At 43.2% G+C, this 72,089-nt stretch overlaps 1 protein-coding gene and 1 long non-coding RNA gene across 2 annotated transcripts; both read left to right on the plus strand.

The window, feature by feature from the left end:
* The first annotated feature begins 7,703 nt into the window (after positions 1–7,703).
* On the plus strand, positions 7,704–50,774 carry syndig1l (synapse differentiation inducing 1-like). The gene is made up of 4 exons (XM_037085453.1): positions 7,704–8,061; positions 15,917–16,592; positions 37,883–38,020; positions 47,270–50,774. The coding sequence occupies exons 2-4, from the start codon at positions 16,065–16,067 to the stop codon at positions 47,426–47,428; spliced, it is 825 nt and encodes a 274-aa protein (XP_036941348.1). The 5' UTR covers positions 7,704–8,061; positions 15,917–16,064; the 3' UTR covers positions 47,429–50,774.
* LOC119012014 lies at positions 26,900–28,321 on the plus strand. The gene is made up of 2 exons (XR_005072330.1): positions 26,900–27,670; positions 28,003–28,321. It is a non-coding gene; the product is annotated as an uncharacterized LOC119012014 (long non-coding RNA).
* Positions 50,775–72,089: the final 21,315 nt, after the last annotated feature.

Consider the following 72,089-nt stretch of genomic DNA (forward strand, 5'->3'; position numbering starts at 1 on the left):
ATTTACATGTATATGTATGTATATGTTTGATTGTTTTCCTTTCCTTCAGTGTGCTGTAAATGTTCTTGTGCATGTAAAAGACCTTGAAAGTTAAGCAGGTCCAAGTCCACATCAACAAAAGCTCCCGTCTCCTACAGAATACGCTGCTCCTGAAATGCCTCGTGAGTGGCCCCGCCTTTAATTCGGTGACTTTGTGACATCACCGTGTCACACATTTGCACGATTTATGCCGCAACTGGCATGTAAGAATTGATTTAGTACAGCTGCTCTGTTGTTGTTAGCGGTGATGGGTCAGGCGTGTGCCAGCTGACCAATCAGAAGAGACTGTGGATTTGAGAAGGGGGCCTTAAAGAGACAGGAGCTAAAACAGAGCAACTTATCAGAAAACAGATGTGTTTTTTTTTACTTCACAGAATGTAAATCTATTCTAGAAGTAACCCAAAATTAAATCATGAACCCTGAAAATGAGCATGTGACTGTTTTACCAACTCCAAGTATCTTTTCTGAACCTTAACCAGAGTGCTTTTGTTGCTGCCGTGTTGGTTATTCACCCGTCTTTTATCCAGAGGTGTGACGTTACTTAGACTAGAGACAGAAAAGCAAAGAGAGGTTTTCTTCCCACTGTTTTATCGCAATCCAATAGACGTCGAACAAAAGGATTTCTGGGGGAAAATGAAATATCTCTCTGCATGATTTTTGTAAAGGCAATAAATGAGCAAGTGTTGGTCTCCACAAGGGGCCGAGGAAGTATTCAAATGAGAGGCATGATGGATTCCCAGTGAAGCTTATTAATGAAAGGCCAGTTACTATAAACAGAGGGGTGCTTATAAGCGTAAAAACAATTAAGGCCTGACACGTGGGTGGGCCAGAGAGGAAGCTTCGCCGCGGACTCTCCTCCGAATCAAACTGTGGCCGTGGTACGTACAGTACATTAAAGGCGTAGCTGGAGTGGAGAGATATGTTTAGACACGGCCTGTTTTGACAGTCTCGCTGCTTCCCGCAATAATCTCCTCTGACTGCTCCGCTCATATTCAAACGAGAACAAAAAATTCATGAAAGACCTTCAAAGTCCTTTTCAGTTGCAGGCGTGAGCCCGACGCGGCGGATGGGTCCACCCTCAGCTTGATTATTCGCAGACCTTTCTTTGTTCTCCAATTTTTCGTTTGGTGCCGAGAACACAAAGCTGCGTTTGAAAGAAGCCACTGTGATCGGCGCTCACGCTCTCTCATTGTGAAAACCCGCCAACGTGTAAACAAAGTTAGAGCAACCCCGCCCCCCCCTCAAAAAAAAAGGAATTGGACTGCAATTGAAATAACAGATGCGAGCGCGTTTGCATTTAAGTGGACTTAAAGTGAAAAGATGAGACAAATTTACCAAAATAATGGGTTTCTTTGTGAGCTCAGAGGGATGACAATAGTATGTTGATGGCACGCAGGCGATGTCTCTCTTCACGGCCCGATAGTCTCCTCAGAAGCCGCGGCGCTCGTGTGCCGGCTCTATGCTATAGCCGAGTATACGTGACTGATGTTCTTACCTACTGATCTTACCTTCAGCAGCCGGCTTTTAAGGGATACGGAGCCCACAAAAAAAAAAAAAAAAACAGATTTTTTTTTTTTTTTGTTTACCTCGAGGTGGTTATGTTTAGTATGCTGCATACACACATGCAGCTCTCCTCCAATAGCCATATTAAGCGCAGAAAAACAAAGGTGAGGCTCTAACCGGCTTGCAGCTATTGCCACGAGACAACACTTTGGCCTGAGGGTCATGAATATATTCTGACAGAGTGCGCCGTGTTTTTTAACAGTGTCTGGGAAAAAATTTTGCTAGTTATGTATACGTTATGATACACATTCTGTTCTTTAATATTTGAGGATTCTCCTTACCACCACCACTGCCACAAAAGGAGCTCCTCTCAACGTTAAGTGATAAAATATCACAGAGAAATGACAACTGTTGTAAATTATTGGTTGGTATTAATGTTTTGCTTGTTTCGATTGATAACTTAAGAGTTAAAACGGCTCTGTGGAGCTTTTGTGTTGTGCAGGACTTCATTTCTAAACTAATGGTAGCTAATGCTGTGCTCTGTTAAAGGAGTCACATCTTTTAAATCCAATACGCTCACAAAGAAACAGTCCAGCAGCAGCAAAGAAGCACTCACACCTAATAATGAGGCATAATACAAATTCAGAAGTATTCAGTCTTTTCCATAACTGAATAAACAGGCTGTTCTCAGAGGAAACTGAGGTCCCATGAACACTGTTTGAAGCTAAAAAGGTGGCAGGGTCCGCCACATATAAGCAAATCAAAACAGTGTAAAGTTGTGTCGTCCTTTAAGATCAGTTTGTTTAGTCAGTATATTCAGTCAAAAAGGAGAGATGTTGTTCATTGACTTTGTTTACGCGTTAAAAAAAGAGTCTCTTCTGATAAAAATCTCTACCACAAAATCACATATTGCACCTTTAAACAACATAAACAAATTGGCTTGTATGGGCAACCGAGAGTGACATGGAACGTCTCGCAAATTTGCTGACATCAGTAAATGCCAATACAAAAGTGATTGTCAATTGCTACAATTTGTTACATAAACCACTTTTAAAACACTTCAGGAAATACAGTTATTCAGTTTCTCTCTGGAGTTACAAGGTCGATGCTGCTCCAACATCTGTCTGCTAACTATGTAGCCGGAGCCAGCTGTACAGATACAGAGCCAGAGGACATGCATTTGGGTTGATCAAGTGATTTAAAAGGGTTGAATCTGACTGAATTTAACAGAGAATCGAATTTTAACAGTAGAAAAAATGACACAAGGTGAATTAAGTTGATCCTACAGAATTGCTTAACGCTAACAGAAAGCCATTAAATCACCTGGAGATACTCTGCATGATTTAATTAAGTTCATGTAAGAAAGACTTTTGAGTGCAATAAGCCCAACAAACAAACACAGACACCATGTGATACCAACAGCGTTATATTATTGGCTCACAAACCTGTCAGAAGTCTTACAAAGTCAATTAAATGAACAAAAAACACATTTAAATCAATCATTCACATAATAATGTCTCTTTCTACAAGCTACATAAATGACACGTCTTCACAAAAATGTTATCAATATGTCCGTTAATACATTCTATACGTTTCTTTTGTTCTGTTTGTTATTTCTACGCCATACAGCAGCAGCCATATGCCGAATCACAGCTTCCAGTTGAAGCGCATTATGCTAAGCAGCATAATCATTGTTTATGTTCAACAACAGATGGCGGCAGCTTCACCGTGTTGCCAGCAGCACATTTCTACCGCTGTCACAAAAGGGGAAATTCTCTGAACTATGACATGCTGTACGTATTAGATGCTCGACTCAGCGACCTTCATGTCGTGTGTGTCGACACTACACGTGTACGCGTTGTGAGATGAATGAGAACAACGCGGCGTACAACATAAACAGTGTTATGATGTGTGGTTTACCATCCAGCCCCTGTAAAACATCTGCATCGTCTGGACCGGCTGTACAGAAGTTAGAGCCTCTCAGAACTTTACCTTCACATTACTGCTCATTTGTATTCCCTTCTGTCTCTCGCTGCGAGCGTCTGCTGAGAGGTAGGAGTGACTGTAGACGTTGTAACTCAGAGCACGACACTGTCGATGAGCGGCCTACCTTCTGAACTCATGTGGGAGATGAAACCTCGAGAGAGCGGGCGAGAAAAGGGGAGAGCAGGGGGTTTATAGAGACAACACACCTCAGGTCTTCACGAATTCTCTCCGTGCACGTGCCATTATCCCAGAGTGCCTGTCTCCTGTCTCGACGTGTGAGCCGCCGAGCCCAGGGATATTAATTTGCCGGCCCTAATGTTCTGTGGCAACGGAATTGGAGTCATCTCAACACAAACAAATTGGATCTCGCAGCCCATCTGCAATGCAAGGCACGCCCGCGGGGCACGGCGGCGAGCCGAGCGACCACCCGCCCCCACCCCCTCCTCCACCGAGCGAGCGGGAAAAAAAAAAATATTCTGTGGCGTGATGGCAAGTTCGGTGGTCAAGCCGGGCCCGGAGCGCAAGTACCGAAGGGGGAGGGAGGAGAAGCTGCGTGTGGTGTCTGTGATTGATGGGTTTCTGATGAGGTCCTGAGTGCTGCTGGACAGTCGGATCTGAATCTATTTGTCAGATATGATTGCAGCCGTGTTGAGTTAGGGGAGAGAGAAAGACAAATAACAGGAAGCATTGCGGGGTGAGAGCGGAGGGTGGTGTGGGGGGAAAAAAAAAATGATGAAACGTAGGTGTGATCAGTGTTTCAGAACGCTCAGGCTATTACACAGCCTGTCAGAGACACCTCCCTTCGTGCCTGGCCTCTTTCCTCTCAACCCCCCCACCACGTCGGCCATCCTCAGCAGTGATCGCTGTTACAGGACTATCTCTGAACCTCTCACTCTTCTGGCTCGTTTGTTGACCCGTTTTTTTTTTTTTTCTCTTTCTCTCCGCGTGTTGCTCGCCGGTGCACAAAAGCCCAAATTGGCGTACTGCACTCCAAAAAGAAAAAGAGGAAGTGTCAATACCACAGTTCCTCCTGCTGAGAACGTGGGAGCCCCTTTTTTTTTTTTTTTTTTTCCTCCCAGAGATCAAACTGACAAGATTGTGGTCAGGACTCCACTTAAAGAAGATTTAGATCCCAGATAATGATATGAGCTTTCACACCAGGTGCCTGGCTACCTTTTTGAAGTTCATTCACTTAAATGAGCTGCTTGATCCGCGCATTAACCCCGTGAAGGCTGCCCTGAACTTTAAGTAATGACCTTCATTAGCATTCGGAGCATGAACGACACCTTTTAGATAGTTACAGCCTGCACATGAGAATATATTTCTAATTTTACACACATAATAACATATTCAGACATATATTTTATATACTTTAAATCACAACACTGCTTTTTATAATGACATCAGGCTTGCGAGTCTACAGCCAGCAGTGAAATCTGCAGCACGTTCAGAAACAACAGTCGGGAACGCTCTCCAGTTTTCATTTCCACGCTCCGTTAATAGAATTCCCTATCAGTCTAAATGCTTTCGGAGATATCGCTGGGATCTTATTCTCTTCAAGTCGCACTCTCCTGCAGTAATGTCTCGCCTCGATTGAACTCCTGGTTAAAAACATCTCATGTGGACCAAAAACAAGCTAAATATGTGCACACAGAACTCGTCAGACTAAGAAACACGTACGTCCAACTTCCAAGTTTATAGACTTAAACGAGACAGCAGCCATTTTACACCGACTAAAATGTTCCACACTGCGAGTCCTATAAACACCTGGCATCTGACAAATTGTCATCGTTACAGCGCTTCTTAACTGATCAGCAACTGATACGGTGATGAATTAGAAAACTTCTGAGGGACATTTTACCTTGTATTTCAAGGTAAAAACAACGTATTTGATCAGCAGTTTCCCTTCCGTTAGAGAACATCCAATGCTGTCGTTCAACCGCTTCCTAGCTTGTACACACTGAGGACAGCCGTAATTGAGTTAAAAAACATCAACACACGTCTTGGACACATTTATTTAACCCTAGAAGAGAAACACAGTGGACATAATCAAATGATAATGTTAGCTACAGAGTAACGTCAGCTGATGGGTTATCAAATATGTAGTTTTCACCTTGAAGTATGGTTCAATATCCAACCAGATTTTTTTCCTACCAATCCTCTTTTCATTTGCTGATCGATCAGAGACCAGGGACATAACAACGATCTGTCAAATTCACTACGTTTATACGACTTGGGTGAAAAATGGCCGCTGTGTGAATGTAGTCAGTTGTTTTTCATTTTGCACCAACAAGGAGAAGACATTCGAGACAAGGAGACGATGTCAGAGCTCTGCAGAACTATTTAGAGGGTAAAGACCAAAGTTAGAGAGGAACACATGCAGATTAAATGTCCTATCTGATATTTTACACACACGCACACACACACACACACACACACACACACACACACACACACACACACACACACACACACACGGGCACAGAAAGCAAGATATTGATACTGATGAGAGGAGGTTTATGGTGATTAATCAGCCATCAGACTAGAGGAAGGTTGAAATACATAATAAATGATTAAGAAGTCTGTTTGTAATGGTTACACAGGCTCACGTGCACGCGTATTGATTATTGTGTATTTATTTGATTGATATGTTCAAGCTGGGGGGGGGGGCAGCTCGCAGGTTCAGCCCTGATATTGATAGGTGTTCCTTTGAATGTCAATAGTGGACGCACACATTTCGTCACCATCATCATCAGAGGACGTGCACAAGGCCGACTCGATGTGTCCGACTAATCGTAGCTAGCTGATGGTTAGCACAGGCGGCAAATCATTTTCAATTAAAGCAAAATGTCAGCGCCTCTGTCTGATTATTGTTATTGTAACTGTTGACTTCATAACTTATAATTTTCTCGACAGCATCCTAAAAGTTAACTTTGCTTTAAAGAAACTCACGAACTTGATTGCCTCAGAATTAAGTTGTGCAAGCTAAGAAGTTTTAGCAACTTAAAATGATTTCTCTACTTTACTTTGTCATTTTGAGGTAACTGGTTATAAGGAATGACAGAAGTGAATGTTTTCTAAAATAAATGAAACATTCTGAGTGACACGTATTCAGAATTCAGTCAAAACTCAACTAATCTCACTGCGTCGGAGCATTTTGACCGGAGTTTGATCAGCTGTGGCCCGGCAACAACAAACATCACAATGTTCTGATTAAAACGCTGCTTAAACCTGATTGGTGCAGCGACATATGTGACATCACCTTTATCCAACAGAGCCCCGCCCACTTCAAACCAGCCAGTTGGAGAAACAGAAAAACAAATCAGTCCTGTAAAAACAGAACGAAGCTGCTGTGACTCCTGCCGGAAGGAGGTTTTAGTTGTTGTGACCATCGCTCAGAACGAGGAGCTGACGGAGGAACCAGCTTTTCGGGACCTTTTAAAGTCAGAAACATTCATTAGTTCCAACTCTCTGGGTCTATTTTCCAAAACGGAGGAAAAAGTTAAAGTGGCTAATTTGAGTGCCGCAAAAGAAAGAAACAAAAATGTCAGCTGGTGCTTTCGCTGACATTATTGTCGTCCACTTGGACAAATCAAATTAGCAGAGCTCACAGCAGACATCAGAGGCCCTCTCACAGTAATTGTAGTGGCTGTTTAGGAAAAAGGGGACTAAAAAAAAAAAAAAAAAAAAACTCCTGAGAGATGACAGCCCTCACCAACCCTTCCCTTTAATCAGAATCCTTTCTGACAGCTCTGTCTTTCCCCCTCTCCTTATATAACATTCTGCCTGACAGGCTGTGAGATCTGAATCAAAACCGAGGAGGTGTCTTACATTGTGTGGATGCTGCTGCCTGCTGGCGATTTGCATGGTGGGGTTAGGAGAAAAAAAAATAATAAAAACAACCACAAACCGAAAAAACATAAGCTCTAAGAGAAGATTAACCTCGATCACATGTAGACAGTGGATGTGGGCGCACGCACGGAGGCTGGACGCTGTTTTCTTTTTTTTCCTGCCCCTCTTTTTACGCACAGTGCGAGACGCGCATCGGACTGCTTCCCTCCTCTCTCCATCCGGGGCCGTCTGAACCTCTCTCTCTCTCTCTCTCTCTCTCTCTCTCTCTCTCTCTCTCTCTCTCTCTCTCTCTCTCTCTCTCTCTCTGTATTGACGGTGTTTCAACTTTCAACATTTCAGTCGACTCTCAAGGTAGAAAAAAAAACCGCTCTACCGGGCTGAAGGAGAGCTTCGCGTTCACACACACACACACACACACACACACACACACACACAGAGGAGAGACAGATTACACGGGGAGAGTGACGGCGGCGCGTTTCGCCGAGCAGGAGACCTGTTCGCCCGGAGTGATTGGCTATTTCTTCAAAATGAGAAAGTCTTGAGAAATGTCCCTCTCTTTTTCTTCTTCTTCTTTTTTCACCCTCCCCGGGCGACACCTTCAGCAGCCATAATGTACAGGCGGAAACAGGCGAGTGTTCGCAGCTTCCAAACAATATTTTCTGGATTGTCAAGAACTCAGAGGTAAGAGATGCTCAAACTACTGGTTTTTTTTCTTTGTTTTTTTTATGATTGCTTTTTTTGTTCTGTTTTGTTTTTGTCCTTGTTTTAAAACATGTTATCAGAAATCGTCTAACTGTCCTCACGCAAAAAAATAAATAAATAAATAAATAAATAAAATAAAATCTGTTCTCACATTTTACGCACGGTCATGCCTCAGTGTTGGCGGAGCGCCGCAGCGCATTGTGTCTGTTGTGATGGAGGATGATGCTGATGAAGAACTCCGCACACAGTTTCCCACCTGCGACTGATGGAGGAGCATTAATCCACTTTGTGTGTGTGTGTGTGTGTGTGTGTGTGTGTGTCAGGCGTGAAGTCATCCAGTCACTCTGTGTGCTCTCATAGCGCCTTTTTCTTTCATTTGTATGTATTCTGGGTACAGACTGGTCCGGAGCACTTGTTCCAGAGAGTGCATTCAACAATATGTTCCACTCTGTAAACAAAGAAGCCAAGAAAAGGAAATAGGAGCGGTTTGTTGGTCTGTGATGTTCCTTCAGGTGTAATTTTTCCATTTGTATGCATGCAGTCTGTCATTGTGTGGAGAGAAAGCAGGGTGATTGTTTCAGTCAAGGTTTAGCAGCTTAAAGAGGCATGCAGCAAGGAGCTTATGGCATCGCTCTCTCAAAACACACACACACTCGAACACACACAGAGCTATCAATCCCCACCTCGCCTGCAACAATTGGGACGGCACAAGCGGTCTCAGGTCTGCCTGAACAGCAGCCTCTGACAGATTCTAAAAACTGTCGCTAGAAAGCAGCTGGTTCCCAACTCGGAGCCTCAGCTGCACGTTGAGGAAATGCATTTTCTTTTTTTTGTTCTCAGATTTATTCCAGAGTTAATCCGGTCCACACTTCATGTCCCCAATGTCATAAAAAATGCACCAAAATTGCCCCTTTGGATGCATAAAACATTGATGAAGTGCCCTACTGCGTACAGCTGGTGACCCCCTGTTTCCCCCCCACCCCCACCCGTCTCCCTCAAACATCCTGAGTCCACCACTGCATCTATGTATCTATCCACTTGTGGTCCTCGGAGTGGGGAGAGAGGGGCCATGGCCAACCCTGGTGCCCCGATCTTTTAAAGAAATGCTGCCCTTTTGGATCCCCCCCCATGGGAGCTAAAATATGCCCTGTAGGATGCCCTGGTGCTCCACCACAAGCAGCTGGTGCCCTTTATTTTAGGTTTTTATTTCACCCCTGTAGCCCTCTACTGATGGTGCCCCCATGTTAGAACGCTGCCCTTCTGGATGCCCCTAATGTAGATAGAACATGGTAAAGTGCCCTCTTGGCTTGCCCTTCCAGTGCCCCACCTCAAACAGCTGGGGCCTTTTCTCTTCACCAGTCCACCGCTGCGTCTGTCTGGCTATCTATCCTGACGTGCCTCTCACTAACAACAAACCACTGTAGCAACAGTGTACGCGGCCGCTGCTGACAGCCGTCTCCTCACTGAATTATTCAAACACACGTGGCTGAGATTTTTAAACGGAGGACCGAATCGAGGAACACTGGAGAACTCATCTGACGGAGGTGTTTAAGACGCTAAGCCGCGTGATAAGAGTGTGACTGCCGAGTCCTCGGTCGGAAAGGCTCCTCGCTGAGAGTCGAACGCTTTATCAGCTCCGCAGATAGACGCCGAGCCGACGGAGGGGGCAGACTATCAGCGGCGGCTGCTGACACAGGAGTTAGGACTCAGATTAATTTCAAGTGGATTATGACATTCTACACAGTCTCCTTTGATGATAATGGTTCATAAAGGGATCAGTCAACACAGTTTTAAGCCCATTACTCACTTCATCCTTTTTTTTTTCCTGTGGCTTAATCTGTCGGTGGGCTTTCATGTGCCGGGACCGGGGTGGGGCGAGGGGGGGTGAGGTCCACCGGCAGAAATAGTTTGGGGGCTGGTTGGCGTTTCTCTCGTGCGTTATCCTGAACCTGCCTTCATCAATAACTACCTGACGTTACCTTATTATGCATATTATACGCCAGCCTCCGCTTGGCAAATGAGATTACAGGGAGATGAAGTTGTTGTTGTCGAGCGCGGTGAGCAGATCCCCACATGTGGTATCCAGGAAAAGCTGCGAGAGAGACACAGACAGAGAGAGAGAGATGGATGAAATGGGTGGGTAAACATGGCCGACAGATAAGACACATTGGTATTCAGCTGCATCTCGCCGCGCTGGCCTCCAGGCCCGGCTGATAATACCCGCTCTCGGCTTCAGGGTCAGAGGTCCGGGGGTTGATTGGCACCGGGCTGACACGGGGAAATAGAGTGTGCTGACTGGAGTCTAATGGGGTTGAGGAGCACAGGCGTATCGGCGTGGCTGCCATGTTAGCGATGCTGCGCTCTCGCCCTTACCCAGCGCGCACCTGGATGCTTACAGGTTGTTCACTAATCTATTAGCCCCCCCCTGTCAGACACCTCTGGGCTCTCCTGCACCACCAGCACACCACCGGGGCCTCGGCGCTCGAGCCGCCGCTGTCACGCTGAGGTGTTTTCCTTGCGGCGGCATTTTTGCTCTGCCTCATTTCGCTTTCAGCAGTACCTCCCAGCTCTTCATACCTCCCTGTCGAACATGCACTCGACCAGAGAATCACATATAAGTACGATCTCCCCCTCTCTCTTCTCTTCTCTTCTCTCTTTGTCTCGCAAACACATCCACCCACTTACCACACCACACACACACACACACACACACACACACACGTATATTTACTCACAGCCGTTACATGCACCGAACACAAACGCCCACAAACACATGCGCATGCAGATAAACACCCAGGGACGCTGGATATTTCCACAACACTCTCGCTCCTCCGAGTCTGGGGGTGTCCTATATTGCTCAGCCTGCACCGAAAATGGCTTATTCACACTTAAATTCCCATCGAGCACAAAATATATATATATTTTTTTTTTTTTTTTTTTTTTTTATATAGCCCCCCCTCTCTGCGCCAACAACACAGCAGCAAAGTATCTGGAAGCATGACAACACCAAAAAGATTTTTACTCCGAGTCATCCCTAAGTAATGACACGAAAAGTAATCCGCTGTCAGCTTGTAGCGTTTGTGCAGAGTCGGGAGTGTTACAGCGGCAGAAACAGGGAAGTACTTAGAAGAATACTTATTACGGCTATATGCATGACAGCCTCCGTATCTGCAGCCTTCAACGGTTTCAGCCAGAGTGAGTTCATTGGCATTGATCTGTTTGGACAGGAGAGAAAAACAAAATGGGATTCTTTTTCTTTTTTTTTCTTTTCTTTTTTTGTCAGCGGCTCCACCATCTGCCCCCTGTTAGAAAACTCTCAAATCTTTGTTTGGAGAAGCAACATGCTGTTCAGTGATGCCGAGGCTAGACGACGGTGCGCAATTAATAAGAAATCTATTGAACTGCAGTTTGGCCAGGGGCAAAAATCAAAATCACAGAAGCTGCAATTTTATGAACAAAGGAGAATTCCAGTGTTTTCCAACTGTGACCTTTAATTTCACATGTTGGTGTGTAAATGATTAATACTTTATGATAAACGTTATTAATAAATGGGTCAAATAATAGTTAATTTGACATTAGCTGATAGTTACTTCACTGCTAAACGATGAAATGCTTCTTATAACATGTGTTAAGCAATTGGAAAGGTTTGTAAACACAAGCTCTATTATGACCCCGACTTATGTTAGCATGCTAGCCCAGCTGTCCCCAGTCTGTCCAGTCCAGCTCCAAGGTCCCGTGGTACAGTGCTAACGCCAACACCGCTAGATGCTCAGCTAACCAAGCTAACAGTTAGCAGCAGTTTGTGGTTACTCTGGTGATATGCTGCCCCGTTTGTGTCTGGAGTAGGAGCTGGACAGCTGACCAATTCTCACACATCGCACATTTAACTAAAAACCATTTAATGGTGGTTATTATAAATTGCCACCGGGATTGGTCCAGTCGATCACCTCAGCTGACAGCCGCCACGCTACTACAGTGGTTAAAGTGTAATCATTTGGGGCAACTGCGAAAGTCAAAGTCACATCCACTAAAAGTCCTTTTTTTGTGCAACTGACAGGTTGAGGTTTGAAGAGTCTGACAACATGTCTCGCTCTGGAAGGAGTCTCACTGTGAAATCCTCAGAGTCGGAGAGGAGTTTGGAGTTTACCGAGGGAAACGGACAGCCAGTTCTTGTTTCTTTGTCCAAGGTCACGGCTGAACATTTACCTGACTTTGACTGTCTAGATGAGGCAACAAGTGCAACAATTCACCTTGGGAAACTCCGGAGCTTGACTTGTATTTGTGGTTACAAAAAGAAGTTGCTCTTTAACAAAAGGAAACACTTTCTTCACACAACTTCAGCCTGTCAGTGGCAAAAACAACCACTTTTAGTGGTTCTTACTGTGACAGTCGGAGTTGCCCCTAAGGATTACATTTGGTCGTCACTGAGGTGATCTGCTGGACTGATTCCAGAAGTTCTGATAAGCATTTAAACAGCACCACATGTAAATAAAGTGCCCCTGTTTAAAGGTGAGACCTTTTGTTAAGATTGGAAAAAGCTCTTGAACTCCAAACAAACAGGGGGCAGCGTATCACCAGAGTGCTGCTAACTGCTGCTAACTCATGCTGTTAGCTTGCTAGCGGTCCAGATTGGTCAGCTGGTGTGGAAAAAGGGAAGGAGAGCTGGTTAGTCCGCTAACTTCTGTTTCTACTTTTAGTAAATTCCTGAAGGAGCTACATATTGCACCTTTTAAAAAAAAATGTGCAGCCTCAGTGAGTTTGATGTTGCACTTGTACAACACAACACAGGATGTTGCTCTTCTAAACAAAGCTGAAGAAGTCCGTTTTTAACCGAGGCAGATGGTGGAGCCTCAGGCAAAAATGCCCATTTTGTTTTCTGTTCTGTCCAAACGGATCAATGCCAATGAACTCACTGCTTGACACAGATTAAGGAAACAGATACAATGCCTGCCGACAATGTTTTTTTCCCGAAAATGAGTCTTTTCATCGAAAATGAAATTAATCATATTTCGTTGCATTGCGTCTCTCAGAGCTGCAGGGTTTCCACCATCAGATCTACAGCTGTAGTAAAGAAAACCAGTAGAAGTAGCTTGTCCTCTTGCAAACTGTCTCACGTGATTATGCTGATCACAGCAGCGCTTCACTATTAATGTAGTAGTGATTTATTGATGCTAAAATCCCATCCGGAGCTGCCGCTTTAACTTCATCTGTCCTTTGATTTGAAAAAAATGTCTTCTGACATTTTAAAAACTCACGAGGGTGTGTTACGTAAAAAGTTGTCTTTGACGCCCAGTTAGAGCCAATAAACAGATTCAGTTCATGTCCACAAAATCTGTCTTGATTATTTATCACCACCCCACCCAGTGAGGTCCCGACCAATTCTCATCAACAAATCATCACCTCTGGAGCGAGCAGGAGGAGGGTGGAGACCATCCTGCCCCCCCGACCAAAAAAAAAGCAGCAGTGTGCGACATCCTCCGCAGACAGCAACCTCAGCACCTGCTCGTCTTTAGTTTTTCATGAGAATTTCTAAGTGCTCACGGACCGAAGAGCTGCGTGAGTGCACGATCCCCCTCGAGCCAGTACCGCGACCCAAAGGGTGCACTGGCATGGAACAACAATGTCAGCAGGAGCACTGAGATGCAGGAGGTCCAACCTGGAGGGGGGGGCACAAAAAACTTTTGTTGGCTTGTCCGGTGCTTACTGAGCTCCAGGATGCCCGCGAGCATCCGGAGGCTTGTATTTTATTCATGGGGCAGAAAACAAGAAAAAGTATAGCAAACCAAAAAAAACCCACGTTGGCAGTCGGGGGAGGGGGACGAGGAACAGAAAGAGAGAGTGAAAGAACTGCAACACAAAAAGTAAGGGTATGTAAGATGCACTGAAAGTGAAGGGACGAGGATGAGGAGTAGAGTCCCATAACATCCAATAACATAAGAAATTGTAATACAGGAAATAAGGAGGAGAGACATTGATTTTTTCATTACTTCCCCTGAACCTCTTGTGTGCGGCCGTGTACACTGGACGTCTGTTCTGTTTGTATCAATGTACAGAACACAATCTAGAGCCAAAGCAAAAAAAAAAAAAAGAATCAGAAGAGGTTTACTGATCGTGAATAACCAGCGGATCAAGAAAAACACACAAATCATCCCCGAGTTATTAACCTGTGCGCCAACAGACGATTATCCATATCCCATCATCACAGTGATATTTTTGTATTATGGGTAATCTTGTTGTCGTCAATTGGAAATACCTTTAAGCATTTTTGAAATTGTGCAGTATGCACGATTGGGGTCGGGAACCCCAAGAAATAATCTGCTGTTGGCATTTCTATTTTTAAAACGCAGATTAATCAGACAAAGGTTACGGTGACAAATGGGGGGCAGAGAGCGCACAGAGGTTATTTTTTACAGCGTGCAAATAGCTGGGAGGGAAAGTTTCTTTTTTTTTTTTTGGCGCTTTTGATCGTTAAATGTAAAGTAGATGCATCATTTTACAGCCGGATTCGGCCTCGCCGCGGGCTGCTCTCCGCGTTAATAAATATCAGCCTCACTGTACGGTTGCCGACAGTATTTTAAAGTTTGATTGATGCAGGTTCTACAGGCTGTAAACCATATATTTGTACAGCCCTGCCTACATTAAAGGTGAGAGGTTATTATTATTTAACCAAGTGAATACTAAAATGGATCACTAATGATCACCTCAGAATTAAAACACTGCTGAATTTGTCATACTTGTTTTATTTTGGAAGTCATTTACCTGAAGTCTTGGTCTTAATTTTGACCAGCAGACAGTTTGGTACGTTCAGTGAGCTCCCTTAGCTTTATTAATCAAATAAATACAGAAACAAACAACTCTGTAAATGCCTCAGTCATTGAAACACAAGAAAAATACCTGTCATGTAACATAACATGTAGGCTGCCAGGTGTGACAGTCCCTCTTGCTGCTGTACTGCAGGTGTATGCTTTGTGCTAACGTTAGCCGCTAAAGGCAGTGTGCTGCAGCACTGTGTTTATCAGGCCCTTTCTTGTGCCACTAGCTCGCTGGTAGCTTTAGGAATACATCTGCTTGGCCATTTGGAAAACTCTACATAGGTAAACAGCCAGGTAACCTGTCTGATCTTTTTTGGGCCAGTTAAGACGATTGGATGGACCGCAGAACCTACAGTTAGCAATATTTTTTTTTTTTGCTTTTCTTTGACAGAGCATTTGATTCATCAGTTGCTGACGGGATGAGATTTTCCACAAAGTTCACATAAAAATCGAGACTGACTGAAGTTGAGCCAGTTGTGATTATATTTCACAGTTATGTTAAGTTGCTTAGTAGCTACAGATCTCTCTGGCCAGTGGCGATCCATGGAAAGATGTCAGATTGTGTCTTTGATGCTCATCTTCTACCTGTCTTTTAACTCATATCATATATCCACAGAGCGAAGACATTTGAGTGTGGAAGATAACAGCCCTCTCAGCTGTGACTCAACTAATCCATATGAGGAAGTGAGGCTGATGACACTTAATAAGACCCGAACAACAGAGCAGCGACAATGAAATGATATTATCTCAGATAGCAAAGTGTTGATATGTGTGCCTGCGTGTGTGTCTTTTACTTTACATGCCAAGACTAAGGAAGCAAATGAAAGTTAATTGAGTCGTCTCGCGGGCTAAAGCTCCTGACGAGCTGGATGCTGTGAAAAGTTGTTGCTGCCGAGCGAACGACGGCTAAACTTTGATCTGATCGCGAGCAAGTGATCCTCCTTCCAGAGTTTTATACTCACTCAATCTAAAAAAAAAACCTCTCCATTTCTCTGTTCCTGTTTTTTTTTCTCCCTCTTCAGATCTCAGAAGGCTGAGCGCTGAGTGCCGTTAACACCTTCGCCGACAACATCTGAGGAGCACGTCCTGTTTTTTGATTCCACCCGTCACATTCCCCCGTCTCGTCGCGCTGATAGACTCCACCTGCTCACCTGGTGACCCGCTGTTGCTATGGAGAATCTCAGCGAGCTGCAGAATCCATTGTTGGACAAAAACAGTAAGCACATGGTGAACGGTTACGGGGGCGACTTCCCCAATAACCAGTACCAGGAAAACATCATTAACTACTTCGCTGGCGGAGGAGGTGGAGGTGAGGGAGGAGGAGGAGGAGGTGGAGGAGGAGGAGGAAAGGTGAACAACGGCAACGTAGTGAGCGGAGGTAGTTACAATACCAATGGGAAAGTGAAATCGCAGCAGCTTCTGGACGCCACCTCGCTGCACCTGGCGGTGGAGGCCTTCTACAGACCCAACTTCATCCTGTACAAGGAGGACAGCAGCAGCATCAAGGCTAAGGAATACAAAAGCGAGTGCTGTGAGACCACCTTCACGGAGAAGAAGGCGAAGGAGGCGTCCAACACAACGGGGGCGGACACGCCCGGCACGGAGGATCCCCAGGCGAAGCTGCTGGAAGAAGGCGAACACGTCAAGATCCAAACCGTGTCGTACGAGGTGGAGGAGGAGGAGTACGTGGAGTACGAGGTAGGAGACAAAATACAAAAATCATCAAGCTTCATCTTCTTCTGTCAGGATCAGCTCTTTCTGCAATGTTATTAGCATTTAGCAAATTAGCATTAGCATATGCAGTTTTTTTTTCCCCACACACGCCATTCTCACAATAGACGTTTGACCTTTTTACATTGCCAGGAGACAGGTTTGCATTTATGTTGTTTTAAAAATGCCTCCTTGCGGGTCACGTACATCGTCATGAAAGAACCGGACACGGTCGATCTCAGCAGATCATCACAACCAGAAGATGTTAAAACGTGTCTTAAAAAGTCTTAATCAACACAATTCTGAATGAAATTGTGTCATTGCATCGTCTTTTGTCCAACCAACGGGTCCAACACCCAAAGACTGTTGATTCACAACCACAAATGACAAAGAAAAGCAGCAAATCCTCACATTTAAGACCCCAGAACCAGGAAATGTTTGTTTTGCTTGAAATATGACTCAATCAATAATCACACCGCATATTGAATAATTGCTGCAGCTCCACAAAAGGTTTAAAAATATAACCTACTGAAAACATCTGGTGCATTGATACTTCGCTTCATTTGTGGTTTTAGAATTTCGCCCAGGCGAATTTGTAATTGAAAAGCGCTGATATAAAACATCAAGGACGCTCGCCTCTGCAGAGAGACAGATACAGATGAATGCTTTAGATTTTAAGGCAACCGAGGTGCAGCTCTTCAGGGGTCAGGGAGAAACATGCGTGATCTAAATGTTTTCAATGAGAGCCGCCGTCGGGGTGATGAGCTCGGACACCTGTAGTGTGTTTGTGTCGATAAAGCGGGAGAGCGAGCGCGCCTGTATCCCCCCGGGGGGTGTTTGTACGTTTGTATCATCCCATGCTGGGCTCGACGCCTGGATCAGACTGACATTTCACTAACCGCAAATCCCATTTGATCCACTGACCTTGGCCTCAATTCCCGACTCTAAAAATTCAGATAATAATAAATCACCCAGGGATATTAGGTGCCACAGTGCCGCAGCATTAGCCACAGTGTTTTGGCTCTCCACTGGCACGGCCAATAGCACAAGGTACTCCAGAGGATTTAAGGGGGATTGGACAGGCAGGAGTAGGGTGTTGAGTTCGACCAGTGTCCTGCGAGACCTCATGGACTGACTGCCACACGAGTCCACTCGAGTTAACCTGGATTGCTGTGATAAACATGTAGCTGCTGAAATGCAACGTGACATGAGTACATATAGCTTTGGGGGGGGGAGAATCACCCTGCAGAGAAAGAGTGCAGTTCACGTTATGAATAAAGAAACAGGGGGAAAAAAAAGCTCACGGTCCTTCGCGGACTTCAATCAGAGACGGAAATAAAAAAAAACATTGATGTACAGATGTCAGAGAGCACATTTCCTGTCAGTTTGTTGCATTTGTTTCTCTTGACAACAGAGCGCTCACAAACACAGCAGATGATGTTACGCACCAACCGTATGCTGCTCTTAACTGCACGGAGGTTAAGTGAACACGTTACCATTTTGTGTTGGTGTTTTTCCTCACATTTCCTGAGCACATGTATAAAAAAAATTTTTTTTAAAAAAGCCCCACAGCCGGCTTGGAGATGTGCAGAGGAAAATACACAGTGGGACTTATTATGGAGCCTCCCAGCAGTAGACCATTGACACCACAAAGTGCAGGGTGTCTCCATTATCTGCCCTCAGTCTGACACGACGCAGAGACCTCAGACAAGAAAGCCCCTCCTCTGATGAACGGGTTGGCGTTCCGACTCTTCAGCTTTTAACAAGGTGCCTGTGTTTATTATGTAACCGGAATCTGAATTGCATGTTGGCGAACGCACCGCGGCTCATCTCCCAGCCGTTCTTACAAGTCATTATTTATTCGACCTGCGCTTTTCTCTCCGACGAGGTTGTACCTAACAATGTGAGGGTAAAATACAGTTCTGCGGGTTTTGTCTGGAAATAATGTTAATTAGCTTAAAGGTACCCTGTGGACTTTTCTTGTGAACAAGCAGAAAGTTATGTGCATTGTGTGTGTGTGTGTGTGTCCTTGAGCTCTAATAATCCTGCTGCATGCTTTTCCTTCCTAATTAGACAATTAGAAAGACGCTTTTCTGAATATTCGCATTCATGCGATATATAGAAAAGGAGGCATTTTCAGATTCATAGTTTTACTGTTGTAAAATGATACATGCTGTCCTCTTTAAGAATACCTGGTCTGTTGTGATTGGTCAGCTCACACACGTCTGAGCCTGCAGCTCTCACCTCGTCTCCAGCTGACTCTGTCATGTTTCAGCCTTCAATGAGCTTCACACTGACAAAGAAGATGGTGCTTTTCAGGCACTTCAGGAGCAGTTTTTAAAAAAATAAATAAATAAATAAAAAGAAGGAAAAAAACATAATAGGTCTCCTTGAAGCTTATTTACTACCAAGTATGTTTATCTGGATATGTGGAGCAAAACATTTATCAGAGGGTCGTCAACAGAGAGTCAAGAGCTACTGACGACAACAGACATGGTGACGGTGGAGGAGTTTGTGAGAATGTCCCTGTTAAGAAAGAAACAAAAAGCAGAGGCAGCGTGCCAAAATGGCTGACAAAAGATGATTTCTAAGAAAGATTGAAACTGTTGGTCGTCACATCATTCAGGATAGTCTTGTTTTCCTATGCTAGTAACTTACAGAGCTAGAAAAACATATTAAATGTAGTGATTATAAAAGCCTTATGGAGCCTGGCATTAAGTTCAGATGAAACGTCTTCCAAGCTCACGTGTACTTTCTCAGCACTTTGTAAATACTTATTGTTGCTCAGGTTTAGTCTAATTAAATTAAATTGAGTTTACTTTAATCTACATACGGTGGTTCATGTAAATGCCAAGTGCAAGGTGGGAGTTAATTAGCACATGTGTGCGTTAATGCGTTAATGTGTTTAATTAGGTTTGTGTTGTTCCCGCTGTTGTCACAAACCCTGCTGTCATCATATTAGTTTACGTGCAGTGTTGGAGGTTATTTAGCGCAAGATACTGCTAAATAAAGCCTTTATTTAGAAAACTGTGTTCACTCCTACTTCAGTATCCTCTCTGCTTTATGAAGGAGGCACAAAGAAGAAGAAGAAGAAGAAAAAGAAGAAGAAAAAGAAGGGGTCGGGTAGCGGAGGCTTCATCTGAGGAGGCTGGGAGTGGAAGTGTGACAGAAAGGATGGAGCATGATAGCTTTATATCCAGGCAATTTTATGGTACAATCTAAACTGTTCAGTTCTTCATGGCTGCACAGCGGCTGTGTGTGTGTGTGTGTGTGTGTTTGTGCTTTGCAATTTTAGGAAGGTCCCCATATGATGATTATTTGATGACGGTGACGTCGGTGTAACATTGTGAGGAGCTGTCATCACATGAGAGAGGCGACATTTGTAGGTGCGATGGTGATGCATCCCAGAATGAACAGCAATAGAACATCTTTGATCATTTTGTCATTTGACAGTATGCATACTTGAAAGCCTCGCATGTGCTCTGCTTGAGTAAATATACCAAAAGTATTTTGGTTTGGTCACACCGACATTTATTTAACAATCAATCAGTCAGAAGATTCACTTGTGTGGGCGAAATAGATCTAAGTACATGTTTTGTGTGACATGTTGTTTTGCCGCTGCACTTTTTTTCATTACTCTAGTACCTTGTTAGCATCTCTGAAAAGTTTAATATCACTTGCATATTTTCCACTGGATTGGATTTAACATTTTTCAACTCAGACTCTTTTCTGAGCTGACAGATGTGCCTTTGTTAGACCGGCATCTTGCATCTGGATTAGTAAAGATCTGCAGATCATTTGTTTTATGCCCTGACAACATGTCGTTTACATTTTCAAATTCTTATTTGAACAAAGTTTTACAACAACAGTTTGACTTTATCCTGGAGGCTTATTACAGGTCAGGGTTAGGCCTGTTTTAACATTGTGATTGGTTCTGTAGTAAGTCGTCTTGACGGTCCTGAGCTTTTGAGGGAACAGAAGGGTCCAAACTGGAGGAAGCTAGTGTAGCGTGTTAGCTGTGATACTCCTCAGCTGGTGTTAAAACTGCACCACCAAAATGACATAGTTCACAGACAGTAATGAGATTTGACTCAACGTTCACCACCTCCTTAAATATACGGTGTGAACTTGTTGGCCCAGTAGCGGCCTCGCTAACTGCTCGCCAATTGTCTCCACATTTTTGGTGCGACCGGGCCCACAGGGACTGATCTTTCGGGGATTGATCCGCGGCTGCTTTTCTCACTCTCCACATCTCAACTGTGAGTTTGAATTTTTAAAATCCCCACTCTCTCTCTCTCTCTCTCTCTCTCTCTCTGTCTCTCTCGTCTGTTTCTCTTTATATGCAGCTCCTTCTTCGCGAGCTGTATTGATTTAATAAAGGGATCCGTAAGGTGTAATGGCTTTTGCCTGAATCAGCACGGAAAAGTCTTGAGCGAGAAAAGAGTCTGTGTCGCTGAGAATTATGCTTTTCACCAATCACGTGGCTCAACCGACTCTTGTACAACGTCTAATCCATAATGATCGTAATCTCGAGATGTGGAATTACACACGCTATCTGAAAAGTGTTCATCAGCACTTTTTTAACTTGACAAGACAAAAATGGAGACAACTGCAGCTTCCCTCGAGATCAGCAAACTTTTGGCTATTGTCAGCCATGACACGTCCCCTGGAGGTCGATGCAGCGGCAAATGGTTTGTCAATAAAATGCAATCAAGAACAGTTACGGTGATCAGAGTTACTGCTGTCATCTTCACGAGGACTCGACTCGAGGAAAGAGACAGAAGGATTTTTTTTTTTTAGGAGGTGTGCTCCTGGAAATGCTGTGCGATAACAAGCCTTAAATCTTCACCAATTCATTAAAAGGCATTAACTGCAAGCGGTACGGGATGTGCTTGTTTTGCTTTCACTGCTAACTATCAGATATTAAAAAACCCGTTGTTTTCAAAATTCATTGCGAAAACATTTTAAAAAGTCAGGACACTACTGCGGTGGATTAAAGAGTTCTGAGTTTTATTTGTGGAGGGATTTTTTAAGTACTGAACTAATTATCAAAGTGCATAAGAGGGCCTTTGAGGAGGATCTAGTAAAGTACAGAATATTCACTTCAAGGAAATTTCAATTGTATTTCTTTTACTTTTGTTTCTCCACCTGTCAAACTTAAAGTGGCGTATTAAAAAAAAAAGTTGCTTTTACTTGAGACAATTTGCGATTCTCACACTCTCTGAACCTCTTGCTCTCACTTTAGAGTTAGATAAAAGCTGCAGACGACAAATCTTTTATCCAAGCATCAAAAACATCCAATTATCATCTCTGAGAGCGTTTTTCTTTTAAATGTATTCTCTTTGTTTAGAGCCTTTTCATGCCTTACATCTCCCTCTATTATTCGTCCGCTATATTACTTTTAAATTATACAACATTCGTCTGTTTGTATATCAAATAACACCAATTTTAAGTCTTCGTCTTCCCCCTTTCATGAACTTTTTTAGTCTTTTTTTGAGCATTTATTGGAGAACAAAAGTGCGATTTGTAGGCAGAGCTTCATGGCCTTCGCCCTGCCGAAGTGCCCTTTAGCACGGCGCCGAATCCCTCTCAGCTACAAGGTCGGAATCGCGCGCTCTGCCCTTGAAGCAGCGGATTAAAGCAAATAGAATTTTCACTTCAGAGGCCGACAAGCTAACACGGGGCTGAAGTCCCGCCACGTTCAAGGCCCCTGTGCCGGACAACCAAGAAAATCTTATCTGTCTCACCTGATCAGCTTTAACAAGAATACAGTGAGAGCTGGAGGTCTGCCAAGGGGACCTCCTCGGTCTCGGCCTCCCTCCTCGTCCTGACTGCTCCCTGGGAGGTGAGGACATGTCCACACAAGCAAGAAGACATCTCAAAAAGTCTCTCTCTACCCCAAAAAACTAAGTGCCATCGATTCCATACAGGCGCACAGCCCACATCCCTGCTGTAATCACAGGGACACTGGATTTCGATTGCCAGCGAGCAGCAAACCTGTGTTTATATTTATGCTATCTGAAGATTGCCTCATGCATGAAACAGTGATTTGATTGATGCCGTCGATGCTACAGTGCCCCCAAATTACTGATGGTTAACAGGTAGCATTTATGAGCCATGGGGAAATTACTGCTTCGCTTTACAGGCATTTTGTCTGACAACAAAATCAGAAAATAATATCAATGACAACAGTGATCATGGAGGACTTGTTTGTCATTTGTTCTGTTTGTTGATTTCAGTCGATGATCCAAAGGTGCTGTGATGGACAGTGTTAGATGCAGTGATACAGTCCTGGCTAAGCGGAGACAACATACTATTCCTCATAACTAAACCATAATTAGCTGCGAGGTTCGTCATGGTAGAGACATGGGTCTGAACAACAGATTTTCTTGGATGTATAAGGCGGCTGAACAAGACAGGCCAAGGTCCAGGCTTCCCTTTAAACCACTTGATTTCAGATTGAGGAGTTACATCAAGTTAATGAATGAGCTGGAATTGATTTATCTTGATTTTCACCAGATCCCGTTGCTGCAGATCTTCCTCACTCATGTCTTGGTTTGCGGACCAATAACGAGCGTATAAATAAAGTCTCATTCCATTAGTTCCATTAGAAAAGACGTGTGTATTGATCCCTTGGAACCAAGATGCGATGCCAGGTGTCAGGATGCCCAGGTCCTCACCTTCCCCCACCACCTGGCACAGATTGCACCAAGTCCTGTTGTCGTTCGCTGCGGGTGGCTGGTCGTTGGCAGGGTCGTGGCTCCATGTTGTTGTGCCTATGTTTTTTTTGGCCAAGTCCCATGGAACAAGGCACAGCCACCAGACCTTCGCTCATGACCTCCCCACTCAAGTCTGGTTCCACAGGTGGGGCGCATTTTCACACAAGTGCTCCATCTCTTTTTCAGGTGATCAGATGACCCCAGAATGGGTGCAGAGCATCCAGACAGACCTCGGAATAGAGCTGCTGCTCCTTTATGTCGGATGGAGCCAAATTAGGTGGTTGGGCGTCTAATACGATGCCTCCTGGGTGCATTCCAGGCACGACCAACTGGGAGGAGACCGCAGGGCAGACCCAGAACTCACTGGAGGGATGACATATCTCATCTGGCCTAGGAAAGCCTCAGGATCCCCGGGGAAGAGCTGGAAAATGTGCTTGAGAGAAGATCCTCTAAATTACCCTGCCTAGCCTGTCACACTGTGACCTGACTCTGATTAGCAGAAAAAGAAAGGATGGACGAATGGCTTCCTCTGAGTTGGGAATAAGTTGCTTGATTGGAGGAGCTCAAGTGCCTGATGGCCTGGCTCATGAATGAGGATAGAAAATGGAGCTTGAGATGGACAGGTCATTTGGGGCAGCGTCAGAAGCAATGCTGGCATTCTACCAGACCTTTGTGATGAAGAGGGAGCTGAGCCAGCAGGCAAAACTTTAGATTTACCAGTCGATCATTTCAATCCTCACCTGTGACTGCAAGCTTTGGGTAGTGACTGAAAGAATGAGATTGCAGAGAGCGGCCAAAAATGAGTTTTTCCATGTAGTCTCAGCCAAAAGGTAGCTTGAAGTAGAACCATTGTTTCTTTGCATCAGAAGGAGCCAGTTTTGGTTATCCATGCATGTGAACTGGTAGGAGACCCTTGGGTAGATGAAGAACAAGCTGAGGAGTGGTAATAGTATCTCATCCTGCTTGGGAATGTCTCCAAAGGGGGAGTTGGAAAAAGTTGGTGGGGACAAGGTCGTCGAGACTACCTTGCTAAGCCTGCTGCCACCTTGAGCAGGTTCCAGATAAGCAGCATCAAGTGGATGGATCGAAATGTTGTGTCAACCCAAATATGCTTTCACTTCATAATGACGTGATGCTGTTTGGATCGCTGATTCCACAACTGCCAATTCAAGCTACCATGAAGAGAAGTAACTGATGAAAAACATTGAATAGCTAAGGCAGAATAAATACCAGTCACAAATTGGATCAAAAAAATAGCTTTGATGAAATTAAAATTGTAAGATTATAACTTGCCCCCTAGCTGACACGACCCTGGACATCTTTGATCTCGCTGTCAGTGCATTCAGTCCATTAAAATTCCCATGTATTTTAACCTGCATAAAGAAATAGCACTCGAACTCGGGATGAGAGCCACCATTTCTATTTGTCTGCCATCTGTTACACCATCTCCACTGCATGCAATTTGCATTTATTAGTATATTTCATATTCCCATAATAACTCGAGCATGCGGCTGTCCTGCCAATGTGCAGCATTTCAATAAAAATGGCCTCTTCTCAGCATTTCTGATGGAACCTTTTTATTTTCTCTTTTCTCGCTCAGGTATTGGAGTGCTAAAATCATGGCTGTGGGTGTGAAATCAATCGAGAGCTAAGTTTTAAAAACCGGTATATTTCTAACTGTCCTCTGCAGCGTTTTAGATCAGACCAGGTTTGATGGGAGGGGTTATCTATTCTCAGTAAATCTGGAGGGACACGAGCGCTCATGTCTTCATTAAATCTGAAATGTAGTCATGCTGCAGTCCAGTGCACACATATAGTTCCTTTACTGAAGGGTTCAGCACCCAATCTGAGCCCGTGTCATATATTCTAGTGAAATCTTTCAGCGATATCCCATTTCTCATTTAGCAGTAAATGACAAACCGATCTCTTGGATCATTTCAATTCTGCAGTAAGCGGGTATGTCCAATGGATTTTAAAGCTTGCTCCTCCCTGCTAACTGGGGATATTTATTCCATGGTTTGGTGCATTTCTTCTGAGCTACAGAATTCCTAAGCTCTACGCTGTGGCTCAGGGAAAGTATTGGAAATGGTGTCAAAGAAGAGAAAATGTCAGAAAATGAATCTTAATTCCTGAATAACTTTGAAGGTACCAAGAAAACACAAGTGTCTTATCTGCGTTCCCATGAGTCACAGGCTGCACATTAACATTTCATTAAAAAGTACAAAAAATATGCCTGTGTGTATATATATATATATATATATATCTTTGGTCTCGGTGGTGGTAGTCTCTGTCTACCACACTTCTTCCATGATTATGCTCTGTGGCCTGACAGCTGTGCAGCCGGGAGGGGCAGTCTTCCTGGGTTTGTTGCTCAGAGTCTGAGTGTTCAGTCACTGTTGAGTGGCAGCCTCAGCCGTCAACAGAGTGGCCCCAGGCACACCTCATCTGTATGTCAGGCAGGGACTGTCCGGGCCAGGTATCAGGCTGAACACCGCACGACAGTCCTGACATGAGAGCTGGTACATGACATAATGGTGTCCATTGTCTGACTGTTGACTTTGAAGCTGGCCCTCTCGGCAGATGTTGCTTGGCTCTCGGTGAATATCAGTGACTCCTGGTGGCTTGTCACCGCGTGCTCTGCCAAAACTATCTCGCTTTGTCTCGGTGGCAGAATTTCTGGCTGTACACCCGGCAGCCACTCGAACGTTTGCTGTTTAATTCAATGTATCTCTGTCCACATACAGATTGAATTATTTCATGCCACATTATACAGATGGCTGACGACTGAAAGGGAAAAAAAAAACATCACCAGTCTCTTGGTGTCTGGACCCGGCTCCATCCTCCCATAGGTGTTCAATTAATTCACATCATTTACATTCTCATTATCATCTGTGTTTCTCTACATTTTCATTTAGGTCTTTCCATTAAGGTGTCACCAGTCTGTGTATGGTTAGGTCCATATGTATTTGGAAAAATGATTGATGATGGTTAGTTAGTTAATTTGTGTCTGTCCTCCAGCAAATTAGATTTAAAATGAAATGAGTAAGCTTGAATTAGTAGCAGTCCCACTGTGTGAGACGTACTGTCTTTCATTTTTGGGCTGAATTAAAAAAAAAAAGAAGAAAAAACTGATTGCAGTGGATTCAGATCACCTGTGTGCAGGGTCGGGGAGACTGACTCCTAATTAATGAGTGGAGGCAGCTTGGGGCATTCCCCTCCCAGCCAATCAGGGTGTGACGTGAAGGCTTAAAGGAGGTGGGGAACAGCGCCCAGGTTGGACCCACTCTCATTCTGAATCTGTCCCTGACACACTGCAGACCAGGTCCTGATAGCCTGCCAGCCAGAAACTCTGTCCGTTTAACCCTCTGTTGAGATTTCTTTGCTGCCCCATTTCATTCTAAATGAGCTGAAATTCTGTTTATTCTCACCACAAAAGTCACCAGTCATCTGCAGCATGTCAGAGTTTAGATATGTTTATGTTGCAACATAACAGTGTAATCATTACATCAGTACATTAATTTAATTGGACAACAAGGAGATCAAGGAGATGCAAGTAACACACGCATGATGTAAGAGGCAGTAACAAAAGCCGACACTACGTTTATGTTTTCAGTTTTATTTTGGTTTGTTGGTGGATTGTGGTCGTACCTTGTTGATAATGTCTTGGCAGGAAATCCTGCAAAACAGTGATGGTGTCACTGACACCGCTCTTTTTTTAGCCCGTCAGATACAAGCGTTTTGATGTTTCATTTTGTTTCTCAGCTGCATCTTTTTTTTGTGAGGACAGGCACCCTCTGTCATCCTTCTCGAATGCATTAACCCAGCTCTGGTTCAGGACTCGGGTCACAGAATCACTTTAACAGTCAAATGCATAAGGAATTCAAAGTGATGTCAAGCTTTTGCTAAAAGGGACCCAGACACAAGACACAGAGAGGCAGGGAGGTTAGAAGCAAAACAGGCTTTAATGGTAAGATGAAGGGCGGTAAACAAATAATGCCAGGAAGTGTAAAGTAAAACATGACAATCAAGGGTGAGATCAACAAAATAAAACAGGATGTGACCAAGAAAGTTATCCAGACAGGTGATGTACAAACTAAAGTGCTGCTCTTTAGCATTTTGCTGAACAGGAAACAAAATGGACGGCTTTGAACTCGACTTGTACACAGACTCCATTTATTGGAGAACCATCATCCGAGGCTCTTGTTTGTCTGCCAGGCAGGATGTTGTTTGAGGAACTGGAAGAGGATCACTGTAGAACCAAAGAACAGTGACGGAACACACTCTTTTTGAACTCCAGAGAGGGAGATCGGATTTACATCACTAGCAATATCTTCAACAAAACAACAGGTAGTTGGAAACGACATTACCAAACAACTACATATACTGTATTTTACAAAAAACAATTCTTATGGGAGCTGAAACCAGAACTTGTGAGGTCCAGCCCTGCATAAGGCGCAGACCTCTCCAACAGTCGGGTGGTGTTCTGCTCCGTCAGATGTGGAAAGTACGCAGCGAACATCTGCTCCGTTCCCACATGTGATGAGTCTCCTCTTAGCAATTTTTATTTTTCTCACAGCTGCTGCTTTTTCTCGCCTCGGATATGACGTGTCCTTGTTCATCTGGAAACAAAACCCACAACCAGCAACTCAATTCTGTTCAACCTTTTTGTCATTGTTCAGTACGAAGGAACACGGCCGAGTATGGTCTGCCAAGATAGGAAGGAGGAAAAACAACAGGGAGGCAGTGGACCAAAGAAACTTGCCGGATGCACGGGAGTACTGCAAACACTGTCTTTCCCAAGACAAAATGGCAGTCTGCATTGAGATAATACCTCACCATTTAATCAGGAAGTCCACCACCAAGACCAGAACCTCCCTGTGGTTCTGAATGTTGTACTGCACCATCAGATGCAGATGACAGTAGTTTCAGTAGTATTCTGCAAGACCTGTAAACAAACTTTACTGTATTAAACTGGTGGCATTACCCTGAAAGACTTCACTGGAATCATGATTTATTTGCAGAATTAGCTGAATGATCATCCAGCAGATGGTAGCTCAGTCTGTGCACTTACAAGTTGCCTAATAAAATATTAAAAAAAAACTTAAAAGTACATTCTGGATACACACAAACTCTTTCAAAGTGATTAACTGCAGTACAAGGAGCGACTTTCAACAATGACTCAGTCTTAAGTTAATTAAACTGCTCTCATGTTGCTTTGGATTTATTATTATCAGCAGTGTTTGAGCACACGAGTGAAACGGATCAAAATATGACAGAAGACTGATCACACTTGGAATCAGAAAGTGCTTTGATATTGTTTGTAGAGGCTTTTTGTCTAAATCGAACTTCAAAATGTTAAAGTCAAAGAGCCACTGCTGCACCACGGGCTTGTCAAAGGCAAAACAAGCTCAAAGTCCATTCAGCGTTCCTTTGGGTTCTGTGATTTATTTTCCAAAACAAGTAAAGCAAACTCAGAGGAAAGGACAAAACAAAAAAAACATAGGCCCACCCAGGTGCATCATGGTCCTACACCTATCCTTCTGCCCACAGTGTTCCCCAAATCCCTAAATAAAACAAAAAACGACATACTAACTAGACAAAACTGAACACGCTAAAGAACTAGATTAAACCAGTAACTAGCAAAAGAAAATGTTATCAAACTATCTAGAATAATCACACAAAAAATAAATACAACCAAAACTAGCAACAAACAAATGGTTCAAGAGGCTCTTGTATAGTTTAGTTTCATATACAAGAAGTTGTCTGATGAATGTGTTATTCAACAGTAATCATTATGTTAATTATAGCTAACGTACAATGTATACATTTGCAGGTAAAAGCAAACTTTTAAATTGTCTATGTCTTTGTTGTTACACCTCCAGTTGGTGAAAACAGACACTTTCAGAATTGGTTTTCTAAAATTTGGAGAATAACACCACACAGTTTGTGTTGGGTGTAAGCCATGGATATAAAAGAAGTCACATATAGTGTCGTGAAATCCTACTTGCAAAATAAATGTTCTTGGTTGTATTAACTCTGTGTTTTGTGGAATGTAGTCTGATTCATCATCTCCAGGTGTTTTTCTGGTTAAAGACGAAAATGCTTTGAATGTCAGTGTTATATATTCAATCAGCCTGTGAACATTTGAATGTGAAATTTGAATGCTACAATAACCTTGATGAAATATTAGCTGTGCTTGTAGCAGTCAAAGAGAAAATAAGAAATGCATCCTCCTCCTCTTCATTCTTGGTTTTGAATGAAGTTCCTGAAAAGAGAAATGAAGTAGCACAGTATTGTTACTCTGCCAAACTTCCCCGCTTGTTCCTTAATCCTTTCCTGAATGGCAGCCCGGAGTATTAAAACTTGAATAATGAGAGCGATGCTTCTGTAATGCAATGACTTTTCAGTAATATCAGCCTTTTGGGGATGATTACACGTTTTTGTTTTGGGCGGGGGTGTAACGACAGACGTGTAATGATTGTCCAACAGTCTGTTGGATTTAGATGGATTAATATTTCGTATTCAAAAACAAACCAAAGGCAGATGAGGCTCTTTTTTTTTTTTTTTTCACGTTGTATGCATAATCTGTGGGGCCTGTCAGCTTTCACATCCACTCCACCGCTCCCCATTAGTCTGTCAGGTCACCTTCTCATCGGGGTGTGAATATATAATGCATCCTTGTCATATCCCAAGTTAAATGTCTATAGGCACAAGATAATCGATGGCCTGATGAATTATAGCTGCTGTCAGGGTCAGAGAGGCACTTAAAACATGTAGCAGCGAGGTGTTTGGTTTAGGTTGAGGCTGAGATCACAGTTTACAGTCCTAAAGCTCCTAAACTGCAAACAGCTGATACGTTCATTTATTTGTCATACACAACAGACCCCGACCCATACTGGATTTTTTTGTGTGTGTGTGTAAGGGTGTAAAAAAAATCCCCTATTGATATCGGCCGATATTTTCATACCTGTGCGTATCGTACAACACATAGACCTGTACTGATATATTGGTCAGGCTCTAAATCATTTAGACATTTCTACATATGTCATATCACGTTCACATGACATGATTATAACCTGTGATATCAGGAGCGGGCGGTGGTTGAGTTATGAGCAGTAAGGTTGCCAAGCCAGTGACCACAGTTTGAGTCTGCGTTTCAACATTTGTAAGCGTGACGCCACCTGTTCCAGCCAGGTTTGAGGTGGGGGGAAAAAAACAGGTGCTTTAAGCTAAAACATTGTCTTTTTTTTAACCAAGTTGGTTTTGTGCCTAAACCTAACCAGGCCACAATCAAAGCACTGTTAAACTGAACCTGAGGAAATATAAAGTCAAAACATCAAGAAAACTAAATGTTCCAGCAAATCCACGGTTTGCTGGCACGGAAACACGCGCGGTTATATCGCACGAGAGTCTGTCGTCACCTCGTCTCATTAATCAGTGATTCCTTTTACAGCACAACGCGGTTTAGCTCTCGTGCATTCCAACCTGTGTGCGGTGCGTGATGTGAATACTGAGCGCGATGTGTCGTGTTGTAGCCTCATTACACCAGCCTAAATTGCACACCTGTCAACAACGGGCCACTGGGGCAATGGAAAGGAAAACAACAAACATATCGTTCATTAATCCCCCACAGGTATCACATCCTCCCCAGCAACTGTTGTACATGTTTGAGAGGACTGCAATCCCGACGAGGCGTTTATCATTGCGATCACATGCTCGGTGACTGAGTGTCCCTCTGAGGTTCCTCCTGAGTGCTCGACCTCGCGGCGCCGCTGACCCCCGGGCGCTTTGTAAATCACGGGGTCTTATTAACTCGGCTGTGAGGCTTGTATTTCTTTCTTTTGGGTAGCACTCTATCACGCCGCCTGACAAATTAAAACCCCTTAAGACAACACCCTCGTCACATCTCCGAATAACTTAACACCACCACCATCTGGAGACGGCGTGGATACAGACCCGAGCGGATGCCGTGACAGGAAGCAGAGGGTGCGACTGAAGCCTGCCGCGGCTCGAGCTGCCTCATCGGTCCACACGACCCGCTGATGACTCCCTCATGCAAAGAGAACATTCTCCATCATTTATAGAAATGTAGTGTAATGAGAGGAGGCTACTCAGAGGGCACAGATCGTAATGACTTGTGTCTGCTCGCTTTTCATAAGACAATATCGTACGTAGTTTGTGTTATTTCCCAGGAACACTCATCATATACCTGCTGCATGTATCAGCATTTAAATGTGCTGAAGATGTAATTATGAGCCGTATTGCATCTTTAATGGCATTCGCTCATTAACTTTACTTATGCATTCAGCCACGTAATTGAATTCCCTTTTGGTTGCGAGGAAGTTCCTTTTCTGCATCCAGACCTCTGTCTACACTCTTTACCTTTTCTCGTGTAGCCGCACAGCAAGGCTATTAATTTATATAATCACAACCGCTGGCTTTTATTTATTTATTTTTTTTTTGCTTTATAAAATGGTTGGAGAGACGACATTAATTTCTGTGGGTGCGTTAATGTGAATCAGTGTGGTCACCGGCTTTTTTTATTTGGTGATGAGTTTCCTTTCGCCTCTCTTCAAGCAGGCAGCTGCAGGGCTCACATCCAGAAACCTGTGCTTTTTCTTTTCTTTTTTTTCCCAACTTTTTTTGTGCAGTTGTTATGGACCCACACTGGCTGTGTTGGATGTATTGTATGGCGGCAGGGCGACAGAAAATACTGGTAATATATGCACTTTTTTTTCCCCCCTATTGAGGCTGGTGACATCTAAATGAAGAAGTCAGCTCTCACTACACGACTCTACCTTCATAAGCATATCAAAGACATGCGCGCGTATATATAAAGAAAACTGCATCTGATATAGACGTGTCCTCAAGGGCGATCAGCCTCAGATACACTGTTTTATTTCAGGAACAGAAACATAATGGAGACAGGAGCCAAGAATAGGTTGGACTCTTTCTGCTCAAATATCCAACATATGCAGTGAAGTAGGAGTAGGTAAAAACACACAAAAAATGATTTGCATAAGAATCACATCTAATCTCCTACGATAGATTTTCTAAATGTTAATTAACAGAGTGATGTTGATGGAATGAATAAGGTTGGACTGGACTGAACTGTGGTGGTGCAGCATCCAGACAGTATACAGCACAGTTAGCATGAAGGCAGCGGCTGCACGCGTGCTTTCCTTCATTCGATGACTCACTGAATCACTGATCGACACACCACAGCGTTAAACAACATTCATGACGTCAACGTTGAAGATCCACAGTCATGTTTCATATTGTATTCCAGCAGATTGAGGACACCAGTGAATGGTTTGGCACACAGCATACTGGAAACAAAGACTAAAAAAAAGCACCTTCTCTTCTGTTTTACATAATCGATTTTGAAATTATGAAGCAATTGGGACACGCATGAATCAGAATTGGACAATAACAGTTTATAAAATGCAAACATAATAGTACACCGGGCTTATTCGCAGTGGCTCTTTGCAGTCACAACATGTGGACTCTGCGAACTGAGCCGATATTTATACTTATTTATTCCTCTAGTCACGAGCAGATCGTGAACAGGTATAATCTCCTTGTGCACAGTTTGAAATCAGACATGTGAGCACATCACAAATAAAAAGAACATCACATGAAATCTGATATCCGGTGTGAGACGCCTCGTGCGCAGGAGAGTCATTCAACTCAGAGATGCATTAAAATTCATGTTCACCCTGATACCATCTTCATATGATTACCTGCCTGCTGGGTTCACACAGGGAGTTATGGTATGAGAGATTCACTTGACAAAAAAAAAAAAAAAAAAACAACACTAAGGTACAAAGACAAATCTCCAAGGGCAGCGGGGAGCAAGGGTTATAATAAGTGGACGGGGCCGCGTTTCCTTCATGTTGTGGAGGCAATTTGGCTCCAAATAAATTACTCGAGCCCTCCTCTTGGTTATGCCGTCGTGGCGAAACCATCCATTAGCTCTTCATTACCTGTCAGCCTGTTGCCTCATGTTGACAGGATTCACGCCCTGCGAGACATATCCGAGCGCAGCCAGCAGATCCAGCAAACGGCATGCATAGTCATTAGGACCTTTTCTAGCGTAGGGAGGGACGTGGCGAACGGATGACAACGCACACACCCACATAGACACGCTCATTATAAGGTCAGGTGGGGAAATCGGTAAACAAAATTCTGTTTGCTTTAAATCAAACGCTAACGGTAAGCCAGTTTCTTGAGTGTGACATGAATTCCTGGATGACACGAGGAAAGGGAGAGGATGACGGTGAGATCGCACTCTAACGATCGCTCCGTGGGACGGCTGCGCAAAGGCATTAGTGACCTGATTTCATCTGCTTTGGATGGAAAGGTTTATGATTTACCTGTTACCATTCCTGGAAATATAAGTCTAGCTCAAGGTAACTTCAGAGCTGCTGTTGAATCATTTTGGAGTACAGCCACGGGTTTAGGCTCTTTTTGAAAAGTTATAAGTTGATTTTCTGTCAAAAGCTCTATAAGTGCTTATTTTCTTATTTGTGAATATTAAATGGTCAGGCGCAGTTGTTGGTAGAAGTTGTCTCTAGTAGAAGCTCCTATCTTCTCAAATGGCTGCCATCTCAGGATCGCTCATGTAGAGAGGGATGACGGCGACTGCTTTGTAATGAGTTTTCTTTCGTCATTTTGTCGCCACTTAATCAGGGAATACTGTGTTCTGGACTGAACATGTTCCCAAAATGGATCTAGTGGACATTTGGCGATAAGAGAAAACAGTGGGCGGACTGACCGCGGAGCTTAACAGGTTTTTAATGACCTGCTTGGATATGCAGACCGGTCTGCTCGTAGCTTCCAGCACATGTAAACCAGTCTGCACCGACTCCAGCTGACCTCACTGTTGCCGTGCTTGACTGACTTCTACGGCTTCTTTACTTTTTTTTTTTTTTTTTCCCATCTTCATCCTCGGTAACCTAAGCCGACCAAACAGCCAGGATAGCTGAATGATGTGTGTTTTCATTCTCCAAACAGCCAGGAGGCTGTGCAGATATTGTCAGTGAGCTCTGAGGCACGGAGCAGAGCAGGGCTGGCTCTGCAGAGATTGCACCACAGAGCCTTTTTGCTTAAGGCCATGAAGGCAGAACGACATTATGCAGAATGTAGGCTTCTCTCTGCTTGTGTGTTATGACCTTTTTCTCCCTTTCGGCAACCACATTATGAAAACAATGAAAATGTATTGATCATCTGTGCTCTCAGCCTCTCACATATTCATAAGCAGTGCCCGACAATGCGGCAGTGTTGCATGGCGAGTTTATTACACTTGTTTTTGTCTTCCAGAGGTCTACTTTTGGATTAAATTAATCCAGTGTTGCCCCCCCCCCCCCACCATTAGTGGGCAGGGCGCCTCCCCACCTCACATCTCCACCACCCACCCACTAATCCCCACCATCAGTCAGGCAACATGACTGTAAGGGGCTGCATGTTATTAAAACTAATTGAAAACTGTTTCGCCCCTCAAAGCAAAATGTATTCCCAACACTCTCGGCCATTCACAGTAATTTAACTTTGAATACGAAACGAACGCTACGGCGCTGCCCCTCGTGCTTATCGAAATAAAATGCTCAGAATGTTCACAATAAAATGCTATTTAAATGAACTATGTAGTGCCCTTGTTTATTCAAATTATTCATCCACAAAAACCGTTCAAGTGCCCCCTCAACCCGCAGAACAGAGTCACAAGGAGCAGTGGTTGAAATCTGGCCCTCCCGAAACAGCCAGCTGTCGATGGCGTTAACGTAAATGGACGCAACCCTGCAATTTCTAACATGGCGTCATCTGATGAAGACGGAAAAGCGCAGATGCTTGCAATTCATTCACAGCTTCACGCTATCAAGCAGGGCATCAAATAAAAAAAGAACACCGGCCACAAATTCAAGGTGGTTTTTTTTCCATCAAAGAAGGAGAACGCAACATTGAATTGAGTCTTTCATGACATCAGCTTCTCATCACACAGTATTCACGATAACGATAGTGTAATATGTAGCTGCAGAGTAGGAAGAGTCTCTCTTGTTTGTAGCTCTTCCTCTTACCTTTTTATTCTATTTATTTTTTACTGCTATTATTATATTGAACTGTCCTTTGGCTGCTGTGAAGCACAAATTTCCCCGTTTGCAGGACTAATAAAGGAATTTCTGATTCTGAACGGGCGTCAACGTGTGTATTCACTGAGAATCGAACCAAATGCAAATAATGTAATAGATGCTGGATTATTTACACAACATTATCACGTGTATTACTAACACAAAATCAATTTTTATTTTTAAACATGAATATTGCCCATATCTGTATATCGTGGCACCCCCTAAAAACATTGCGCTACCTACGTAATGTTAGCGAGCTGGCTTGTTCATGCTTATAATGAAAAAAAGGGTCAATTTTACATTGAAATGACTCGAACACTTTACCTGCCCGCAAGGCATCAGTGCACAAAACAGAGGGGCAGGAGCAAGGTGCATATTGGGATTCGGCCATCGTGTCTTTGTTCATTCCAGATTGAGATCTTGGTTTCATGTTGCCTCCCGTCTCTTCACTTTCCCCTCCTCACTGTAGGCTCTGTCATGAGAGAATGAAATGTCCCGTACAGTAAAAACAGTTCTTCTGTCACATGCTGCTGGGATTTCACAGCATATTGTTTTGTTCAAAGGTCATGCGATTCATCAGCAAGATGAGAAGTTGGGCAAAACTTTTTTTTTTTTTTCTTTTTTTTTCTTTGGAGCAGCAGCACCTGGTTTAAAAAGAACTAACAACTCTATCTTACATTGACATTGGCAATCCCAGTCCAGGCCTGCTGCCAACACAAAATAATTTAGGTTGGGCTCCAGCTCAACATACTCTACAGAGCAATGATATCAATCTCTGGCGAAGGATAAAAGGCTGTAATCTTAGTGTTTTTTGAAATAAAAGTCCGAACTCATCAGGAGCACCGCAACCGAAAAGATAAACTCGGGGATTAACCCGCTGAAAATGCAAACAGAAAATAAAGATTACACAGAGACAAAAACTGCTCAATAAAACCTGAAGATTATTATCTTAAATGTGCTGATTTGACTTCAGAGAGCAGCTCCTGCCGCCTCGCAATTTGCCTGGTTTCCTTCATCTCTAATCAAAATATTCAGCTCAGTATATTAAAACAAAATTTCTTTGACGCAGCAATATATTGTTAGCCTTGATTTCTCTCATTTAGTTTTCATGTTCCGCCCTCATGCTGGATCATCCTTCAAACAGGATGATGTGTGAAGGATGCAGCTTAATGGCTCATATAGAAACCGTGGCCTCAATCTGCGATTTCTTTTCATTACGGGCACCATGGAAAATAAATCTCTGTTCTTAGTCCTGCCTTTGTTATTGGGGGGAGGACACACTGTGTGTTGCGCGTGTGTGTATGTGAGTGTGTTGTTCGGCCAAATGTGGTCATTGCAAAGAACACGCGCTGGCGTTTTCTGGATCAGGACTGACAATCTGGTATTTCCTCAACAGTATGCAGATGTACGGACATCTTTTTTTTCTCTGAAAGTCATCTCGGTTCCATGTGAGGAATGTTGCATGGAGCGTGAAATGGTTTCATAAAGCTCGAGGGGAAGAGGTGCATTTGATTCATAACTATTCCACATCTGATGCGAGGTGCACTTTCAACCGAAGCGTTTCTTTTATACCATCTGCTGTTTGGATGCCAAAACGTAGGGGGACTCTGCATAGCTCCAAACTAATGAGAAACTAATGGGCCGACACAAAAACGTCCATGAATGCGAGCTGTGACATTTCGTGGAAGCAAATGATCCTGCATGCGGTGACTCGTCGAGGTTTTGTTTCCCAGTAAACAAACGCTTTTTTTTTTTTCCCAGTGCATGCAGGTTCTTGCTCCACCCCAGGTGAAATATAAATCTCCTCCACCTGTACACAGACTGTTGCCCCTCACCAAATCAAACTTTTTCATCTTATACGGTGCAATGTTTCACAATCCATCTGTCTGCCTCCACAAATAACTTCACCAGTGTCTAATGCTGGAAGCCACTGCAAGTCAGAAGCTGATATTTTCAGAGTTAGTATTGCAGACTTCCAATCTAAATCTAAATGCGTCCCAGTACGTCTGATCTGGAAAAACCATGAACTCTAGCAGCAGGCTGATGTTTGTAGAGCAAATATCTGAGCAACAGCAGCTGATTTAACGGATTAGCACACACAGGAGATATAAAGTGAAGTCTTGTAGCACATGATCGCAAAAAAGGAAAGTCTAAGGAAAAAACTAAAGAGAAATCTGAAATGCAAGAGAAACCACAGAGAACAAAGCAAGATCAGGGTGTGTTGTTTTTATGACAATTTAACGCAACGTAAAGACTATTTGCTTCCTTCCACACTGTACAGTTTCCAGTGTCGTGTGAAGGGACGTACCGATACTGACTTCTTTCTTACTTCACTGCGCGTTACCGTGCATGAACTGCAATGATTATCCGTGTACAGGGCCGCAAAAAATGTTTATGTGTTCTGACCCGACTTCCTGTTTGTCTGTCCGTGCAGACGGACTGCTCCAGCGACAGCGAGAGCGAGGACAACTTCATCGTCGTCCCGCCGCGAGACCACCTGGGCCTGGCCATCTTCTCCATGCTCTGCTGCTTCTGGCCCCTGGGAATCGCGGCGTTCTACTTCTCGCAGGGGGTGAGGACGCATGCACACACACACACAGTATCACAGCTGAACGATGCAGCCGCCGTTTTGTCGAGATCTACCATATTTTCATGAATACCCCAACATACGAGGGCACAAACACACACACACACACACACACACACACCAAAGAAAAACATGAACATCCGCAGCTCCGGTGACTCATCGCCAGAATGTTGAGGGCTATCACGGATAAAAATAAAAAAGGACTGACAGCTGACTCCCTTACTGCCAACGCAAGGCCACTTCTTACAGAGCCAGCCTTCAATAACTCAAGGCCAATTTGTAATGGCTGCTTGATGCTCTGTAAACAGGTTGAAAGCCTCCTTTGGGGGAGAGCACATAAATCACTTTTTCCAAGGCACTATCTGTAAACGCTAAGAAAAGGAGGTGTTCAAAATACTTTGGGATGAGAGACGGCCTTTGAACTGGCGTCGGTGTCAAGAGGATTGAAGATGAACCCAATTACAGGTGTGCCAACGTATTAAAGGTTTCTGAGCTCTCAGACACATTCGAGAGGCCTTGTTCGAGCTGCGGTTTTGGAAAAATCCAAAATCGTGGGAGGGAAATGGAAGAAAACTCACAAAAGAATGCTGAGACCTTCAGAAGATGTCTATTTTTGATTTTTTCCTTTAGGAAAGTTTTGCTAAAACTTGCTCTCTTTCTGGACTTATTTATTCTTTCTTGCTTCGTGAACGAATATACTGTTTTTGAATGTTGGAGCATTAAACCAACAGGGCGTCCTTACAGTTAAAATATCAGCCCCTGTACATCCAGAGCTCGGGTGTTAAATAGCTTATATCATACATTTACAAAGGCACAGAATATAACACTTTGATGTATACATGAAGACACTATTATTAACTAAAGACAGAGGAAAGAGACAGCAGTTACTTCCAAATACCCCTGTGACTTTAGGACGAGGTATTAACAAGACAGTTTATTTTGAGGCTTTTGCCGATATCCCCTCATCGGGAAAAAAACTGCACATAATGGCTGTCTAATTGATTTCTTGCACTTCCTCCCTCTTCTTCGATTCTGTAGGAAACAACTCCGGTGATGGCGTGTCAGTCAAACAAAGAGCAGAGGGATCGCTACTTGTCCCCGCTGCTAATCAATTCTGTCACTGTCGATTGTGCCGTCCACAAGAAAAAGGCTTAAAAAAAAAAAAATGTTAAAAGGCCATCCGTGGCACACACACAGACATGCAACCTATGTTTAAAAGCACATGTAAAGAAACACACGATAGAGATTGACGTGCTTTTCCCAGTAAACTGTTCTGCCTTTTGACTATAAACTGTTATCAAAAGCTCGAGCATTTAGCCGTCTTATCTGCGGGCGCGCGTAGGTCCAAGGCAGATTAACGCAGTCAGTGAATTATCTTGTCAGGGGCTAATTTGATTCTTCCTGGGTAATTATGGGGAAGTGATGGCTGTGTTTAGGGATGGGTGGCTTTTTCTGCCAATCTCCCTCCTTCAGAAGGTGCCGTCCACAAGAGCTGTCAGGAAAAGATACGGTGGGAGTCTGGGATCGCTTCATTTTATAGCCCAATAACCCACTTCGCTGGTCTTCATTTTTATTCAGTCGTTGAGGGAACCACCTCACTAAATGAATTAATTCTCCAGGAGTTAGCGTGAGGATGTTGTAAGTTTTTAGGAGAACACTGTCTGGGAATTTGATTATGTGTGTGCCCATCTATGCCGCTGTTAGTCTGTAGGGGGTCTGCACTGATCTGCAGAGCTAAAATACAGAAGCCCACCTACTTGGTGTTAGGTTTACCCAGAGGGCACCTAAACAGAGACACACAGGCAGGCAAGTAACCTGAACAAGCTTTAATCACTAAAGTTTAAAATCATGATCCAAAATACAGCAACTAAAGGCAGATATAACAGAACAGGAGGATACCCATAAACTAAAGTAAGAAACACACAATGGGTAGAATGGAAAGGGAGACACTGACAAAGAGAAAGCGGTAGGCAAGGACTTAAATACACAGTATGTGAGGAGCAAAAAGGGCAGGAAAACGGACAAATGCAGGAAATGAAAAGAAGAACGTGACACATGAGAGCAGAATGTCAAAATAAAACAGGAAATAACTAAACAAAAAATCTCAAACCGTAATATTTGGTCCATAAGTAGACAGGAATCTGACTGTCATTCGTTTCACTGTATAAAAAAATCATGTAACTACTCATTTATATGGATAATTTCGCTGCATTCATGCAATGTTGGTAGAATAGGTTTGTGACAGGGACGTGGGAAGTCGGTCGCAGTCGGAGGTGCTGAGAAGAAACTCTATATAATGATGTAACTTTAAAGTTCTACTATTTGAAAATGTTCTGCGCTGCAGTGGACAGAAACTTGACCACCGACGTCAACTGCAGTCAACAATGGCAAAGAGATGAGGAGGGAGATAAGCTACTCATGACTCAACAACTCACAAAATTGTACGATTTTACAAGGGAGTCTGGGGAGTTTTTGAAGCGTTTTCCATTACAAAATCTGAATTATTTGGACCTTCTTGTGAATTCAGCATTTGTTAGAGATAAGTTATTTTGTTCTTTGTGTTAAAAACAATGGTCCGTTTATCCCAGTGATGTACCTGCTTATCTGTCACGAGACGTATGTTAATGCCAGATGCGAACTGACAAGTCGTCCCCTCGTGATCAGATCACTGTGGGCGCAGGGATAAAGAGGCTCGGTTTGTAATAATGCAGTGCAGTGAGGATACAGACGTTTCACAGTGGAGACGAGCTTATATAAGACGGATCAGTTTGTGTACAGTCTGCAGTGTAGCTCATACAGTTGACTGATGAACCACAGAACTGTAGAGGAGCTTTAGCCTTCGTGATCTAAAAGTTTTTATCTCTTTTTCAGTCTCTCGTTCTTGCTTGTCGGCATGCTGCTGCACAGTTGATGCTTTTTTTCTTTTTTTTAACAATGCTTTTGTTTTTAGGGGGTTTGCTGCAGCCATCTCAGCACCTCTAGTTTCTGCGTACATTTTGATTAAACGTCAAAACTTCCTGCCATTTTTTTCTTTTTTTTTCCCTCGACCTCACAGTTTTTATCGTCTCTGCTCCCTGTCTTTCGTACGGCGGCGCGAGCAGATGCATTTTACGATTACTCAAGGGCAGCAGAGTGAGCCGGGGAGAGGAGAGTTTAGAAATGATAGCGCATCAGCTTTGTCACTTACTCGGAGGACATTTACAAACAAACAGGTTAGCGACTGTAATGGAGTCTGTGGACGGCGGATCAATAGTGTTTTTGTCCCACTGGAAGGTCAGGCCTCGACGAACAGAAGGGAGAGAGCTGCAGCAAGGACGCACACATACAGGAACAGACATGCATTCATCCGCTGCTTTAAATCGCTTCTATCCAATTTGCCGAAGACTTCCTCGTTAATTCTGTGTAACGTCTTTATGGTAAATAGCGCTTTACAGTTTCTGGGATTCAGCGCTAACCGCCCACACGCGGACCCGATAATGACTAAAATGCTATGAATATCTGGGGAAAATTAGCTCGGAGCGTTTGATTGGGAAGCGGAATTGAGTTTCAATTATTGCCACTAATAGGGTGAGTGTTTTTGTTTGGAGATGCTGATAAATGTTTCTCTCAGCTCTGAGACATCTGCACCAGGAGGAGTGCAGAGTTGAGGCGCGCCGCGGCAATTCCTTTTCACGATTATGCAAATGCGACTCCCCTGAAGTTATCTTACAGCATACAATTCATCATAATGGGTGAAAATGAATGATCTAATTATTGTGGAACAGTTTTATGGATTTGCATATGTGTCTGCGTGGGGGGGAGGACGAGAGGCAGACACAGTCGGTGGGGGAGAAAGACAGTCGGAGCTTTATGTTTTTGTTTATTCTGAAGTCAAACCTACAAAGGGCGTCGGATTGACTTCCGAGAACGCGTCGCGACACAAGTCTCCACACGGCGGCGGCGTCTGAGATGTTATCTTTTCTTCTATGACACCACATTTCAATCATTTTGTCAAGGTTGTGGAGATAAAGCCTTAATGCTTCTAACCGGTTTCCCTCTCAAGGGGGATTCAAGGTAAAATCCTCACATTACCATGCGATACGTTAGACGTAGACGAGAGCAGACAGATTCACACATTTTCACCTTTTACTGTTTCTGTCTCGTTTGTCCACATTATGCCGTTTAAAAAAAAATATACATAAATATGTTTAGTCCTTCAGAGTCAGGTTCCCCAGGGAGACGCTGTGATGTAATTATTTGTCGTGAAGTGGAGGAAAAGACTGATAAATCAATTATGGGGTTTACGCGAATGCTTTCAACGGAGAAATGCAATAACAGGCGTGTGCCCTTCAATGTTTCCTTCCACCGTCACATTGCGACGCTCCTCAGGATTTCTGTCTCTCTCTCTTTCTTTCTAAAAGACCTTGCTGGGAGGTGTAGCACATCCTCAGTAGGAGAAAAAATGTTCTCTGTCTAGCTCTGGAAGCAAACTCAAATCTAATTTCCCATAAGGCTTCCATAACAGTGCTTTTGTTTTCAATAATTACAGTATTGACACGGAAGCGGCCTTGACTACAAGTTCTTTTGTCCGGATGTGCTTCCTGACCTTTCCAGACGTTTGTTAGAAGAGTCTTTCTCTCCGGCTCTCCTCTGGATGTCTTTGTCGTGGACTATTAGGCATTGTCTTCCAAAACCTCCTCTGCGCTAATGAAACACAGCGGGGAAAGACCTCATGTGCAGTTTTTTTTTGTTTTTTTTTTCGCTCCTAACAACCATCGCTGATAGATGGTAAATTGAGTCTTTTGTCTGTTTTGTTTATTCATTATTGTGAAGGTGCTGTGAGACGGGAAGGTGGCTGCTCAATACAACCGCAAGAATAGTTGTCATGGTGCACGATACAGCTGTACAGCCGGAATAAGAATTTTGTTTTGTGTATGAATTCTTACATATTGCACCTTTTTTTAATAGATAGCATGACATGTGACTGTGGTAAATGGCATTGTGATAGATAATAAAAGGATTGCCATGGTACCGTAAGAGAACTCGCCACAGCTGACGACGGCGTATTGGAAATGTCAACATCGATGACATTTTAAGGTCTTGAAGAGTTGTTTCATTTCACTGGGAAAGATATTCATCCACCATCTCCTGAGAGGCACGGGGGCAGTCAAACAGGGGAAAGGGGTAACAACTGGATGTGGGGCTGATCCCAAACTGGGCACTGACATGATATGTTTCAGTGGAAGGGTGAAACGGTTGCTGTTATATGGGCTGCAAAAAGACACAAACACAAAGATTCACAGGTCCACCAAATCATGCAGAGTTCCTGTTATGTTGCCTGGTGCTGCTCCAGTGGAGCAGCAGAAATACTCTGCAGACCTGTTGCAGGAGGAGAAGGGCTGTTGATCCAGAGGAAACTGCGAACCAGGAAGCTATCCAGGCTGTCCAACAAGCTGCAGAACCCTGCGCTCATCGGCCCAGCGCACTCTGTGTCAGATCTAATTTGCTTCTATCTCGCCGAATTAACTTGCTGGAGAAAATGCGGACGGAAAGATCCAGAATGTCGTGCCAAGCGGGGAGCAGATAGAGGAGTACGCGGTCTTTCGGCAGCTGCTCTGGGTCTGTTCGCATGACTGTAGATCAAATGGGAAAGAGGGTATAAATAATGGAGTAGTCTTCAGAATTTTAGGTGCGACGTGAAGATGAAGAAGGCAACAGTTCGTGATAAATATTCACTAGAAAACATACAGTATGTAAAGACGACAAAACGCTGGACATAAATTAAAGGAAAGGTTGACACGTACACTACGTGTGTGAGCTGCATTGTTGTTACCTCCACCGAGGAGGGAGTTGTGTGTTCACCTGTGTGTGTTTGTTGGTTTGTTACCAGGATAACATGAAAACTACTGAATGTATTTCCACAGAACTCGGATGGAGAATGGGTCGCAGCCCAGAATAGACCCCTCTGACTTTTGGTGCTGATCTGGATAAAGGGACAGGGATCTTTTTTCTCGCTTTGTTCTCGCTTTGTGTGACATTTTTGTTAAATTCCCAGGGAATAATGTGTGGATCTTGGATGGAAACAATTAGATGTTTATAAGGTGGCTGGCATCTATTAGTGAGTACATAACGAGGACTGTTGGTGTGGTAATGTTGGAGTTTAAGACTCTCCAGTGCTTGTTACATTTACATTAAGCTCTCCCTGCAGTACACTATGCAGAGCACGACTATGAGCCACAGTCAGGTACACGAACCAGCTGGCTCCTCTCAATGAGAAAAGCAGTGGCTCATTTCCAATTTCCTCCTAGATTTTTAAACTTTTTTTTTTTTTTGAGCCTCTCATTCTGCAGTGATGAGGAAGGTTAGGTGCCACGAAAAGAAAATCTCATTTTGGCCGCTTTTATCCACAGTCTGAGAGCTTTTTCAGCAAAGTCGAAGGTTAAAAACAAGGATTTGTGCAGAGCCTTTGCTTCTGTGTTTTTAGTTTTCTATACACTGCCAGATGTGAAATCCACATCACTGCAGGAGTCTGCATCCAACACAGCAGCCACAATCCCTCCCAACCTGCGTCAGGAATGAAAACCTAACCCCGCCTCCTTCATCGTGACCTCCGAGCGTGAGGGAGCGACTCCCAATACCAGCTCCATCACACATCAGCCCCATTATCACTAGACTGAATTCAGCAGAATAACAAAGGTCGTTTCACACACTCGCCAGCTAAGTGTGTTGGCATACATTCATCACATTAATGTGTGCATTTGGGGTTTTTTTTTTTAGGTACAATGAACTATGATTGTGATTCGGCTGCATGCTGAACTGTTTACATCCATTAACTAGAAAACAAAATTAATAGAATAATATGTGGCGGCATTAGGAATAAAATGGAACCGAAATTAGTTTTTGGTGGGGAGGACAATGGTCCAAACAAATTCACTGTAATGCTCTGTGTGTGTGTGTGTGTGTGTGTGTGTGTGTGTGTGTGTGTGTTTCTGCCTTAGTGCTGACCTCCATTCAGCTGCATAAATGAAAACAAGAAATCAAAAATCGGCATCTCTCTTCCCCCCCCCGTCTCCTCGATTCCCTCACGGAAAGCGAGTTCATTCGGATTGCTAGAGGACACAAGCAGCACTGTGTCAACAATGTGCAGGAACCACTATTTGACTGCATTTCTCCACTGTATTTTTAAAGAGAAGTGTTTATATCCGTCATTCAGATGGTATCAACTTATACAAAGAGGCAAGAACATCTTTCAGCAGCAGTTAGACAGCTGATGATGCCGATCAGGCTACATCGACTCAGCAGGAGAGAGATTTCCTCTGGACTCACACTGATGTGTTTGAATAGTTGTATTAAACAGTTTATGGCTCCTGAATATGGACTAAGCTTTGTCATGTTTTGGTTTAGAATAAATTGTGAGGGACTGCAGTTTAAACTCCAGGTCCAACTTGGCGTATGTTACAAAAACTTACATTCACAAATATTTAAACAGTAGGTTCTGACAGTTTCTGTCCTCCGTACCCCTCAACCACAGTTTCAAAAGGTTTTCAGTGAATTGTCTGTTTTCCCCTCTGCTCTCGGAGTCAAAAACCTTTTTTTTTTCTTTCTGTATGATCAGTAAAAAGGCAGTAGTTTGCTTTCATGATAGCAACATCAAATTTAAAAAGCCTGTGACACGTCAAACACGAATTTTAGCCCCAAAAACTCTGCATGCATTAATTGGGGATAATCTGTGACGTGATTTGAATACAGCATTAAATGCTCTTAATAGGCGAGTCCTCATTAGGTAGTGATTGTTATTCAGCGTAGTGGTTGAGAGGAGTGCAGGTGTGTCTCTGTGCCTGTTTGAAGCCCAGAGAGAGACTCATCAGAGGAGGGCAAAGGGCCGGCAACATAATGAGCCCAGACAGAAAGCATAGTTCCACTGGTGCCTTTGACACAAGCCTGTTTCTACCGCTTTAGCTCACATGATTAAAAACAACAGCAAGTGTTGTAGAGCTGAAAAACAATTGGAACGTGAGCGTAGACAAAGCCTCCGACCGGCTCGCACCACTTCAGAAGCATATGTTATTTAAGCGGGCTGCTTAAACACAACGCCGCCCGGAGGATCTATATGCGTCTATAGTGGGCTGTAAAAATGCACTATAACCTTAAATATATGCTAAGTGGGTCATGCAGACGGGGGTTGTTTACTGGGAAAAACACAAGTAGGCACAGCTCACGCAGCGTGGACATACAAGAGAGAAGCTTTCAAATTACCTAGATAGGCGTCCAGTGTTTTCACCTTCCACCTTTGTTTCCATACATTATGAGTACTGTCAGGTGTCGATGTCCCAAATCTGAACGTGTGAGCAATAAAAAAAGGAAAATACCGAATTGATATGAAAACTGAAGACAAACCGGGAAACCACAGGGAGCAAATCAGGACCACAAGGGCCGGGAAACAGGCACAGGAGCACAGGAGACATCAGACACACAGAGTCTACTAAAAAAGTTTTTGAACAACTCACCTTAGCTGTTCCACTCGCGGCCATCATGGCAGTGGAGAAGTATCGATTTCCGAATGTGACGTAACATGAGCGCGAGTTAATGTCAACGAGAGTACAGTAAATCTGAGGTGCCTCTTTCGCTATGATTATGCTTTTACACAAAGGTTTGACTCAGGTACACTGACAACTAAAGCCTAGGTTGCATTTTGGCAAGAGTTTCGCTTCAAATACAAGCCAAACGAACGAGGGGATGAGGGGAGACACTGGGAAAACAGAGGCTGATGTGAAACAGGAGGGAAACAGTAGGACGCAGAGAGTGACAAAAGGGCATGGCTACAAAATAAAGCAGGAAAAAAAAAAACGAAAACCACGGCAGTTCTATAGATCTCTTTTAAAGCTTTAATCTTGTTTAGTATTTTATTGAGAAATTAGGATTAAACCTGCTTTTCTTTAATGTCCTTTATCATTCAGTACCAGCAGCTGATATGACCATAACCTTCCGTCCTTGACATTTTCGGACTAATTGCCATTTTTTTTTTTTTAGTCCCGCCACGCATGATTAGCTCCTCCCAGGTTACGCCGAGTCGCTCGGCTAACGGGCCCATCATTCAAATTTTTCTCACAGCACCGCAGAAACTCACCGGACGGCTTCTGTAATTACGCCTCTTTTGAAAAATGGGTCAGTCTCGCTCTCTCTCTCTCTCTCTCGAGGTCCCTTCAAACTGTTTCTGACTTTCGTCTTCTCCTTTTGCATTTCCTTCTCTTCCAGACCACCAAGGCGGTGAACAAAGGTGACTTCCCGCTGGCCAACATCGCGTCCCGACGGGCTCTGTTCCTCGCCGCCCTCTCCATCACTATAGGCACCGGCGTGTACGTCGGGGTAGTGGTAGCTCTCATCGCCTACCTTTCTAAACCAGGACACATATAGCGGCCGCACCCTGCCTCCACACACCGCCCCGGGGGAGCCCAGGTGGAGAACAACACCCCCACCCCCGTCCTTCCCCCTTGGGAACGGCAGCGCTCCTGAAAACTTCAACGAAAGTTTTTTTTTTGGTTTTTCTTCTGGGGGATGTACAGTTTCCTTTTGTTCCCCCCCCCACCCCCACCCCCTTCTCCACCATCCTTTCTTTCCAGCTTTCTCTCCCTACAGGCCCTCTGTCAGCCTAGATTATCCACAGTGACTGGAGAGAGGTCAAGCTGGAGGGTGAGCAGAGAGGGAACTCGGGATAGACAAAGGTTTTTTTGTTGAGACGAAGCAGAGTTTGAGTAATGGAAATATTCCACGTTGGAGTTCATCCCATTGACTTAAACCCCTGTTGGCATCATCCTCTTTTTTTTTCTTTTTTTTTTTCTTTCTAACTGCCAAGACCCCGACAAAAAAAGAAAAAACGCTGAGGAGGACGGACTGAGACTCCTTGAACTTGAGCAATTAGAGGTTGAGGAAGGTTGGAAAGTCAACGCTCTTAAGCCGACTCTATGTTGTTGTTGTATGAGCTGCAGTTAAACGTGTAGCCTCTACCGGAGTCCTGTCTCCTTCCTGTCATCGCAAGTTCGCCACCCGGGACTGTCTTTAAGAGACCGTGAGCCTCCCTCATCAACTCAAACACCCAAGACTGTGTCCGTCTCTGGATGACCACAATTTCAGATTCTTGTATCACGAAACTTAAGAGGAAAAAGAAAACACAAAAAAAAACAGAAACCACTGAGTGAAGAATAAAGCTCTGATTGGGGAAAAAAAGAAAATCATGATCAAATACAATCAGAGGCCGTTTCTTTTGTCATTGAACATTATGCACTGGCATGAATCGAATGTGAACGAAGCCTCGGGCTTGTGTTTTTTCACCCTCGGAGAAAAGGTGTCCATCTATCAAAGACGTGCCCTGAAATCTACTCAAATCTGTTCACGCCAGATATGGTTTGCCTCCACACGTGCAAAATCTGCTTTTTTTTTTTTTTGGTTTTTTAATGTATTTTTCTGTTCCCTGCTGTCTAAAGGCACCTTGATTAATCTCACTTCAAGGAATGCTTATTTATAGCCTTCGCAAAAAAAAAAAAAAGTAAAGCACAGAAGAAGCGAGGAGGCCAGATGGTCAGGAATTCAGGGGGAAAGCGGTGCATGGTGTCTCCCGCTGAATCCCGTAACTCAACGTGAAGTGAAACATCAGCCCCTCGCAATGGGCGAGGAAGTTATAAATCAGGTAGGATAATGTCATTTAAAAAGCGGGCCTTACTGATCCTCCCGGGGCTGCACGGAGACAAACAAAGTGCAGCCGTCTGACAGCTCTGGATTCAGCTGTGATCAGTCATTCCTTGCATGAGTCTTGCTACGCCAGCAGTACACTGCGATGCATGATGAATCGGATCTAGTACCTGCTTTTGTCAGATCATTAAGAAAAAAAGCCTAAATTAAAATTGATCAGGCCGCGACGGGGCTCATATTTTGTGCAGCGCTTCAACCGACAGACTCCCCATTCGGCTCAGAGGGCGTTTTAAAGGTTATGTTGAAAGTGTTGAAGTCAAATTTATACTCAAAACAAACAGGCGGCAGCATGTTATTGGTAACGTATAACTGCTGCTAACTAGAGCTTCCATTAGCTGGTTAGCTCGATTAGCTGTGCAGCTCGCGGTTTGGACTGGGGAGCTCGAGGACAAGGGAAGTGTTATTGGAGTTATGAAAGCTGGCTAGCATGCTAATTTTTCATGGTAACTTCTGCCATTTTTTTTTCACAATCTGTTGGTAACTTTAGCCGATCTTAAGAGAAAAAAAAACATCCGCACACTCAATCTGTGCAAAAATCTGTTTAATGTGCACGAGCTTTCAGCCGGGACTACAACTCCCTTGATGTTTCACCAGTGTGTTCTGCATGCAAGCTAATCAAGTGATGCGCTTTTTAACCTGTTCGTACTACAGCAACCTCTTGCTGCCTGTTCAAAGCCTTTGAAGAAGGTCTCAGACCGAAAGCTTGCGCACATCTAACAGATCTCAGCACTTATTGAGTGTGTGGATGCTTCCTTCTGTCCCAGACTGATGTTTTATAGCTCCTGCACCTGTTTTAGTTTGAGCGTTTTCAGCCCAGATTCTTCCGTATTGCCCCTTTAAAGTAATATTCCAGTTTGTTCTTTCACAACTTAAGAATTCTTGCAGAAAACAGACAAAATTACTGATCCTCCCTCTGTATGAAGGGCTTATTAATCAAAGATGTATTCGTTTTGCGTTTTCATTACGCAGACAGGTAGACGCTAGTTCAAGCGGCGAAGCCTCAAGAGGTGACATTATACACTTGGTTTCTCTGCACAGGTCCCGCATTAGTCATAGCTGACATTTATGGTGCACAATTAGCTCACCGTAATGGCTTTTTTTTTTTTTTTCTGAAGGAATGTGTACTCTCTGGAGCTCAGTCCTGAAATAGCACAAGCACATTAATTTCCCTAATAAGCCACTTTTGCCGCCGTTGCCGGCGTGCTGTCAGAGCGCGCAGGTAAACAATCCGTTTACACGTCCTCGGCTCTGTGAGCGTTTTTAAAATAAACATGCGAGTTGGTTCTGTCGTGCGAATGGAAAGTGAACGTCGCCCCGCGCTCTCCTGTGCGGCTCTGCAGAAATAGAAACTGCAGCGAAGGCGCCGAGCTTCTTTTTTTTTTTTTTTTTTTTCTTTCCTCCTTTTGAATTTTTATTTTTGGCCACGTTGATTCAGGAGAATTCGAACGCTGACTGATTCGTTTGCAGCCCCCCTGAGGTTCAGCTCGTTGAGTAATAGCCGGTCATTACACACTGCAGATGTTTGGCCTTTTATAATCTCCGACCCCGCCTCCCCTTCTTAACACCACATGTCCAGCGGTGACTAATGAGCCGCTGGTTTCCATATCGAGCATACGCACACGTCACGACCATCTCTGTAACTATACTGAAAAGACTCTGTATGTTTTTGGGGGTTTTTTTGTTTTTTTTTGCTCACGTCTCTCGGGAGAAAGTTTCAAATTGCTGATAATGCTGAAAACATGCTTTGTATTAATGTTGCGTGTCACTCAAATGGTGTGTTTTTCTTTACCTGGCTTCTTTTCGGCAACCCTGGTATTGTGCAATGTGTTATTTTCTTCTCATCGTGACGAGCTGATGTACACACGTTTTTGCCGAATTCAAGAAGATGACATTGTCTTTTCTTACGTTTCTGTTTGGGGATTTTGTCTTTTTTCTTTTGTGAAGGCAACATGTACATAGTGCAAATAAAGAAATGTTCAAATGTAATGACAAATAAATCAGAAAGGAAGGACGGCCTTCCTCAAAAGCAAAAACAAAAAGCTGTTTTTATTCTCTGTGGTTTTTATATAACGTGAAGCTCTGTAGCCGGATTCATATCCGACAAAACCCTCCACAACCTGAGAGAACTGGCTGAGTAATTGAGATGCTTGAGTTGTCCTTAAAACAAAAAAAGGCAAACACAGGCATTGAGTCATGGAGTGTAGGTGTGGGTTTTCGCCAGAGAAGGAAAAAGGCAGCTCTGAAATGTGGAGCTGCAGTGTTCTCACGGCTTTCTTTGAGCTGTCACCATCTCGGTTATTGAACATAAATGCGGAGCTGCACTTCACAGGCTGAACAATACGGGCGCAGGACAAACCGGCATTTTTACAGCGTGCCTTTGTGTCGTTGTGATAGTTGCATCACTGCAGCCCCACAGAGCAGCGAACACATTTTAGTGGACAGGGAGTATTGTAAGTATCAGGAGGTGCGTCACTTCTACAACAGTGGTTTCTGAAGTTTTTTGTTAGCGGCTATCCAGGTGAGGTCAAGTAGCTTCTCTCTGGATCAGCATGAAGGATCATATGGAGGGATTTCAACTGCTTATTCACTACTTTTAGCTGGTTAACAGTTATTATTATATTAATTAATTAACTGTTGTTAACTATTTGAAACCTTGTTATCCATTATTCTAACTACATTATCTTCAACCAACACGAACGATTTCAGGTACCAATTCAAACTGTTTTTCTATTTCAACTGTACTTTTAGTTAACTATTTGTTTTATGTTTAGGCTAAACTGTATGCTAACATTAAGCTAACATTAATAATTGGGTCCGATTCATTAGGCAGTTACTTTTTTCATAGCTAACTTTCATTTATTGATTTCAGCTCTCACATTTCTACTGTCAGCAAACGTAAACTGTTTAGCTAACTAGTTCAGCTGTCTATTTATTACTTATAGCTAATGGTTTGGCTGCTTCAAACTTTTACTACTTTTACTAACTACTTTTATACAGTTAACAAACATATTTTTAACTATTTATTCATTGTCAGCTAACTAATCTATTTCAGCTGTTTGCTCTAACTAGCTATCTATTTCAACAGTTTTTGCTAACAGTTGTCTCTGTATTTGCCTGTTTATCTATCACTTCACAAACATCACAAACATTTATCCTAAACTATGTTAGCCATTTCTTTTACTAAATACATTCATTTTAGTGCTAAATATTTCAGCTTTGTATTTTTTTAAGTGACTATTAGAGTTTTTATTAGTACTTCTAGTGTTGTATCATAACAGTTAGCCCAGCCTGCTTCATTAGCTTACTTTTTCCATCTTTTAAAATATTTCCAAACATTTATCCATTATTTATTCCTTCGATTTATTTCCCATTACTTTCAGCTTACTATTTCAGCTGACTGTGTTTAAAGAGCTGTTTAATCATTACCTTTTAACTCTGTAATTCAAAGGGTTAGCCAACTCTATTAGCCTAATTTTAGCTAACTATTTTTCACTTTTTCACTTTCGCGTTCATCCCTTACTCAACAATAGCCTGCAGTGGAACCATTATCCCTTAAAGCATTTTCCATTAGCGTACTTTTAGCTAACTACTATCAAAGATAATTATTCATATTTGAGCTTACCACGTCAGCTATTCATTCATTACTTTTAGGTCTCTATTTCAACCACTAGCAAGGCATTAGGCTACTTCTAGCTATATTCACTGTTTGTGTTTTACTTTTGTCTCTCTATTTCAACAGTCCATCCATAATTTGTAACAGTATAGCACCAACGCTGATCCATAATAGTGAACGCCAACTGTGACATAAGAGAATCATCCCGTGTAGGTACTAAAACCCTACATGCAGCAAATCCTTGTGTGTGTGTGTGAGAGCTGATCTCGAGGGTTGAGAGGTTTAACGTGGCCGCGTTTGTGCCAGTGTTCAAGCAACAACGGTGGGTGTGACTGCAGCAGCAGCTGGGGAAGAGCTCTCGTTTACAGGAGTGAGTCACAAGCTGATGTCTCTGTCAGAAAACACCGACTGCGACACAACAGACGACGCCGAGATGCCCGGCTAGTCATCGGGGGTGAGAAGATGCTCGAATAAAAACAAAACAAAGAGCTTGCTCCACTTTTTTCTTTTTTTCTCAATCGCACCAGTTTACGATAAGCAGGTTGTGCTGAACAGCAAGACACACGGGAAGATTGAATTAATAAGCACCACAGATCAAAGCAGGATGCTGAGTTTGCCTGAACAAACAAGACAGTGAGCAGGGAAACATGTTGCTCGTCCTCCGGTGTTCTGTCTGATTTGTGGAAGAGGGATTTACTTTGCTCCCTTTTTTAAAAAAATAATCTGTGAAGAGAGAAGAAAAATGGGCCTGTTATCATGTTAACTCACAAATATAATCATCACAAGCTGTCAGTCGACTGTTTTTAGTTTGTTTTTTTTGCGCTGGGCGTCTGACTCCTCCAGCACCTGATCAACCACGGATGAGTCAGTTTTCATTATTTTCACCAGCCGTTTTGTTTTTTCTCGCCCTGCGTCAGGGAGAAGCCACGAGAAGCCACGAGTCACAAGCACTTGACCGCAGTCTCGTCCTGCAAGTGCACTTTTTTTCTCGAGATCGGTTATTGTATTTCACTCAGGGATGGTGCAATACCCTGGAAACCTCCACCCTCCTCAGCTCCCACACTTGCCCACACACACACGACAGGAAACTGCAAGTCAGGGGAGTTTATTTTATTTTTTATTTTTTTTACAGCAGTCAGTCAAATTGTTCACAGGTGGATTAGTCCAAAAAAAGACAGGCGCAGCGAGATGGCTTCAGCACGGTGGTACAATTTTGTGTTTTAATTAAAGCTCACTGATTGTTTTTTCTGAGCGATTCTTTTCTTAGAGCAGTCGCTCACTGCTTTTCCCACAGAGCTGGAGACAGCAGCCTCTTGGAAACAGGAATGGAAAGACCAGTGATGGGAAGACTTAAACTACATGTATCTGAACTACATAGCATATCTACAATTTGCTGTAACTTGCTGGTATTTACATTCATATTTTGTGCTGCATCAAGTATTTCAACTACTTTTTGGGTGATTTTTTGTAGTTTGACTACCCAGTTTACAAACTGCAGTTTTCACTAATAACATGAAAAATATATATATATATATATATATATATATATATATATATATATATATATATATATATATATATATATATATATATATATATATATATATATATATATATATATATATATATATATATATATATATATATATATATATATATATATATATATATAAATTATTATTATTATTATTATTTTTTATTTTTTTTTTTATTTTTTTTTTTTTTTTTAAACAAGACCTATATAATATACATTTTATTTTATTTTTCTTTGAAAAAAGGCATGAAACATGTCATGACATGCTAAGCCGACACTGCCTGTGATTGGCAGCACTCAAATGCTCATCCAGCCCGTGCAGCATGTGAGCGGTTTTTCAGTGTTGGTAAAGATGTTTTTAGTGCCAAACAGGACCGGCTGTCTGATAAAAACTAATGTCAGCTTTTGTTCTTTAGAGGATAAAAACTTAAGTTGAGAGGCTTATTTCTACGGAAGCCGGCCATGGATTGTTCTTCTTTTTTATGCACCGTTATCTCGTGATAACAACTTATTATCTTGTTCTCTCGAAATAACAAAGATTGTTTTCTCATGATAATGAATTAATTTATTTCGGTATCTCGATATAACAAAGATTGTTTTCTCGTCATAACGAATTGATTAATAACATGTTTGTCTTGAATTCAACCTACAAGAGCTGCCACACACAGCTTCCGTAGCCAGCTGTAGCTGTAGCCTACCGGTAGGTTACATTTTATGTCAGTTTGTTTACTTGACTGGGTTTTTGACTGGCTACTGGTTAGCAAATGAGAGGCTGACAGACTCCCCTCTATCCGGCTGCTTCAGCTAAGGTAATGTAGATGTAGGCTAACGTTAACTTAACAATGTGAAATGTAATTAAACATTAATTCATTTAATGTTATGGAACACATTGTTAATTTATCTCGATATAACAAACTTTGTTATATCAAGATAACAAAATAAATTAATTTGTTATCACGAGAAAACAACCTTTGTTATATCGAGATAACGAGATAATAAGTTGTTATCATGAGATAACAGTGTATTTTTTTTTTTTTTTTTTAAAAAGAGAGAAATCCATGGCTGTTCTCAGCTTCCGTATATTTCTGCTGACATGTGAATTTTTTTGTTTATTTTATATACACCATATACTAATTTAACTCAGTGTTAAATAAATCAACATAATGAATGCAAGTAGTTGCTAAAGCCACTTTTTTTTAGCAGTAGTTTGAAGTAGTAGTTTTCTCCAGGGGTAGAAATGTAGTTTGTTCAAACTACTGCCAGGCTGAACTACATGTAGTTTTACAAGCTACGCTTGTAAAGTAGCTTCCCCATCACTGGGAAAGACATCACATTTCATAGCAAATGTTTTAGAATTGTTTTCTTTGCTTTTTGTTGTCTCAACCTGCCAGAAGATAAGTTACAATACCTGCTTCCAAACTCCTCTTGAAATCTTTTTGAGGTTTGTCCAGGGAGATAAAGAGCCTTCGAGGCGCCCCTATATGAGGATTTCATAGCAGTGAGGGAGCTGAGGGAAAACGGATTATGAAAAAACTAAGAGAGTACAGCCTCCTCCCACTGAGGTCATTCCCTACAGCTGCAGAATAATAATAAAAAAAACCCTCCTTTTTTCAAACATCCATACGTAGTTCATCTATTAGATTTGGCATGTTTAATGAAGCTGCCTCAGTGTGTCATCGATCTGGATACAAAAAAAGTGATATGCTAATTTTAGGTTTAATGGAATTGCTCGTGGCATTAAAGCGATTTTTTTTTTTTTTTTGGACAGATTGCAACCTCGGAATAAAGAGGCTCGTTTAGCTTATGTGACTCAGGCACTTTATAGAAATATCTCTGTGAAGCAGGTGCTGGGGGTTTTTTTTTCGATCTTACTTTGACAATTTGACAAAAAAAAGAAAAAAAGAGTTTAGAGGAGGTGGCTCTGCCTTTTTTGTTTTCTGCTGAGAGGATGTCTCAAACCATCCTAACCATGATAATAAAAATGAAACAACAAGGCACACGCAGATGTTAGATCCTCTAAATGTTCTCATCTTGGACGGCGGCACCAGCCGGGCCCGCGGGCTGTTTGGGCTCCATTTCCACAGCAGTCCCTGAGGCTGCGCTGTAGATCACAAAAGCATTCCGGTCATGAAGAAAGCCTTTGGTAGAAAAAGAAAAACGTTTTCCCATCTCCAATCTGAACACTGCTGAAAAGGTTTACCTATCCCCCCAACACACACACACACACTATATCCGGTCTCTATATTTAGACAAGATCTTCTTTGTGTGGTTCTTGTTATCTAGTTGAGTGAGAAATCCTCAGTGGACAAAAGAGAAAAAATTGCTTCCCTGCTGAATAACGCTGATTAGAAGGCCGTGCTGTATTTGTCAGCTATTCATGAGGAACAGTTTGGAAACACCCACAACCAGACTGTGATAGATGTGCACCGAACCCCCCCACACTTCTACTTTAATTTGGCACGTCGAACAAATGTGGAATTGTGGCGATTATTTCTGTTTTGTTTTTGTTTTGTTTTTTTCATGTAATGTGCGCACACGGAAAGAGAAATCTAATCACCATCAAAACATAGATGACACCTTTTAAGTTTGATTCCAGGCGTCGTAATTAACACGTGAAAGCTTATTGCGAGGCTGGAACTGTTTGTTTGACGTTGTGATTTAACAGGAGATGCACGAAAGAGCCCTTTGAATTAAACCAAGCGATTATCAACCTCGCCGTTATTTCTCTCGGTGCGGCATCGGGATCCTTGTTCACCTCGCAGCGGCACCTACTTTCCCAAGATGAGGACACCCCAGACTGTTGCTGCTGTTGAGAAAGGCCGGTGAATAATGCAGGTCTGGCTGAGAACCTCTCACGTGTAGAGGGGAAAAAAAATGAAATAAAACTCTCTCGTCCATGACTCTGCAGCCCTCTCAGAGTATAGTCGGTGCGTTTCCAGGAAAGCCCTTTCAGATGCTACGAAAGCGTTTTCCCACATAATAATGTTTTCACATAACTCCGGGGTTTTTATCTTGCTTCTGCACTTGTCGATTTGTCTGTAAGCAAAAGGAGAAAAGATGTGGCGGGGGGGGGCAGGGGGCTCGAGATGGAACTAATTTTATGGATTTTGAAGCCCCTCCGGAGAACGAGAGAGAGAGAGAGAGAGTTGGATACCTCCTGTAAAGGTTTATTTATCAACTCAAAAAGCCAGCGAGGGAACGCGGAGTCAGAGAGGGAGGGAAAACACAAGATTGTACAGAGGAATCTAGTGTACATACGGCTTTTCAAAGTTGGTCAGAGGCTTCGGCTGAGGGGGAACATGGCGTATCTTACTTTTTATTTTTTTTACTTTGGAAGATAAGATAAAGTAAAAAGCCGACAAAGCACTTCTCACTGTGGATAACAGATTCATGCTACAACTTGTGTTATTCAGCTTCATGAGCCTGCAGACGGATAAAATTGAATGTAAGTGAAGCTTTTTTTTTTTTTTTTTACGTATGAACAGTTCAGCATTTGGGAAACATGCTTATTGTTACCAAAACTACAACAAGCGGCTCGACAGTAGCCACTGCTGTGTAACGTCACCTCTAGCAGCCTGTTAGCCTAGCCTAGCTTAGGCACGAAATCCACGTACAGCAACTGCAACTTATTGTTTTTAAACTTAACCCACAATAAGAATTGGGGGCTTTTCATATTCATACTCAAAATAACACTTGTATAACCATTAATTGCTGCTTCCTGTAGATCCCATTAGCTAGGGAGTGTCTGCTAGCATATAGGGGCTTTGGACCGAGATGGGCCAGGGCTAGCTTGTTAGCATGCTAACTTAAGTAGACATCTTCACGTTTATGTACAGTAATGTTGACTGTGGCTGGAGGGGAAATGTACTTCATGATCATAACATTACAGAGAGGAGACGGGAAGAGAAAGAGAGAGAGAGAATTTTCTTGAAGTTTCTGGTGAGGCATTGTTAGTTAGCGTATGGCTAATGTACAGTTAAAGCAATCTGACTAACTCGTCCTGTTGATTTCTGCTTAAGTCAGCCGCTAGCTTCACAGCTAACTGAGCAAACTAGCTAAAGACAGCTAAAGTCGCCGGCACTCAGTGGTAACACTGGTGATACACTGCCAGCAACTTTTAGTATAAATTCAACATGTGGCGAATTTTTACATTAAAATAAAAGTCGTATCCACATAGAATAAGCTTGTAAAATTATGACATATTGGACTACCATTTTAATGACTCATGTTTATTCCCCTTCCTTGCTTGAATCTTCACAGCCCCCCCACTGGTTAGCTTAACTTTGAATAAAGACAGCAGCATGTTTGAAGCTCACTAATTAACATGTTGCATCTTGTTTGTTTCACAAGTCTCAGCAGCAGGTTTTGTATCATTAGTGATGGTGAGATATGACTTGTTAATGAGTGACCCTTTTTTTGTGGCACTGGTAGGCGGATGGACAGAGCCAGGCTAGTAGTTTTCCCCCCCGTTTCCAGTCTTTGTACTTAGCTCGACTAACAAGCTGCTGGCTGTAGCTTCATACAGCCAGCAGCTTGAGAGTGGTATCGATTGTCTGTTTTTCATTCATTCAATCATCAGCAGCCATCAAAATATAAAGCTTTAGTGAATCCGCACCTCAGCTCTGACATTGCCTTACTTTACAATATAAAAAACATAAGAAGTCCAAAGATGCCAGAGAACACGAGTACAGACTCAAGATCGTTAGAAAATTTATGTTCCAAATACAACTGATTAACATTCTGACCTCAAGAAAAACACACACGGCCATTAAAATCTGTTGCCTGTGGCAAAAGCACATCAGTCCATATTTCAGCAGAAGAGAGAAAACTCATTTTGTTTTTCCCTCAGTATCGGCTTCTCGTGTGTGTGTGTGTGTGTGTTCAGGGTCGTCCGCCTAATAAACACTTCGGAGCAGTCACGACTGACTATGAAATTCAAAACCTATCTTCCTCAGGACAAAAGAGGAGCAGGATGTGGATTAAATACAATAAACTGAGCAGGTCAAAGCAATCTGCTGCGGGTAGTCTGGTGACAGATGCCGGTCCTGAGCAACAGCCTTCAATGGCACGTATTTGTCTTCCATATTGGCAATTTTTTTTTTAAAAAAGGCGATAACTCGGTCCTTCTGTCCACAACATGAACGCCTTTAACGTTGGCGTGGGCGACACGCGCTGCTGCCTCGATGCGTCACAGGTTGCATTGAAATGTTATTTAATTAACCAAAACATTAAAAAGGAATCAGCGCAGCGGTTAAAGGGGCTCAGACCTTTCACACCGGCAGAAGAATGACAGAGTTGCTGCTAATCAAAACCAGCAGTTTGCCTCAAGCGGCGATGCGCTGCGGTGGTAATACGGGCATCCGTTGCCTTTACGACTGTATAGTGCCAATTCCGCACGTGTTAATTGAGAGCAATTGGATGTCTACAAGGCAAAACCGTCTCTCGAATGTCAAGGTTGCAAGAATACGACTCCCAGCAGAGTGAGGACGAGTCAATTACTTTGTTCTTCTCTCACATGATTTTTTTCTAAGATCTGCACATGTATGTGGTCATTAAATGCCACCACAGTGTGTGTGAGCCAATTAGATAAAAGATCATGCTAGATGGCCTCGTCTCCATAATAAAGTCAGCCGCTAAATGGTAAGGACGATGACATACAAAGCTCTCATGTGATAAATCTGCCCACTACCTGTCACCATTAATGATTTCTAAAAGATTAGAGCATTTCAGACGGATGACATCTGGACCTCCTCGTCTTCATCGCGCTCACGCTTGATTGAGTTAACGGCATCTCGGCGGGAGCTTCTTTACTCGGAGTAGATGAGGCCTACAGTGGCGTGCAGCTACAGGCAAAAATGGAAATAAGCCCCGCACACACTCGCTCGTGTTGTTATCTGTAACAATAAGCCCTGTAGCCGCCACTCGCTTCTTCTCCTTGTTCCTCACTGTTTCCTCTGTCAAACAGCAGCCTCCCTGCAGTGTCGGGAAGTTTCAGACAGTGAACTGGTGCGAGGAGTTTGTAAGATGAGTTTCAGCTCAGAGTTGTCCCTTTTTTTTTTTTTTTTAGTGTTATGAACTCGTCATTTTCTGAGCTTATAACTCAAGAAGCATGGGAGGCTGCACTTGACGCTGAATTTTTCCAGCTGGCACCAACAGTGTGATTATGAGCCGGGCTAATTGCTTCGCCGGTAAAGCCTCTGTGATGAGCGGCGGAGCTCCATTCTAAACCAACGAGGACTCAGACGACACACGAAATTGGAGAATTTGCTGCCTTGTGCGCAAGAAGACAACTCAGTTCCCCGTCAAACTTTGCGAGATGTACTGTACGCCGGGTTTGTTGCTGCTGAAGAGGAGACAAGAAGCAGCCCAGCCAGCAGAGTGCCTCTTTTGTCTCCTCCTGAAGACGTCGATTCGTCTGAAGTTGCTCGAAATAAACTTAAATGAAAGACGAGCTTTGGCTTATTGATGTAGTATTTATTGAACCGAAAAATGCCACCACAAAGGTTTGCATGTTGTTGTCGGGATTACTCATGCGAGAGGACACCTGGAAGTCAGCGCTGAGGGTGGAGTCTGGAGCTCCAACCTCAACCTCCCTGTCACGAAGGGTAGAGTAGAGTAGAGGGGGCTCGCTGGCCACTGTGATCAAGTGAACCGGGTGGTAAACTTGTCTGTTTGAATAGCTCTTTAATGTATCGACTGCCTCGCCGCATTGTGTTTGTGCTTGTAAGTGCAGACAAAAAGCCGGCAACTCAATAGAGCTTACCAGGATAAATGCCGCCCGCTTCAGTGCCACGAGCTCGCTAGGATCCCCGAATGATGAGATAAAAGGGGGGTTAGCAATGTACATGAGTCACTGTGTCTAACCTGGGGACTGTTGCTGAGACTGTGTGGCCTTTTAAGCAGAGCAGGACGTGAGTGGCAACAATCACCTGTTGGCGGCGGGAGACCTTTAAAAAAACGGGGGACCGCTCACTCAGCTGTCTTGACGCGGTGAATGGTGGCGATCGCTCCTCGGAAAAGGTCGTGGGGAGAAACAAAACGGAGGCTGCACATACTGTGAATACCATCAGGGGGAGCAGCGGGGGAAAGTGCTGGGGGAACGTGAAAGAGCAGGATGGCGGTGGAGGAGAGAAACAGAGACGGAGAGCAAGAGAGTGCAGCCGAGGCCATCTGACAGACAGGTAGTGATTTACTGACTTCCTGCTGACTCTCACGTTGTTGTCTCTGTCCCTAATTGACAGTCAATTATCTCCCGATGACAGTCCCCATCCAATGGCGACCCAGTCTGCGTGAAGGCTTTGTTGACATCCCCCCACCAGGGGCGCGGATGTGTTTACGAGGCTCAACTCGGGCGACAAATCAATCCTGCTTCCGCCTCGAGAATGAGGGGAAAAAAGGCCCATTGTGGACATGTACAGGGAGGACGTCCACATCTACGCTGCAGGAAGAGGGTAGAAAAAGAAGGTGGTTTTAAAAACGAGTTAAAGAGGCTGATTGCGGGCTGGGTGATTGCGCCTGATTATTATGTTTTACGAGATTGGATAATGATCACGACGAGGACGAGAATCGATGTGCTCTTTAAGGACCATCCAGCTGTGTTGAGTTGGACTTTACATTTGCGTCACTGCTAAATAAAGACGTACACACTCTTTAGAGTCTGGAGGCTCCGAGAGACACAGAAGGAGATGGGCTGAAAGCTCCGGACCCCCGCAGTCGTCGAGTGCGATGCATTAGCAGACCAGTGGGCCGCTGATCAATTCTTAATTATGCTGTGGGCAGAGGAATCCAGCTGTTCGGTTTATTGTAGGAAAAACTCTTATCCCAGGGTCAAAGGGTGCTTGTGAGGCCCGGTGGCGGCAGAATCAATGTATTGATGTTGCAGCAGCAGCAGGATCCCAGCGATGTAAAGCACACTAGATATCAGCGAGGCTCCACTCTGTGTTCCTGTTTTTATGTGCCTTTTCTTGCGGTCCTTGAGACTCGGCTCCAGGCCCAAGGTTTCCTACATTCACAGCTGTTGTTGTCCCTGGCATATTTTTTTTTATTTTTTTTTTTTATGTGAGGTCTCATCTCCCATCATCGATGAAACGGCTTGATAAGGCTGTGTACTTGGTTCGGGAAATGAAAAGATGTGCTGCCAGGCAAAGAGAGCGGCCGCCAGCACCCCCCAACACCTGTCCAATCAGCCCACGAGCCTTAAATGTTTTCCATCAGTGCTGCTGGTGTTCAGGAGCGCTGAGCTCACTGGGAAACCGAGTAATTGGCTTCTGTTTGTTCCTGGCCTTATCAGTGTATTACTTTCATGGATAACTTGGAACTAATTAATCAGGGGTACGAAGGGAGGGATGGGATTTGTCTTTCTTTCTCGCTCTCTTTCAGTTGCTTTTCGTTCCCTTTCAAACATCGACTCTTCTCGGTAGTGCTTTGCAAGCCTTTTCTGGTGAAGACAAACATGAACCCGGAGAGGTGGTGGAGGGAAAAAATGCTTTGAGTATTTCCCGAGTTAAGAGGCTTTGTTTTTACACGCCTAATCCTGCGTCTTCTCCTCACAGCGCCGCCGCTGTTTTGTTTTTATGCTTACAGTATGTGTCTGGCAGCTGCCCCGCAGCACCTCTCACTCGTTTGAATGCAAAATGACTCAATTTATTTGTTTGGAGAACATCGCACTGTGTTCAAATAATTGCTTTGATGCGATCAAGGAATTTTCATTTATTAATGCCCCGGGAAGTTCTTTTAATGGAAAGTGACTGAATGTTGTTGAACAGCGACGCTGGAAATGACTCAGAATCACATTGGTACACATTTCATAAAAAGAGCAACAGAAATGTTTACACAGCATATCCTTGAAACAGGTGGGATATAATCAACTGAGGTGCTTTATTATAATATTAACAAGCAGATGTGATGAGATGATTAATTAAATCAAGGGCATGCTCCTTTTGAGGGCAAAATGCTGTATGGTTGACGGTTTTTTTCTTCCAACCTCTGAGATGATGTCTAGCATATGGTGCACACTGTGAGACACAGACCGATAGAGAGATCGCTTTGAGCCACAAGCTATGTGCTTAAAAGTCTCAGAACGTAGAGAGTGAGCAGGTCTAGCTGCTATATTAATACAGTGGATGTATCAAAACCACAAAGCAAGTCCACAGAGAAATGCACACAGCCTGTATTCCAACATGTTTTCATGTTTTTCAGCTCGGTCAGTGGCCTCAGGCTTCAGACTCTATCAACCCCTCTGGCATGCAACGCAAAGGGCTCTGCAGTCAAGTTAGCACTAACACATAATGTACAATGTCTGGTAAGATGGTCCAAATGAAGCTTATTGAGTCGACAGATGACATACTAGGACATTTTATGGCTTTTGGAATGTTATTCAGTTACTGTTTGGTTTAGCCACAAAAACTGTTTTGTTAGGTTGAGGAAAAGATCTTACTTTGGGTTTAACTAACATTTGGTCAGTGTGTTCACATATAGTATCTTATGTTACATGAGTGACATAAGATATGAAGTAATTCATGTAAGTTAACATACTTACGTGTAATTAATTATGTCAACAAACAACTGCCATCAAACGAGCCGTGACGAATACTATAAGGATGAGATGTCACAACTATGCACTCACCAACCTTCGGTTTGGCCAAGTTGCGAAAACACCTGCAGAGACGAGGCGGAGACACGGTGGGCGGAGCTGGCTCAGGTTTGTGAGCGCTGACCAATCAGCGTTGACTGGGGAGCCTTAAAGAGACAGGCTCTAAAAACAGCAAGTTCAGAAAGAGATTGAATAGCGATCCTGCAGCTATTGACAACATGAGAAAAATAGTTTGTTTTGATTACTAAGGCGTGTACACATTTTCCTATGTAAAAAAAAAAAATGAGCATGATATAAGACTTTTGATAAACAACCATAACCATTTATACTCACAGTCCTGTGACCACCTGCCTTCACACAACTGTAATCATTATGGGTAAAGCTTGATTCTTCATTACACAGGCTCTTTAAATATAACAACTCTTGAAATCCACGTGGACTGAAAGCGACCTCATTTGCAATCACAGCCTAACCACCACACCTGATATTCTACCCCCAGCTAATCGGAGCAAAACAGGGGCAATGAGGAAGCTGGAGAAATATCCTCTTATCTGTAACGTCTGCAGTGTCGTAATGTATAATGGACCTTGGAAAGATTCATTAAATTTCAACAGATAGTAAAAGGTTTCAGAGGACGACAGAAGACCAAGATCTGGCCACACTGATGTGTACTGTATGATGTTGCTGCAGAGCAACAGAGCCCCTAAAGTTGCCGTACTCTTGGCGCAAAGCCCGCCCTCCTGGCTGTGAAGCCTTCACGTAGCCAACATACGAGCTGTTGTTTGTATAGGTGAACAGCTGCTGTGAGCGTCCCAGGGATGCTGTATATTCTGCGTAATACTCCAAAGTACACACAAGACCAAAAGTGATGCAGTGCTTGCAGCATGGTGGGTGGGGAAAAAAAAGCACAGAGGTGCATAATCCTATTGTCAGACAAGAACATTGATATTTGACAATTCTGCGCCAGCCTGATTATTATTCGTCTTCAAGGTTGTTTACACCCAAAGTTTTTCTCCGACTCTCACTTTCAATACATATCAGAGCGTGGCCACTAAGGTAATGGTGAAGGTTAGAAAACCTTGATAAAACAGAGCAACAAAAACTATGTACAGGTTATGAAAAGACTGCAGCTACAGTTCATAAAAAAGGTCAATTTAAAGAAAAAGTGAAATATCAACGTAGATGGGGGAGCTGTTTTTAATCGTTAAAGATCAACGGGAAATCAAGACAGAAAGAAAATTGACTCCACAAAGCTCATCGGGCATAATCAAAGTCTCTAGAAACAACAGGATCCAAAAATGATTTGAAAAGACAATATTTACATCATTGACTCGCAGTTGAGCTTGTGCAACCACTTCAGAAACATTTAGCTTATCAGCTGCAGTGAAGATTTCATCTTTAAAAAAACACTGCTAATAACGTCTTCAATTCAGTTTGACATCCTAGTGTTTTCAGAGACTTTGATTACAACAGAAAAGCTGAATGGAGCCCTTATTGTTTTTCTTTTGGGATTTTTGCAGCTCAAAACAAGTCCCCATCTACTTCAGTTGCTCCGGAGAACACTACAACACTGTATTTAAAAAGAATATTTGTAGACTACAAAACTTAACTTGACTTTTCATCGGCATGGAGTAGATAAAGACTTCAAAGCACCATCCATCCAAAGAGGACGCATTAACTCAACCAGCTGCAATTACCAACACATGACTCAATAAAATAATAATGATTAAAAAAAACTGATGCTCTTGGGCTCAAATGATGGGTTTGTTTAACAAGCAACTTGGCTTAACCACCACTGCTCATACAATATGATTGTTTCTTTTAGGCCAGAATGAACTTGGCCTGTGAGAATAGCACTAGAAAATGGTGCCCAACTAAGCCAGTGTTTATTGTTGAGTGGGAGACATATGTCCCACTTTGATAAGGATTCTGGTTCTGACAAAAAAGGGCTATTCCAGCCTGCTTCTTACTGCAGCTGATGGCAGCGGAGACAGCAGAAAAAGTTAAAGGACACACCAAGTTCCCTGCTTGAGTGGCGAACCTGCTACTGCTCGGCAGGGAAGCTCGCAGACGATCCATTAATTGGAGGGAACGGAGGTAACGTGCACCACTGAGAATGGAAAACATGTGAGCGGACTTCTGCTATTTCAGCATGTTAAATTCAGCTAACAGGCACATGATTTGCATTTGGCTACATCCTGCCATTGTGCTTTATGACGTGCCATGCCATTCTTGAATCCCAAGAACCAACGTAATTTGCCAATGGAAGCCACCACTCTTCTCCATTTGGCAAGCCATTTTTGCGATGCATCTGCATGCTTGACATAATCAAATCCGTTGGGCATGGTGCTGTAGAAAAGGTTAAAAGAATTTGATTCAGTATCCACTAAGTTTGCAGGCAGTGTAAGAAGACATATTCAAGTGTACATGGCATTTTGTCAAAAGGTCATTGAAAGCCATTCAGTGTACTGCGCCTCCAGAGGACCGGCTACTCTCAGTAGCCACAGCGGATATGAAAAATATCCTGCTGAGAGTGAATTTATGTGGCTGATGATGATGAACATCTCATTTCCACGGGAGACTGTTCCCCATCTTTACACTTGAAGAAGTCTGCCTCGTCTAGTCCTAATGAATACCTCCCTGTGGCTCTCACCTCCATCCTAAAAAAGTGCTTTGAGATCATCAAACACGACATCCACAGAGGATGTCATAGCCACTGCCCTCCTCTCAGTCTTCACACCACCAGACTACGGAGCAGCTTCTTCCCTCAGGATATGGAACTCATCCTCTGCACTCCACAGTATGAAATACTTTCTGTATCTTGGGGTTGGATCGTAAATAAATGAACCTTTTCTATTAGAGGTGGGAATCCAGAACCGGTTCCGACTCAGAACGGGTTCCAAATGATCAATTCCATCAGAATTGTAAGCCTCCAACGTTATCAATTCTTCTTAACGAGTCTCTAATTTCCCTGCCTGCACGAGGTTTGCAGACATAAATTTGGGAAAATATAAAATGGTTGCTTGTGGTGCAGAAGACTGTGTGGAACTCCTTTTTTGCCATTCAATGAACTACTCAGGTATCGATGTGAGAACTGATAAGGAATTGGATTGATAGGCAGAATCGCCCATGGCATTGATATTGATAAAAACTTATAAGTTCTCACCCCTAGTTCCTATGCTTTACATGCAGTTACATAAAAACATACCTCTTCCTTCAGGCTGTGCATGTCAAAATAGTGAAAAGATGCTAGATACTACTGGTGAAAGATTTTTTTGTGTTTCCAGTCACTGTGAAGCTAATGCCATGTCCAAATAATTGCATTTGAGCATTCTGTCACACTGCATTATCAAGGGGGAGTTCAAGCCGTGCGGAGATCTTGTATTATTTAAGAAACAGCAGGGATCATTTTTTGGGGGTATAAAGCATTTTGACACATTTCTTTGGTGATGAAATGTATCCTTATGCTTCTGCCTAGCATGAAGCGCTTTCGCTACAAATCTATCGTTTGAATAGCAGCCCATGGGTGTTCCGCCTTGTCATTTCATCCCCCCACTCCCTCGTTCTCTCTCCTCAGCTTTAGAGTGTGGGAGGAGTGCGGAGGGGCCTCGCATTAATGCCTCGTGCTTTCAAATGGAAGCCCATCGACTGGGGAATGTGTGTTCATTTCATTTGCTTGCTATCTAACTCGGAATAAGGGATGAGAAGTGCGAGGGATTAGCCGACAGACAGACAGACACACGGCATGGAGGTCTGTCTGGTTCTGTTGACTCTGCGGGATCCCAACAGACTCTGTGCACATATATATGGAGGCCAAAGGGTGGCGGGGAGGCGGCTGTCGAAGTGTGAAAACATACACATGCCGATATGTCGACAGATCGGGCCTACACACACTAGCACACAGACAAATGTTAATACCTACTTGTATTTATTAGCGCCTGTGCGAGCGCACACATAGCGTTTCATTTGGATGTACTGCTGTTATAATAGGCTCCCTTAATTTCAGAAGTAGCACAGTGTCACATTTCTCATGCCCTCCCTGAAAAGCAGATTGACTCCCACCTACATGAAGCGCAGCAAAAAAACTCTCAACACGCAGTGTGTGTTGGAATTAAACACACATTATCACAGCATTTGTATGACAAAGAGGAAAATATGTATTAAGTGTATGCCTCCACTACCTTTAAATGGTCACAGTTAGAGCTTAAAGTTTATTGGTTATTGATTAATGCTTGATTGTGAGGACTCATCTCTGGGTTTTAGACTGTTTCCTGAGCAAAAGAAGTGATTTAAAGATGCCATCTTGTGCTTTACGAAAGTCTGATTGTGAGGAATTTACATTTTGTTTCTATTTTCTGACATTTTATTCAGCAAATTGATCGTGACAATGTTTTTTTTTTTTTTTAGTTTAAGCCCTATTTTTGCAATGCAGATTTACTGAGTGATGTATTACAACCTCTAATCTTGAAAGGAGGATTTGAACAATGGTGGTGTTGCTCGTAGAACAGACCTGCAGTGAATTAACACCTGAGTACTTCTCAGCTCACAGAGCAGCTTCCGGCTCATTGTTTTTTGACTTTCCCATCTGCGGATGTATTGTTTTGTGTCACACTCGCTGCTCTCATGGCCTCGTTTCTTTGGCACTGGTTCCCAGAAAAATAGCTTTAAAAACTCTCTGTATGCTCCCTGCTCAAAACCAAATGGTAGACAGACACAATTAGCAGCTAGCTGATGCACTTAGAGGTGCATTTCCACAAGGATGGAGACCAAAGTGGAGCTAAAAAGACATGTCAGCCACGTTAACTTAAAAGGTGATAACTCTGTGTTTGTTTCTGCTGCCCCAAGTAGCCATCAAAGAAGACATATTATGCACGTTTTCATTTTCATAATTTTATTTTGGTTACTGCTAGAACAGGTTTACAAGCTTTAATGCTCAGAAATCACATTCTTTCTCATACTGGGAAAAAACGGGGGGGAAAAATATATAATATAGTAAAGTTATTCTTATCTTCAGTTAGTGCAGGTTTAACATCAGGTCCAATCCATTCAGTCCGATTTGACTGTTCTAAAAATATTGATGTTTACATGTTACCACTGAGAAGGACATGTATATGTTTCTGTGGGTAGATTTTGAATGTCAAGTGGAAGCTGTTGATGCTGGTTGATCAATGCATGTGCATTACATTTAAATAATGCGTACATTACTCTCAGCAACAAATGCAGAAAATTTAAAAATGAATAAAATAAATGCATAAATGTCAACTTACACTTTGTCAGGTGGAAAATCAACATATACAATGTTACTAAGAGAAGGAAAAAAGGTGTTATTCAATATTTTAATTCGTCTGGATGCCGAATCTCAAATTTACATAAATGCGTGTGTTGGAATATAAGTGCAGCCATGTGTGAACGCTGCATATGTGTGTGTGTGTGTGTGTGCGTGTGTTATGGGTGCAGCTGTGATGCTGTGTTTGTCCATGTGGGTGCAGGTGGCCCATATTGGCCAGCTTTTTTTGTGTGTGTGTGTGTGTGTGCGTGAGAAAGTGAGAGAGCCTGTGATCCTGAGCGCAGCTGTGATATGGCTCTATACTCAGCAGCAAGTTCAGCGCGGGCTATTCATACATCATCCCCGCAGTTGGAAGATCCCACAGTCATTTCTGAGGATGCGCCTTGGTAACCAGCTCATCTTCAGAGCCACTTGTCATCTGTGCACTCAATAGCACTGAAACGACGCCTCTAGGGCCCTTAAGGATTAAAAAGTGTTACAATTTTCTGCAACACCTAAAGTTGTTTTAAAAGGTTTTTTCATCTCTTCATAGATGTGTGGTTAGGTTTATATGTGTCCACTCACATTCCTCTCTTCAGTATTCTTCAATTTATTAAATGTGCGCTCGATGGCTTTCTCTTGAGCAGCGTGTATACGCGACCGTAGGTGTGTCTGTATACATATGGTTGCTTTAGTCAGCTGTGTGATTGTGTGGGTGTTTTCTTCCGGGCTAAGATGAAAAGCTTTGAGAGGCGAGGAACAAGCCCTTTATTATTTTCTCACAGAGATTTATGTGCAATCTTCCACTGTGGCTCAGCGGGGGCTGATATCGGAAGGCAGTAATCTCAGCCATGGATTTGGTGCGAGAGTCGAAAGGTCAACAACCACTCCATCCACACAGAGCTCTCGACATGTGATGGATGACCTGGACCTCAGCGGGACACCAGCCATGTTGTTTTTAGACCATCGGTGGTGACTATATTGGGTACCGTTCACGTTTGAAACTAAACAAGTGCCTGGAAATCAGTGCTGAGACCCAACCGGACCTTTTTTTCCCCACTACTTTACTCTCTGTAATAACAAAAATGTCATTTCAGCTGTAAAATATAAGTCATCACATTGGGCCGGCATTGCTTCATAGTAGGAAGCTGTTCAAAGACCAGAGGGCAGCTGGAGACACAATTTTTACTTTGTGCACTTTACTCCACCTGGATAACTGGACTTAAATGTAGAAAAAATACATATCACCACAGTATAAGACTTTATAAAAAAAAATATAACTGTCAAAAGAAACACTATTAACAAGCAGAAAAGGGATCGACCCTTCTCACATGAAGGCCATCATCCTCTGACATCTGAATACTGAGATAATGTTATGCTGCAGCTCGTACAAACATGGTTGATCTGACAAATTGTTAGTGATTTATCACTTATTGGTAGAGTGGCAACTGAAAAAGGTATTGGACAATACAAATCTGGAGGGAATTTGATCGGTAAAACTACATATATGATGCCTGTTAGCTAATGTTAGAATTCAACCACATTCTTGCTAATGTAACCGTTTGATCACATCCAGTGTGTTTCACCTCCAGGCTTAAAGAGATGTGGCCAAGATGTGCGGTGATAGTTTAGAACTAATTGAAGACTTTCCTATCGTATTGTGTAACTCCATCAAACAGTAATGTTCTCTAGGAAATGGTTGAATGCTAAAGTTAACTGTTGTCTAACAGGGTCATCAAATATGCGGTTTTAGCTTTAGAGCGGCCCGATGTCCCTCTAGATATCCGAGAGATGTCCAATGTCTTTTCAGTTGCTGATCACTCTGGAAGTGGTGAAATGATAAACAATCTGTCAGATCGAGCTTCACACACTCGACTGACCCACCCTCTGCAATCAGAAGAAAATGGCCACTGTGGGCCGTTCATGTCCTCAACCTTAACATTTACAGAACACTCTGTAATACTGATGTATTTCCGTTCATAGCCTAACCTTAAAATTACGCAGTTCGGTTCCTAACCCTAGTAGTCAAAGCATCCATCTAGGCAGCCTAAATTTTAGTTTTGTCAAATGTAGCCTGCCACAGCATCACAGATGATAACCAGCTGGATGTTTCTCTGAGGAGCTTCTCCAGTTTGTGTTTGTCACTTTACTCCCACTTGTCAGAGGAGGTGTTAGTTGACATGACAAGCAAAATAAAACATGTCGTTAAGGTGTTGAACTGCTTTTAATCAACCAGTATTGATACGCAGAGTGGTGGCAAAGGTTATTTCAGAATGGCAGTGCATGTCACATAATTAACTGACTCAGTTTTTTAGTGAATGAACAGTAATTCTAGATGCAGATTTCCTCCGATAACCTCCAAAACAAACACCTGATTGCTCATCGAGGCAAATGATTAGGTCTCCACCTGTTTAAACTTTGTGAGAACTCTCTTCAAACTGATAAAGGAGGAGGATTAATTCTATTTATGGTGATTCGAAAGCAGACTACCTGCAGTAAACAACTCACTGTATTCAATTTCTCTCCTCGCACATTATAATTCAGATTAGTCAGCATAGCTCCCCCTCCTCTCTGAGCGCTCATTCAGCCCATATACTTTGAAAAGCCGCTGGGACAATTGCGGAGACACGTTGACACGAAAATGTAATTAGAATGTCATTAAACCATAATCAAAAAATGCAGGCATCATAATCCCAGCGGGGCCGCTACCTCCACATTTGGTGCGCAGGGCCTGTCAGGCACACGGAGAGATTAAGTTGGTAGCACTGGCGTCATTACTGAGGAAATTTCTTCATAAGATACAAACACCACTTCGACACATAAACCTTTAACATGCAGTTGAACCATCACACACACAGTCAAACCCAAAGGTAGACACAGTCGACCACTTTGGTCCAGGTATAAATATCTCAATTACTGGATTGACCTGACCTTTCCACTAGCCCCAACATGAGGTGCGCTGTTGTGGCGCTGGGGGAAATGTCTCAGTAACTATTGGGCAGATTGCAATCATGACTGCTCTCAGTGTTAGCAGCTCAAGACAGCGCAGTAAAACTGCCACAATCGCTGTGGCTCAGTTTGCCTCTGCAGGAACAAAAATGGTGGTGGAAAAACAGCACTGGCCTTCTTAATTCACCACTGGGTGTAGAGGTCATCCTCCATCTTTATACTGGTGATGTGATGAGCACTTTGTGTATATTCTGTAGCTGGGTTCAAAACCTCTAATAAACCAGCCAACAGAAGTATAGCAGACCTCCCATACACTGCAGCAGACAGCGATCCTGCTCTAAAGACGTAGCCCTTCCTCCAAACACCGGCATGCCA

This window comes from Acanthopagrus latus, chromosome 22 (assembly GCF_904848185.1).
Source record: "Acanthopagrus latus isolate v.2019 chromosome 22, fAcaLat1.1, whole genome shotgun sequence".
In the NCBI taxonomy this organism is placed as follows: domain Eukaryota; kingdom Metazoa; phylum Chordata; class Actinopteri; order Spariformes; family Sparidae; genus Acanthopagrus; species Acanthopagrus latus.

Coding starts and splice junctions, on each gene's coding strand:
- syndig1l (XM_037085453.1), top strand. CDS start 16,065: ATGGAGAATCTCAGCGAGCTGCAGAATCCATTGTTGGACAAAAACAGT. Junction 16,593..37,882: donor AGGAGTACGTGGAGTACGAG/GTAGGAGACAAA, acceptor CTGTCCGTGCAG/ACGGACTGCTCCAGCGACAG. Junction 38,021..47,269: donor CGTTCTACTTCTCGCAGGGG/GTGAGGACGCAT, acceptor CTTCTCTTCCAG/ACCACCAAGGCGGTGAACAA.